The following is a 72,089-nucleotide window of genomic DNA, read 5'->3' as shown; positions in this document are numbered from 1 at the left end:
CTACTTTATAAACAAGGTGAGATTTAGTGTCAACCCCAATCCCCACCCATTGGCGTCAAGTGTGAGGCTTAATGTCCGCTCACATAGCTGTCAGGTGAGGTCTCTTCTTATAATATACAAGTGGGTAGGATATAAAGTGGGGGAGGGGGGGTTAAATTTTAAGGCCAAATTAGTCGATCTAGAAGCCAACTTGGATCATATTTACAGTTTGAATTTCACATCTAAAGAAGAAATATAGTGTCAGGAACACACACATGTAAAATCTAACACAAACATGTATTCCTGACCTTATAGTATTAAAACCACCATCAGCCCCCCCCCCCCATCCCCCTACCCTCCTAAATATAGTAAAATCTTACTTGTATTCACATCTGCAGCTGCTGTCTCTGTCCCTGATATGTCTGCTTGGCAGACATCATCAGAAGTAGTGGTCTGAGCCAATCACAGTGCTTCCCCATACGATTGGCTGAGCTTGTCAAGGAGGCACATCAGGGGGAGAGCCAGCAGAAGCCAAACACAGCCCTGGGCAATCAGCATCTTCAGTTCAGTGTCTGCATGCAGAGGGTGGAGACACTGAATATCAGTCACACTGTGCAGCACTGCCCCAGGAAGCACCTCTAGCAACCATCTAAGGAGTGGCCAGTGGAGGTATCTCTAGGTTGTAATGTGAACATTTTCTCTGAAAAGACAGTGTTTACAGCAAAAAGCCTGAAGGTAATGATTCTACTCACCAGAACAAATTCAATAAGCTGTATACCATACAATAAGCTGTATACCATACAATAAGCTGTATACTATACAATAAGCTGTATTTGTTCTGGTGACTATAGGGTCACTTTAAGGCTAGTAGAACCATTTGATTTCCTGACTCCTTAGGCAATAACCCAGTAGAAAGTGAATTGTGGTGAACGTGCAAAGTAATTGCAAATTTTACGTTAAAATAGCATAACTAATTTTATAAGTCTTTCCTCGCCCTGCGGAGCTCAGTCTGCACAGTGCCCTCACTGGGCGAAGATGGATTCTTAATTCCCATCTGATTCTTTATTTTATTTTATTAATTCCATAGGCTTTATGGATTTTTATTTGTCCTTTTTTGGGGATGAAAGAAAAAAGCATTTCAAAAAAATGGTAAGTATATATTTAATTTTTCAGGTATTTAGTTTATTGCTCCCCCCACTATTGTTAGGGCGAGGGGGGGGGGGGGTAGGTAAGTTTTTATTTTATTGTGGGGGGATGACTAGGGGCTTGTGGATCCCTAGTCACTTCAGGGAGGTTTTATTTTAACAATTAGCCAACACCCGGAAGTTCGGTCTTTCGTTCGTTTAAAATTTCTATTCATTCATACGTATTTCTGGTGAATGAACGAGTAGCCTAAATCAGATAATATCGAATGCCCAAGTGTTAAACTGGGCATGCGTGAGAATTTCACAGAGCTATCTAGTGTGGGTAGAAGACTTGTCCCACAGGGCCTTTATCTGCCCACACTAAGATGGCAGCGCCCAGGACCTAGGTCAGAACATGAAATAAAAAGTTTTAAAAGGGTGAAATGGGGGCCCTAGGGGCATTTCGGAGTTACTAGGGGGACAATTAAATGTAGTGGAGTCAGGAGGGGGTTTTAAAAAGAAAAGGATCCAGCCATGAGAGTGGCTTTAAAGGGAGCAGCTCCGGCTTTTATTAGGACAGCTGGGTGATTGGCGTATAGAGAGTCAGCCATTCCAGGATTTGGCCAGTATTTTATAAAGAGGTTGAAGTACTGACAGATTCCACCAGGAGGCAGTATCTACCACCGTCCACCTGGGTTAATGCTTGATGGTGAATTCTGAAAAGGAAACTGACATTTCTCAGGACATTTTACACTTTGTTACTTTATGTTTAACAAAACTGTAACTGGGCGCCTGCATAGAAACATAGAATGTGACGGCAGGTAAGAACCATTCGGCCCATCTAGTCGGCCCAATTTTCTAATTGCATCTTAGCTCCCTGTCAATCATGGTTATAAGCTCCGCCCTTTACACCTGGCAGTCAGTATAGAGAGAGCCACCTCCATCTTAGCGCCCAGTCAATCATTGTTATAAGCTCCGCCCATTACACCTGGCAGTCAGAATAGAGAGAGAGCCACCTCCATCTTAGCTCCCTGTCAATCATTGTTATAAGCTCCGCCCTTTACACCTGGCAGAAAGTATAGAGAGAGTCACCTCCATCTTATCTCCCTGTCAATCATTGTTATAAGCTCCGCCCTTTACACCTGGCAGTCAGTATAGAGAGAGCCACCTCCATCTTAGATCCCTGTCAATCATTGTTATAAGCTCCGCCCTTTACACCTGGCAGTCAGTATAGAGAGAGCCACCTCCATCTTAGCTCCCTGTCAATCATTGTTATAAGCTCCGCCCTTTACACCTGGCAGTCAGTATAGAGAGAGCCCCATCCATCTTAGCTCCCTGTCAATCATTGTTATAAGCCCCGCCCTTTACACCTGGCAGTCAGTATAGAGAGAGCCACCTCCATCTTAGCTCCCTGTCAATCATTGTTATAAGCTCCGCCCTTTACACCTGGCAGTCAGTATTGAGAGAGCCGCCTCTATCTTAGCTCCCTGTCAGTCATTGTTATAAGCTCCGCCCTTTACACCTGGCAGTCAGTATAGAGAGAGCCACCTCCATCGTAGCTCACTGTCAATCATTGTTATAAGCTCCGCCCTTTACACCTGGCAGTCAGTATAGAGAGAGCCGCCTCCATCTTAGCTCCCTGTCAATCATTGTTATAAGCTCTGCCCTTTACACTTGGCAGTCGGTATAGAGAGAGCCTCCTCCAGGGGCGGACTGACCGGTCGGGCACTTCGGACATGGTCCGAGGGCCCGGCCGGGCGGGGGGCCCGCCCTCAGGGGGCCCGGCCGCCCCTTTAAATGCTGCAGCCGCCTGAGCGCTCTCTTAAGAGCGCTCAGGCGGCTGCAGCTTCTCACCTCACCTCCCCTCCCCTGTAGCGTGGCCGAGCTGCACTCCGGTCCGCGGTGCCTGGCCGGAGTTATAGGAAGGTGCACACTGAGTGTGCACCTTCCTGTCAGTCCGGCCGGGTACAGGAAACAGAAACTCCTGTTCCGCGCGGAACAGGAGTTTCTGTTTCCTGTACCCGGCCGGACTGACAGGAAGGTGCACAGTGTGCACCTTCTTATCACTCCGGCCGGGCACCGCGGACCGGAGTGCAGCTCGGCCACGCTACAGGGGAGGGGGTAAAAAGAGAGAGGGGGGGGGTTAAAAGAGAGAGGGAGGAGGGGGGTTAAAAGAGAGAGGGAGGGGGGGTTAAAAGAGAGAGGGAGGGGGGTAAAAGAGAGAGGGAGGGGGGTAAAAGAGAGAGGGAGGGGGGTAAAAGAGAGAGGGAGGGGGGTGAGAGAGGGAGGGGGTTAAAAAAGAGAGGGGGTTAAAAGAGAGAAGGAGGGGGTTAAAAGAGAGAAGGAGGGGGTTAAAAGAGAGGGGGGGGGTAAAAGAGAGAGGGGGGGTAAAAGAGAGAGGGAGGGGGGTTAAAAGAGAGAGGGAGGGGGGTTAAAAGAGAGAGGGGGTTAAAAGAGAGAGGGGGGTTAAAAGAGAGAGGGAGGGGGGGTTAAAAGAGAGAGAGGGGGGTTAAAAGAGAGAGGGAGGAGGGGGGGTTAAAAGAGAGAGGGAGGAGGGGGGGTTAAAAGAGAGGGGGTGTAAAAGAGAGGGAGGGGGTTAAAAGAGAGAGAGGGGGGTTAAAAGAGAGGGAGGAGGGGGGGTTAAAAGAGAGAGGGAGGGGGGTTAAAAGAGAGAGGGAGGAGGGGGGGTTAAAAGAGAGGGGGTGTAAAAGAGAGGGAGGGGGTTAAAAGAGAGAGAGGGGGGTTAAAAGAGAGGAGGAGGGGGGTTAAAAGAGAGAGGGAGGGGGGGTTAAAAGAGAGAGAGGGGGTTAAAAGAGAGAGGGAGGAGGGGGGGTTAAAAGAGAGGGGGTGTAAAAGAGAGGGAGGGGGTTAAAAGAGAGAGAGGGGGGTTAAAAGAGAGGGAGGAGGGGGGGTTAAAAGAGAGAGGGAGGGGGGTTAAAAGAGAGAGAGGGGGTTAAAAGAGAGGAGGAGGGGGGTTAAAAGAGAGAGGGAGGGGGGTTAAAAGAGAGAGAGGGGGTTAAAAGAGAGAAGGAGGGGGTTTAAAGAGAGAGGGAGGGGGTTAAAAGAGAGGGGGGGTTAAAAGAGAGAGGGGGGTTAAAAGAGAGAGGGGGTTAAGAGAGAGGGGGTTAAAAGAGAGAGGAGGGGTTAAAAGAGAGAGGGGGGTTAAAAGAGAGAGGGGGGTTAAAAGAGAGAGGGGGGTTAAAAGAGAGAGGGGGTTAAAAGAGAGAGGGGGTTAAAAGAGAGAGGGGGTTAAAAGAGGGGGGTTAAAAGAGAGAGGGAGGGGGGTTAAAAGAGAGAGGGGGTTAAAAGAGAGAGGGGGTTAAAAGAGAGGGGGTAAAATAGAGAGGGGGTTAAAAGAGAGAGGGGGGTTAAAAGAGAGGGGGTTAAAAGAGAGGGGGTTAAAAGAAGGGGGTTAAAAGAGAGAGGGGGTAAAAAGAGAGAGGGAGGGGGGTAAGAAGAGAGAGGGAGGGGGTAAGAAGAGAGGGAGGGGGTAAGAAGAGAGGGAGGGGGTAAGAAGAGAGAGGGAGGGGGGTAAGGAGGGAGGGGGGTAAGAAGAGAGGGAGGGGGTAAGAAGAGAGAGAGGGAGGGTAAAAAGAGGGGGAGGGGGGTAAAAAGAGGGGGGTAAAAAGAGGGGGAGGGGAGTAAGAAGAGAGGAGGGGGGGAGTAAGAAGGGAGGGGGGAGTAAGAAGGGGTAAGAAGAGGGGGAGGGGGGAGTAAAAGAGGAAGGGGGGAGTAAGAAGAGGGGGAGGGGGAGTAAGAAGAGGGGGAGAGTAAGAAGGGGGGTAAGAAGAGAGTGGGAGTAAGAAGGGGGTAAGAAGAGGGGGAGTAAGAGGAGGGCAATTGCCCCCTTCCCTGTCCGCAGGCACCGTGGAGGGCCCGGGAGCTCAGCTCAGAGAAAGGGGGGGAGAGAGAGAGAGAAAAAGGGGGAGGGAGGGAGAGAGAAAGGGGGGAGGGAGGGAGAGAGAAAGGGGGGAGGGAGGGAGAGAGAAAGGGGGGAGGGAGGGAGAGAGAAAGAGAGAAAGGGGGGAGAGAGAGAGGGGGAGGGGGGAGAGAGAGGGGGGGGAGGGAGGGAGAGAGAAAGGGGTGGAGGGAGGGAGAGAGAGAAAGGGGTGGAGGGAGGGAGAGAGAGAAAGGGGTGGAGGGAGGGAGAGAGAGAAAGGAGGAGGGAGGGAGAGAGAGAAAGGGGGGAGGGAGGGAGGGAGAGAGAGAAAGGGGGGAGGGAGGGAGGGAGAGAGAGAAAGGGGGGAGGGAGGGAGAGAGAGAGAGAGAGAAAGGGGGAGGGAGAGAGAGAAAGGGGGGAGGGAGGGAGAGAGAGAGAGAAAGGGGAGGGAGAGAGAGAGACCGTCAGCACAGATTCCTGACAGAACATGTTAAAATACAAATTTGCTATAACTGATCGCAGGGAATGTGAAAATGTTTTACAAAGATTTCCCTTAATTTCATTAATTGACCAACACAGTTGTAGTTACTCCCTGCGCTCATACAAGTCGATTGCCTCATGATTGCGGAGTGTCCTCGTTTACACAGCCGTATATTGAGAATTACAATATTGAGCCAATCCTAAGAATAGACAGAGATCTCACACATTGCTCAAATTACTGAGCTCATTGCATGTCGTAACAAACTGTTTATATTACACAACATGTATGATATCAGTGTTCGCCGCAAGATATTTATTACACCGTTACACGCAGCGATATATCATTACACAAAATATCATTCAATGTATGAGAGTCTATTATGCAACCTCACCAGTAATATTACCGTAAAATTATTTAAAGGAACACTGCAGCAATTGACACTTATATAGTGATTATAGCTTATGGTGTAAGGAGGTCCCCTGTCTCCCCGCACACAGTGTATTATAACTGCAGCTATAAGGTTATGGTGTAAGGAGGTCCCCTGTCTCTCCGCACACAGTGTATTATAACTGCAGCTATAAGGTTATGGTGTAAGGAGGTCCCCTGTCTCCCCGCACACAGTGTATTATAACTGTAGCTATAAGGTTATGGTGTAAGGAGGTCCCCTGTCTCCCCGCACACAGTGTATTATAACTGTAGCGATAAGGTTATGGTGTAAGGAGGTCCCCTGTCTCCCCGCACAGTGTATTATAACTGCAGCTATAAGGTAATGGTGTAAGGAGGTCCCCTGTCTCCCTGCACACAGTGTATTATAACTCTAGCTATCAGGTTATGGCGTAAGGGGGTCCCGTGTCTCCCCGCACACAGTGTATTATAACTGCAGCTATAAGGTTATGGTGTAAGGAGATCCCCCGTCTCCCCGCACACAGTGCATTATAACTGCAGCTATAAGGTTATGGTGTAAGGAGGTCCCCTGTCTCCCTGCACAAAGTGTATTATAACTGCAGCTATAAGGTTATGGTGTAAGGAGGTCCCCTGTCTCCCTGCACAAAGTGTATTATAACTGCAGCTATAAGGTTATGGTGTAAGGAGGTCCCCTGTCTCCAGCACACAGTGTATTATAACTGCAGCTATAAGGTTATGGTGTAAGGAGGTCCCCTGTCTCCCAGCACACAGTGTATTATAACTGCAGCTATAAGGTTATGGTATAAGGAGGTCCCCTGTCTCCCCGCACACAGTGTATTATAACTGAAGCTATAAGGTTATGGTGTAAGGTGGTCCCCTGTCTCCCCACACAGTGTATTATAACTGCAGCTATACGGTTATGGTGTAAGGAGGTCCCCTGTCTCCCCGCACACAGTGTATTATAACTGCAGCTATAAGGTTATGGTGTAAGGAGGTCCCCTGTCTCCCCTCACACAGTGTATTATAACTGCAGCTATAAGGTTATGGTGTAACTCCCCACACACAGTGTATTATAACTGCAGCTATAAGGTTATGGTGTAAGGAGGTCCCCTGTCTCCCCGCACACAGTGTATTATAACTGCAGCTATAAGGTTATGGTGTAAGGAGGTCCCCTGTCTCCCCGCACACAGTGTATTATAACTGCAGCTATAAGGTTATGGTGTAAGGAGGTCCCCTGTCTCCCCGCACACAGTGTATTATAACTGCAGCTATTAGGTTATGGTGTAAGGAGGTCCCCTGTCTCCCCACACAGTGTATGATAACTGAAGCTATAAGGTTATGGTGTACGGAGGTCCCCTGTCTCCCCGCACACAGTGTATTATAACTGCAGCTATAAGGTTATGGTGTAAGGAGGTCCCCTGTCTCCCCGCACACAGTGTATTATAACTGCAGCTATAAGGTTATGGTGTAAGGATGTCCCCTGTCTGTACAGTAAGTGCAGTAGGTATACAGTGTATGTATATTATATTTATATAGCGCTAACAGGTGTACTCAGCACTTTACAGCTTACATTACAGTAGAGGGAGGTACAGTAAGTGCAGTAGGTATACAGTGTATGTATATTTTATTTATATAGCGCTAACAGGTGTACTCAGCACTTTACAGGTTACATTACAGTAGAGGGAGGTACAGTGAGTGCAGTAGGTATACAGTGTATGTATATTATATTTATATAGCGCTAACAGGTGTACTCAGCACTTTACAGGTTACATTACAGTAGAGGGAGGTACAGTAAGTGCAGTAGGTATACAGTGTATGTATATATTATTTATATAGCGCTAACAGGTGTACTCAGCACTTTACAGGTTACATTACAGTAGAGGGAGGTACAGTAAGTGCAGTAGGTATACAGTGTATGTATATTTTATTTATATAGCGCTAACAGGTGTACTCAGCACTTTACAGGTTATATTACAGTAGAGGGAGGTACAGTAAGTGTAGTAGGTATACAGTGTATGTATATTTTATTTATATAGCGCTAACAGGTGTACTCAGCACTTTACAGGTTACATTACAGTAGAGGGAGGTACAGTAAGTGCAGTAGGTATACAGTGTATGTATATTTTATTTATATAGCGCTAACAGGTGTACTCAGCACTTTACAGGTTACATTACAGTAGAGGGAGGTACAGTAAGTGTAGTAGGTATACAGTGTATGTATATTATATTTATATAGCACTAGCAGGTGTACTCAGCACTTTACAGGTTACATTACATTAGAGGGTGGTACAGTAAGTGCAGTAGGTATACAGTGTATGTATATTTTATTTATATAGCGCTAACAGGTGGACTCGGCACGTTACAGGTTACATTGCAGTAGAGGGAGGTACAGTAAGTGCAGTAGGTATACAGTATATGTATATTTTATTTATATAGCGCTAACAGGTGTACTCAGCACTTTACATGTTACATTACAGTAGAGGGAGGTACAGTAAGTGCAGTAGGTATACAGTGTATGTATATATTATTTATATAGCGCTAACAGGTGTACTCAGCACTTTACAGGTTACATTACAGTAGAGGGAGGTACAGTAAGTGCAGTAGGTATACAGTGTACGTATATTTTATTTATATAGCGCTAACAGGTGTACTCAGCACTTTACATGTTACATTACAGTAGAGGGAGGTACAGTAAGTGCAGTAGGTATACAGTGTATGTATATTATATTTATATAGCTCTAACAGGTGTACTCAGCTCTTTACAGGTTACATTACAGTAGAGGGAGGTACAGTAAGTGCAGTAAGTATACAGTGTATGTATATTTTATTTATATAGCGCTAACAGGTGTACTCAGCACTTTACAGGTTACATTACAGTAGAGGGAGGTACAGTAAGTGCAGTAGGTATACAGTGTACGTATATTTTATTTATATAGCGCTAACAGGTGTACTCAGCACTGTACAGGTTACATTACAGTAGAGGGAGGTACAGTAAGTGCAGTAGGTATACAGTGAATGTATATTTTATTTATATAGCACTAACAGGTGTACTCAGCACTTTACAGGTTATATTACAGTAGAGGGAGGTACAGTAAGTGCAGTAGGTATACAGTGTATGTATATTTTATTTATATAGCGCTAACAGGTGTACTCAGCACTTTACAGGTTACATTACAGTAGAGGGAGGTACAGTGAGTGCAGTAGGTATACAGTGTACGTATATTTATTTATATAGCGCTAACTGGTGTACTCAGCACTTTACAGGTTACATTACAGTAGAGGGAGGTACAGTAAGTGCAGTAGGTATACAGTGTATGTATATTTTATTTATATAGCGCTAACAGGTGTACTCAGCACTTTACAGGTTATATTACAGTAGAGGGAGGTACAGTAAGTGTAGTAGGTATACAGTGTACGTATATTTTATTTATATAGCGCTAACAGGTGTACTCAGCACTTTACAGGTTACATTACAGTAGAGGGAGGTACAGTAAGTGCAGTAGGTATACAGTGTATGTATATTATATTTATATAATGCTAACAGGTGTACTCAGCACGTTACAGGTTACATTACAGTAGAGGGAGGTACAGTAAGTGCAGTAGGTATACAGTGTATGTATATTTTATTTATATAGCGCTAACAGGTGTACTGAGCACTTTACAGGTTACATTACAGTAGAGGGAGGTACAGTAAGTGCAGTAGGTATACAGTGTATGTATATTTTATTTATATAGCACTAACAGGTGTACTCAGCACTTTACAGGTTACATTACAGTAGAGGGAGGTACAGTAAGTGCAGTAGGTATACAGTGTACGTATATTTATTTATATAGCGCTAACTGGTGTACTCAGCACTTTACAGGTTACATTACAGTAGAGGGAGGTACAATAAGTGCAGTAGGTATACAGTGTATGTATATTATATTTATATAGCACTAGCAGGTGTACTCAGCTGTGGCGAAACCAGCTTCGCCACTGTGAACTGGAGAGGCCTGGCTGCTAGCCTCCTGCCCTGCGACTATGGCCCCTGGACATATTGTACTGGAAAAACTATATTTGGGCATGTAATAATGTATATTACTGCTACTGGGCCTTTAAGGGCCATCCGTGGATCTATGGGGACTTTTGGGATACTGTACCTTTAAGACTGTGGAGCGTAGTACAGTAATCCTGCCTTTAATACTTTAATGTCATGTATGTATTTTTGTATGCAGTTTATCCTGGGATATGTATGCAGCATTCATCTGATTGTTCGGTAGAATCACTCCATTCATTGTATTGAGGAAACTACCGAACAACCAGACCACCCAGGACTAAGTGTGCCTCCAATTACCGTTTGCAACAATGTTGCAAACGGGTAATTGGCAATCAGTGTAATGTATTCTTTGTCTTCTGGGTGGCCGCCATTCGGGAAACAAACACGTGGCGGCGGCCATCTTAAACTACCGAACAGCGGTGTTTTGCCGTCGAGTGTCTGGAACTAAAATCGGACACTTGACTAGGCAAACACCGCTGAGACCTCCATACTTCCAGAAATTCGTATAAAAACTACCGAATGACCAGCCGTTCGGTAGAAAGAACCCCACAAACAAGGGAATTCATTCAAACCCTCTCCAGGCTCTATAACACAGGCAATTCGTCTGTTTTCATTCCCTTGTTTGTGACCGACCGCAGGGCCAAAATGCATGGAACTGTTTTCGGATACTTTACCCATGCGGTCGGTCAAATCTTTGGAACCTCATATCTCCCGAACCATTCATCCGAATGACCTGATTCTTGGATATGTTGTCCCCCTGAATAAGGGCTATCAGGGGATACCTGTTTTGGAGGTGTAGCATATGTATTTGGGGTACATCCAGGAATTGGGGAAAAGGGTGTACGGTATAATTATGTTAAGTGCTAATCTAAGGGGAGGAAATGTGGGGGAGGTACATCCATGTGATTGGTTAAATTCATCCTCCCCCTGGGAGTGTCCTGTATGTACTTGTTTGTAATAAAAGCCAGACTGGGTGTCCCAGTCTAGAGTTCTTGCTTAACCCTCAAAGCGATGTGTCGTCTCGGTCTTTGGGGGAATGGGATTGTATGCTGACTGCCAAGAGTGTAAGCCGATGTCTGCTTTTCTTGTTCAGCTGTTCCAGTGTTCGTGTGGTTCCAGTCGGGAGAATGGTGTTTGCAGTAGCTGCCTGTGCATCTGGAAAGGGGGATATCGCCTAAACTGGGTTTTATCCTCTTGTAAGTGAAACGGTCCGTTACATCAGCACTTTACAGGTTATATTACAGTAGAGGGAGGTACAGTAAGTGCAGTAGGTATACAGTGTATGTATATTATATTTATATAGCACTAGCAGGTGTACTCAGCATTTTACAGGTTACATTACAGTAGAGGGAGGTACAGTAAGTGCAGTAGGTATACAGTGTATGTATATTATATTTATATAATGCTAACAGGTGTACTCAGCACGTTACAGGTTACATTACAGTAGAGGGAGGTACAGTAAGTGCAGTAGGTATACAGTGTATGTATATTATATTTATATAGCGTTAACAGGTGTACTCAGCACTTTACAGGTTACATTACAGTAGAGGGAGGTACAGTAAGTGCAGTAGGTATACAGTGTATGTATATTTTATTTATATCGCGCTAACAGGTGTACTCTGCACTTTACAGGTTACATTACAGTAGAGGGAGGTACAGTAAGTGCAGTAGGTATACAGTGTATGTATATTTTATTTATATAGCGCTAACAGGTGTACTCAGCACTTTACAGGTTACATTACAGTAGAGGGAGGTACAGTAAGTGCAGTAGGTATACAGTGTATGTATATTATATTTATATAATGCTAACAGGTGTACTCAGCACGTTACAGGTTACATTACAGTAGAGGGAGGTACAGTAAGTGCAGTAGGTATACAGTGTATGTATATTATATTTATATAGCGTTAACAGGTGTACTCAGCACTTTACAGGTTACATTACAGTAGAGGGAGGTACAGTAAGTGCAGTAGGTATACAGTGTATGTATATTTTATTTATATCGCGCTAACAGGTGTACTCTGCACTTTACAGGTTACATTACAGTAGAGGGAGGTACAGTAAGTGCAGTAGGTATACAGTGTATGTATATTTTATTTATATAGCACTAACAGGTGTACTCAGCACTTTACAGGTTACATTACAGTAGAGGGAGGTACAGTAGGGTCAGTAGGTATACAGTGTATGTATATTATATTTATATAGCGCTAACAGGTGTACTCAGCACTTTACAGGTTACATTACAGTAGAGGGAGGTACAGTAGGGTCAGTAGGTATACAGTGTATGTATATTATATTTATATAGCGCTAACAGGTGTACTCAGCACTTTACAGGTTACATTACAGTAGAGGGAGGTACAGTAGGGTCAGTAGGTATACAGTGTATGTATATTATATTTATATAGCTGTTACTGGTATACTCAGCACTTTACATTAGAGTAGAGGGAAGTACAACTAATATGCCTTTTCTTAAAAAAATATCATCACAGAGACACAAAGTATCAAATACTATATGAATATTGAGCCGTTTTAAACAATAACAATTTATTGTATTTTGCCCTAACTTTCTGCTGCTAGAATACAAACGAACATGGGGGGTTCTTATCATCCAGGCATGTTTCCTGAAAACAAACAGCTTTATTTTTTTTAATTGTATTTCTTAAGGTTTCTGACTCACCGAAGCTGATCTCTTCATTTTAATAATTTTTTCCTTTAATGAATCTACTAGAAAATGATGCCCTCCAATAAATATGCATATAAATTTGTTTTGCATGGCTTTTTTTGAACAAACATGAAATATTAGCTTGTAAAAGCTGTAGATCTCTTGTTTGCTGCCTTTGTAAGCCCTCCCCTTCTAGCCCCGCCCAGTCTTTCTGTAGCGGTCCAATCACAGACTTCTCAATACAGCTCTATCAGAAGTCTTTGGGCAATCGCTGTATCTTGAGTTTAGCTCCACGGAGCTAACCAAACCAGGAAGTAACAGGACCAGGTTTCTGATTGACAGCCACAGGGGTGTAACAAGGTTCATTTATAAATGTGTACATTTCTATTGAAATCAACACTTTTAGTAAAATATATTTTTATAAAGTACTTTAGTGGTCTGGAGTGTCAGTTTAACATTAACATATAAGATAGCGAATACAGAGATTTTTCTCTGTAAAGTAAGGGCGTGAGAAAGCCTGGGATATTTTGAAAGTGCCGCACATTGCAATATGATCGTGTCCAAACACAGGATATCTGCAATGCCCTGATTGTCAACGCTGTATGCTGTGACACCAGGATTGCGGAAGAGTTGTAACATTTCATTGAATTTCTCACGAGATCTCTGTGGTTGGTTGAGCTTGCGCACAGAAACACGATAACCTGGGAAGGCCGCACAGAAACATTCAAGCACAGTACACACGGCAGATTCATTTCTCCAGCACAGTTACAACATCCGAGTGTTGCCGAAAGAGAGCAGCATTGTTACACTGCCCTTCATAGAGTTAGGAGAAAGCTAGGATTATGGGCTACTAAACGATACTGTGAGCTGTAACTCCCATCAATCTAAGCCGGGCTTCAGTGACAGTAATTACCGTCCATAGCATCCCATGTATTCACTAAATTTCGGCAAAAACAGCTGATCTGAACAATATCTCCAACTCCGCTATAGTCACAGCTCTGCTGTTTTGTGTAATATGTTCCGATTCTGCGTTTGGTGAATACAGTGTGTCCGGGATAACGCACATATCTGAAAGAAACAAAATTATAAGTAAGTCCATAAAAGTGACACTTAGCGCCGTAACATGAATTCTTGTTTAACCCCTTAAGGACCAAACCTCTGGAATAAAAGAGAATCATGACATGTCACACATGTCATGTGTCCTTAAGGGGTTAATGGACGTGATTTCTATAATGGTTCCCAAGAACACGGCTGGAGAGAACAAAGAGTTCGGTTTTACGGCAGCGAGCATTCCTCGCTTTCAAAAATAAAAAGACTCACTTGGAAGAGATTGATTTTAATTTCTTTTTAACTGTAAAAATTAGAGTTTCTGCCACGGAACCTGGAGGAAGCAGGATCTGTGGAGAATTTAACGAGATGCTCAAACATGTTTCCGGGAAAAGATGGCGATAATAGCGAGATCTTAAACCATCTGACGTAACTGCGGGCAGGAAAACAAGCAGGATGGATCTAAGGCGGTATATTAGACAGACACGTTGCTCCCATTTTCTGTTTGTTGAAATTTGTCACTTAATGAAGGACCTCAGTGACAGGTCCAGTCCAGCAAGGTGCTAACATGTTAAAGGAGTACCGCGGTCACCAGCCTGAGGGATAATACTGCCTCTGAATCTGCTTCCTCGCCGCTTTAAATTAGACTTTATTAATCCCGACAAACTTATCAGCCCTATCAGAGACACAGATGTAAATGAACTGCTAGTATGCTCGCTTGGCACAATCACCAGACCGTGCTGCAGGCTGTATATGCCAACATTTTCTTTTTTTCTATTTAATGGTGAAATGAGTCATTTTGAAACTTTATATTTAGTTTGTGTGTAATAACGAACACAATTTAAAACCCAGGACGTTCTATGAAAACCATAGCAGGAGGGATTTTGGAAAATGTGAAGTGGTTCTTACAGCAAAGATCATCTGGTTCCTGGTATAACAATGACAGCTGAGCAATAGTCACGTGGGGCTTATTCACTAAATGGTGATCAGCTGACAGTGTGCACTGCTTAACACAAAGCAGTCAAGCTGCAAACTAATTCTCCACGTTGGCTGGGTTAAAAGAGTTTATTCCCCCAAACTGACTATTTTGTCTGGTGAATTATAGGCAATTGTTAACATATTAAATCTCACAGCAAATAAAATCCAGAAATGTTATTAGTGAGAAACAGAAAGCCGATGTCTGAACCAGTCCAGGCGCTTTCATGAAATCTCCGTAGACGGTAAGTGTACCTGTCATGACGCAAGACACTTTACTGCAAATGGGAAATAATATATTTCTACATCGTATTGGAAATGTTTCGAAATAATGATTAAAAACAAATATGGTCTTTCTGTCACTGTGTGTGGCTGACGGGGACAGCAGGAGAAACCGTCTAAACACACCACAGCTAGTGTACTTGCTCTTTAGCACAGCCAGCGGTGTGATGTCACTCTGTTCTGACAATGTGATGATGTCATTGGAGAGGGGCAGCCTACTAATGGAAGGGTTTGCAAGCATTGGCGAACTGAGAAAGAGACTGCAATCCCTCTGTCATGGCGGCAGAGAATGTATTAATATCCAGCTCCTAAAGAAATAGATTAAGGTAAAACTGCCATGACAGGTTCAGTTTAAAAGAGGCATCAGAAAGCAATACGGTCAATGGAAGCAGACACCAACTAAATCCTGGCTCAGGAAATATACAAAGACCGTGAGAGAAAGAACTTTCACCAAAATTGGAATGGTTGTAGGGTAATTAGGGCATAACCCAACGTGAAGATAATAAGGAAGATTAGAACGGACTAACGAAGAGCAAGACCAGTACGAATCCTACTACCCTGATGAAAGCGGCTAATCCAATAGGAGGCTTAGTGCCTTGATACCTAAAAACAAAAAATTTAATTTTATTAAATCCCTAACTGGATAAATAAGAAACGAAAAAACCTAAATGACTACGTTAACATAAAGTGCAAAAAAGAAGAGCAAAATGTTAAAAAATCCTAGCTCAGATCAATAAAGACATTGGTACGCCAAATATCTGTGTACACAGCCATCCCTGGGATCAAGGAAGCAGATATATATATATATATATATATATATATATATTTGTGTACGGGATTATGGAAGGGGCGCACATTAAAACTGTGTGTAATTTTAATATATGAGAGTCGGTTGAGGTGTGCCGAAACCGACGTGAGGTTAGGCCTGCAAAAGAGGGCCAAAAAGTGTGTGACATTTATTAGACATAACAAATCACTTAGACATATTATAGAAAGCGAGCCTGATTTCTTTCTGGATTTGGAATGAACCGGTTGTATGCCGAGGACTACCAGCGACCCATCTTCTCTACAAGAAGAGTTGGAACTGGATGACTTGAGGCTGCTGTGGCGGCCCTAACACGGAATGAATGTACCGAGAAGGAACTTTGGATTGAGGCCAAGACTAACAAACAAGGAGCGAATGTATAGCATGAACTGTTTGAGAGATGTGGCAAAAATTGTACGTGCAACCATTATAATCGGAACGCATTTAGCATCTTGAAACCACATACAATACTTACACATATCGAAAGCCGTAGAGTACGTTTGCTTAGTATTAGTGGACAAATCTTACCTGCATAGGCTCTAGCTACAGGCATGATTGAAACCTTTTTTGACCTGCGGAGGAAATCTGGACTGCGTGTTCTTTTATCTCAACCGTTACGTTTAAGCAAGGTCCGACATCAGGACTTCGGAAGTGGCTAAAGCGGAGGAAACTGCAGGGGAACTTGAGACGTCAGGGTTAGTGTTTATTAAAGATAATATGATACCTGGAGCTATTTCTTGTAGCGTGCTGTGAGGAGGAAGGAAACGTAATAGGTTTAAATTATGCAAAACTCAGAAGCTCATTGAGCTTTCTCGTGTAGTAGAGCTGCTAGCTAATGGGAACCAATAGGTGAAGATAAGGACTATCCCGTAAGAGTTGAGGCCGTGCCAGTAGCCCTGTGTTTGAGAGAAGCCCTACCTACGATTTAGGCCATGTGGACTTGTACCATCTAAGCGTGGCAGGGTATAACCTCTTGTGGAAAAGTGATTAACCTGACCGAACACGTGCGATTACCTGCATTAAACCATAGCGAAAAAGGACTATAACAGGCGCCTGAAGAAACTGCCGTGACGTGAAACGAAGAATAGAATGCAAAACCGTGACCCACCGTAGGGAAATGTTTGCACGAGAGAGGAACCTGAAGAGGAGCTTTGACAAAATTTGAAGACGATATGTGTTCGTATAGCAAGTACCCTATAGCGGTTACTTGGTAGGCATGAGAACGTAAAGGATTGAACTACAGGATGCATGAGGTGTTACGCCTTGAATCTGAACATCCAGCATGACCGAAAGTAACTCCCGATGAGCTACTTAAGCTTACATAAAGAGAAGCGTGGACGACAACAAATGCGTGACGAATGAATTGACTGCGCATGGAGGACCCCGTGAATGTCGGGCGTGCAGACAAGTCCCTAATTAGCAGATAAGGATTCGAATAATATTAGTTTGGCCAAAAATGGAGGCGGAGTGAAGCCTCGGTGTACGATATGAAACAGGTGGGAATTCCGTTCACCCGGTCCGATCGGATCGCTAAATCTTGTCCTGTATAGCTCGTATAAGCGACGCCGACGTGAAAACTGAGTGATAGTATGAGTCGATAAACGGTAATTGAGAACACAGCATACCAAAGTGCCGCCAAAAACGTTGTGAACAAATAAACGGTATATCCGTGATACATGAGTCCGGAAGCGGTCACTGTACGTCACGTCAGCGCCTGGAGGACCCGACGATGGTCCGATACGAGGCCAAATCTGTACGACGTGCAATGCGGAGGGCAACGTGAGACCCAACATACCAATTCGACTGAATAAAAGCAAGAGATGCCCGAAACACGTTGTTGGAGGAACCGCTGGTCTTGGAGTCTCCAAGCTTGGACTGGGCATGTAGTGTACGTGGTACCTAAGGATCGCCAGCGAGCGACAGGTTGGGGTAACATATATATGTAAATATAAATACATACAACCATATATACACAGGTATCCTCGAACAGCTTAGCACTAAGCGTCTAGCAGACCCATTGCCCGTAAGAGATAACGTATAGAAAGCACCGGAGTAGCCGAGTACGATAGGTCTGAAATACCGTTTTGCATCAATGTAGGAGTATGTAACGCACAATCGAACCTAAGGCGGGAAATAAAGCGCTAGGATACCTGAAGCGGTTAAGGGATCTAAAACATAGTGACTATGCTTGACGGGTCTGGGGTGTGCCGCCCCCCCCCCCCCAGCTTACTAGGAGCGCGAGCGTGAGTGCGTGCGTGCTGGCTGACTAGCTAGTGCCGCGATGCGGCGAAACGATTACACTAGGTTGGTGACAGGTGAGGCCCTGCTAGTTGCCAAGCGGCTTGAGAGGCTCTATCTATGCGTTGGGGCGAGGGGGTAGCGTGGCCACTGAATGAGGTGGCGGGGTGTCGGCCTCTCGGTGACAGTTAAACATAAGATAGAATGGGAGTGACGGATGAGGCCCTCTCTATGCCACAATGCGAGGCGACTAACTATGATTTGGCCCGAGGGGCATAGTACCTCCGAGTACGAGGATGGGTGTTGGCCTCGCGGGACCACTAACCTATGGCGAAGAAGCCAGAGGGAATAACAACTAGTGGACACCTAGGAACCTAACAGCCAGCAGTTGCTAACTAAGATGGAAGGTCGGGTAGTGAGAGAGGACATGCTACAGAGCGAAACGTGGGTAGCGATGAGGTAGGATCGAACGTTCTGAGCGAAACTGGAGTGCCCAGCGAGCGTGTGGGGTCCGGATGGTCGGGACGTATGAACTAGAATGCGTGTATGATCGTATGTGTGGCCCTCGGGGCTCGTGGTGCCAGACCGTGGCCTGGAGTCGAAATGCAATACGAATAAAACGTGTATATCAGTTGTCGTAATACATATATGTTCGTAGTATTGTAAAATGCGTACGTGCCTTAGCCGAGGCTCACTCCCCAGAACTGCAATATGAAAGTAGACGCATTTGTCCAATAACGCAAGTGCTTGTCTGCGTAGGAGTACGCCGGGTTTTACACGTAACGCAAATTGCCGTGCTGACTGAGGATGAATTAGGGCTGGAACAGACAATGCTTCGTTTGCTGTGTACATACATCGCTTCAAAAGACCCTCACAACGATGAGCAGGTTAAAGAAAGTCAGAATAGCCAATTATCCAAAAATTCAGCCATAACCAGCGAGCTGGCAAATTACTGTAACCATCAATACGCGTCACTGCATATCAGTACATCAGTGTTTATATCTGCGTATGTGTGCGTACGTGAACATCAGGGATATAATATCAATATAATGACCATTATTAAATTAGCAAAAAATTTATTCATTTAATTATTTATTTGATTTTTTTTTTTTTTAACTTTATTTTTTCATGCGAAGAATGTGGTAACATACAATGCCAGTGTAAGACTGACCATTCCAGGAATAAAAATTCGGTATGGCATAAAGGTTGATAGGACACTTTGTGTTATAAAATGCAAACAACGATTTAAATACAGCATGGTTTAATTAAATGAAGGTGAGGACTAGTGGTTCAGTTGATTGCCATGGGGTAGGGGTTCTGTGCCATCGTGAATGCTGAGGCTGGGTGATGTGATTCAGTGCCGTTCATGTGTGCGTGGTCGTAGTGCATAAGAGTTGGTCGCGGTAGACCTGTGTTAGTTCAGTTCCGCTCTAAGACAGTCGGGGTTGTGTGTGGGGCCCTGACGGGGTAATACCTCTCCCAAGCTGGCGGCATTTTAGAAGGGTTTTGCCCAAACCAAGGATGGCAGTACAAAAACTGCTAGGACTAAGCTGAATAGGAGGGACTGTACTCCATGTCGTTAAGACGTCAATGGATGGAAAAGCGAAATATTGCTGAAAACAGACTCTAGCTCTGTTTCTATATTGTTTTTAATGTTTGGTAAATTCCAATTAAAAAGGACTCACGGAGGTTCTGCGATACATTTGAAGTTGCAATTTCGCTGAGACAATTGGCTTCAAATGAATATTTTAATGATGTCCCCTTTTCCTCTCCCAGAATTCATTACATGCTGCACAAACACGAAGGGGTTAGTAAAATGGTAAATTAGTGCGAACTGACAGCTGATTTACATCCATACGCAAACACAAGATCAAATGCTGCACTTTTGTAACGTGGTTATTTTGGTCGTTATTTAGTGAATAAGGCCCTTAATTTCAGGGACGTTCTCCATGTGATTGGAATAAGTGCCCTCGGAGGGCTATCATTTATCCTGTAATGTCATCCTATTTGTGCCCTGTCCCCATATATATATCTTACAAAATCCAAGACAGTTGGGACGTGTGCAGCACTAAAAATCACAGCGCGGCAAAGGTGCGGCATGAACGAGTGCACGACAGCACTCCAACCCACGACGGTGTACCCTGCACAGCACAGCAGCACAACCACGCAAACACAATTGCACAGTGAAAGAACACCTTCAACCCGCACAGCACTGCAGGATGTGCCGGCACGCAACAAACACGAGTCAATACACAATAAAAACATGTGTTATCAGAAACACCAAGAGACACAGACCGCCGAGGATGCCACAAGGTGGGCCAAAGCCGAAGCGTGAAAGTAAATGTAAAGTCCGAACTGCGTTTGAAAAGTACTCACGATTGGAAAACTTGCTGAACGCTGACGAACGCGTACTCGTGTCGAGGCGGAAATGACGTCAGAGGTCTGCGACACCCGGAAGAGGAATTTCCGAAATCGTCGCAGACAGGTGAGTGGGGGGAACGCAGGGTTTAAATAGGCATGAAATCCCTCCCACAATTTCAGGCATAACGCCTTCTATATATATGAAAGAACATGTTATGGGGAAGATAACCAACTCATATCAGAAATCTCTAGAAACACTAACAAGATAACTCCAACAAGCTGTCCCTTTATTTTATTAGCTAACACTTGGTATCAAGTGATATAGCCTCTTATAAGACCGCAATAGGGAAAGGTAACATTGATTAATAAGACTAATTCATATTTCACATCAGAGCTTCTGCAGCTACTTGGCAATTCGCTATTCGCTTTCTGAGTAATAGAATACATTTTTGTTTCATGAATGAAACTACTAGTGAAAGCTGACCTACATGTCATATAAATGCCAGCTAGACCGAGGTTTACAGGGTGTGCACCGTACTCTCATTAAAACAATGGCAGAACCAGGTGATGGGCTGAGAGATAATGGCGATAGTGTTTGTTTACGTCATACAACAATTCTATTTTTATTACTGGCAAGGCAAATGCAATGGTACATTCAATAAGTACACAAGTTGAGAGGTTAGGTTTTTATTTTTTATTTTTTTGGGGGGGCAAATAAACCCAGCCTTGGGTGCCGCTGCTTGAAAAAAATAAATATATACATATACATATATATATATATTCCCATCCTCATACCTAGAATACTAACCGTTCCAAAAAGGTATGCAGTTTAGAAATAAGGACACATCAAAGCAATAATTAGTGAACCATTTATCTAAAAATAAAATTGCACTTTTGGTAATGGATTCCTTAGCTGACAGGCCGTGTTACGTAGAACCTGTTTGTGTGACTTACTGGAAGACATGCTGAGAGCTTGGCAGTGATGCCGATGACTTGATGTAAAAGGCTCTAAGCTTGTCCAGGCAGATTTAGAAAGGCGGCGGCTGGCAGGCCACACACAGCGACTAAAATAGATTGTTTTACAGGGAAGGAGAGACATTACGTTGGCAGCTCACTGTGCTCTAAATTATCTGCGTAATAAATGTGACGGGCCAGAGATTGGGCTTCCTCCACACTTCCTTATTATATCACCATGGATACACCACGAGTAACTGCTGGATCTCGTTATGTGACAGACGGTCCATCCAACAGCCTGAGGACAGTCGTCAATAATTCACGTTATCCGACAAACGTGCGCAGCCTCAGCACATTCAAACATGAATTAAAAGAAGTCTCCATTCGCTGCTTGCTTTTACTTTACTTAATAATCTGCTCATTAATCTCTGCGGAGATCCTGTTTTGGATGCTTTAATATTTAGATTTTGCTCCTTTTAATCAGTTTTGTAATAGTTTCCTGAGGTAATAATAAAAATAGTGCTGCAAAAAAATTCTTCAAAGAAAACTGTTAGCAGGAAGTGGCGCTCTGTCCCTGAGCACGGCCAGTGATGGTTGGTCAGAAGCCGCATTTAACCCGGCTTTGTCTGGCAGTATTGGCAATGACTGCGGGCATTATCGCAATGTGAGCACAGTAACGCGTTCTCCGTCAGGTTAGGACTGCTTCCAACTAAGGACAAAGTAAATGTCAGCGTTCAGACCTGAGCGTTCTCCATCAATAAACACGATTCGTGTGGCCAACTGTAACAATTTGTTTCCTTTTCAGTTTTTAGGATTTTGCAGAAATGGAATAAATGAAATGAAGCCAATATGAGAGTAATAAACGTAGAAATGATTTCTCTCCTTCACACAGAAACAATCCCACCTACAAGTCACTATATAAATAACAATGAAAATAGATTTCTGTGGCTGTCTGCCGCGTCACAATTCATACCGCAGACAGATCGGCCGTGGAAGACCAACAAAGCTGGTCCCCGGATGTTGGAACAACTCCCAGAAATCTCTAAAAATAATAGATGGCCAGAGAATTATGGCAGTTGTAGTTCAGCAACACCTAGGGGGAGAGGTCATAGTTTGACACACCTGCTTTAAAATTATATATTATGCTTTGAAATCCAGAAATGTGTTTGTGTATCAGACTGCCTCTAGATGTAGATATCAAGAGATTTAGGTGACAATATTTAACACCCATGACATGAGTTGTGCTGGTAGCGCTGCGACTTGCACACGTGCTGGAATAAATCCCAAGGCATAAATCAGAAAATGATGCTAAACTCAGAAATAATGTATTTATAGTGTATTGTAGTTTTATTTTGTTATACATAAAATCTTTGCACACGGAATTAAATAGCTTGCTTCGGGGACAGGTGCAGTGTCAGAGAGCCCCTTGAAATGCTGAATAGGAGGAAGGAAAGTACCAAACATAATTCATTTCTGACGCAGGATGTCTGGGACATGCAGACCCAGGGCTTTTTCGTTCCAGGTTGTCCATCTTCATCATGCTCACTTCCATAAATTAATTGAAAACCTAGAAAGCTCAGAACAGTCTGGTTTGTAGAGTGGAGCCCTACCTCCAACAAACAAATAGGAATATGGTCCCATACTGCGTCACTGATTGGAAGAAAGTCTGAGAGCTGAGCTGTGGTGGAAGCATTGCTGGTCCTTTCAAGTGAATCACAACTCCGGTTTCATTGAAATCTGTTCTCATGCAGCCTGGAGACACAAAACAACATATTCATTTAAAGGTGGGATAATATTAAACTCTCTCAACTCTCTAAAGACTGTGTATTAGTCACGGAGGTTTATTATTTTACAATGAGTTAGATATCGGTGCTGGAAGATGCTAGCAGCACGTTATTACAGGAAACAATCAGAAACAAGTTAAAATAGGGAAGAATACGATTATAAAACTGACAAAAGGCTAAGGATTTCTTCTACACTGAACAAAATTATAAACAAAACACTTTTTGAGATGGATTATCTCGGCAAAGGAAAAGTGCTCACTAACACAGATTTAGACAGATTTGTGAACAATATTGGAGAGAAATAGGCCTTTCGTGTACATAGAAAAGGTCTTAGATCTTTGAGTTCAGCTCATGAAAAATGAAGGCAAAAAAACAAGTGTATCTACCCAATGTATGACTCGTTTATAATGTAAGATTACAATGAAATACCAGCCAGTTTACCTCTACCACGTCTACTGGACAGCTGATGTAGTTACCTACTACCACATCCAAAAATAACAATTTAATACATTTATTAAATCTTAGCTCAAAGTGTCAGCTGATGCTTGAGAATCGAAGGGGCGGCTGTGACTAGCTGAGTGTCAGCGAAGGGACGTCAATGGTTGGCTGTGTCAGCTGGTGTTCTACGTCTATCACTGACACCCAGTATGATTAACCTAACTGTCCTGCTGTAGTAGTTATGGTGCCAGGAGTACCTTGGCACTCTCCCACAGTAAGTAGTCAAACAATTGAAAAATGGTTTGACAATTTACCTGGAGTCCTGAGAGGAGCTTCCCTTGGTTTTACTGAGCTAAGGCCTGAAGGGCCAGCTCATTGTCCAATTTCTTAAATGGTTTGACCACTTATTGTGGGTGGGGTATTCAGGACACTCCTGGCACTATAACCACTACAGAGGTGCACGGTGCGGGCATGCAGGTAAAATCCAAAGACATGTAAATGTCCCAAGAATTCTTGTTCTGAATAAAACCCATGTAATGCGCCTTGACTGCAACAGAAGAAAAAGAAGGATTAAACATGGAGAAAAAACAAGTAGGAATTTTAAAAGAAACGTGCCGGGTAGTGATGTCCCGAATGGTTCGCTGGCGAATAGTTCCCAGCGAACATAGCTTGTTCACCACGGACGGCGAACATATGCGATGTTCGGTCCGCCCCCTATTCGTCATCATTGAGTAAACTTTGACCCTGTACCTCACAGTCAGCAGACACATTCCAGCCAATCAGCAGCAGACCCTCCCACCTCCTAGACAGCATACAATTTAGATTAATTCTGAAGCTGCATTCTTTTTAATTTTTATTTTTTTTGTATTAATTTTTGTGTGTTTGTGTTTATTATACATTATCCTCCATAGCCAGTAACCTGTGTTTATTATACATTATCCTCCATAGCCAGTAACCTGTGTTTATTATACATTATCCCCCATAGCCAGTAACCTGTGTTTATTATACATTATCCCCCCATAGCCAGTAACCTGTGTTTATTATACATTATCCTCCCATAGCCAGTAACCTGTGTTTATTATACATTATCCCCTATAGCCAGTAACCTGTGTTTATTATACATTATCCCCCCCATAGCCAGTAACCTGTGTTTATTATACATTATCCCCCATAGCCAGTAACCTGTGTTTATTATACATTATCCCCCCATAGCCAGTAACCTGTGTTTATTATACATTATCCTCCCATAGCCAGTAACCTGTGTTTATTATACATTATCCCCTCCATAGCCAGTAACCTGTGTTTATTATACATTATCCTCCCATAGCCAGTAACCTGTGTTTATTATACATTATCCTCCCATAGCCAGTAACCTGTGTTTATTATACATTATCCTCCCATAGCCAGTAACCTGTGTTTATTATACATTATCCTCCCATAGCCAGTAACCTGTGTTTATTATACATTATCCTCCCCATAGCCAGTAACCTGTGTTTATTATACATTATCCCCCCCATAGCCAGTAACCTGTGTTTATTATACATTATCCCCCCATAGCCAGTAACCTGTGTTTATTATACATTATCCCCCCATAGCCAGTAACCTGTGTTTATTATACATTATCCCCCCATAGCCAGTAACCTGTGTTTATTATACATTATCCCCCCCATAGCTAGTAACCTGTGTTTATTATACATTATCCTCCCCATAGCCAGTAACCTGTGTTTATTATACATTATCCTCCCCATAGCCAGTAACCTGTGTTTATTATACATTATCCCCCCCATAGCCAGTAACCTGTGTTTATTATACATTATCCCCCCATAGCCAGTAACCTGTGTTTATTATACATTATCCCCCATAGCCAGTAACCTGTGTTTATTATACATTATCCCCCCATAGCCAGTAACCTGTGTTTATTATACATTATCCCCCATAGCCAGTAACCTGTGTTTATTATACATTATCCCCCCATAGCCAGTAACCTGTGTTTATTATACATTATCCCCCCCATAGCCAGTAACCTGTGTTTATTATACATTATCCCCCATAGCCAGTAACCTGTGTTTATTATACATTATCCCCTCCATAGCCAGTAACCTGTGTTTATTATACATTATCCCCCCCATAGCCAGTAACCTGTGTTTATTATACATTATCCCTCCCATAGCCAGTAACCTGTGTTTATTATACATTATCCCCCATAGCCAGTAACCTGTGTTTATTATACATTATCCCCCCCATAGCTAGTAACCTGTGTTTATTATACATTATCCCTCCCATAGCCAGTAACCTGTGTTTATTATACATTATCCCCCATAGCCAGTAACCTGTGTTTATTATACATTATCCCCCATAGCCAGTAACCTGTGTTTATTATACATTATCCCCCCATAGCTGGTAACCTGTGTTTATTATACATTATCCCCCCATAGCCAGTAACCTGTGTTTATTATACATTATCCCCTATAGTAATTTATCGTTGGATCTAGGCAGCATGATGTCTTAGGCCGGCCCAGAGAGTGAGTGAGTGAATAATATAATATATATGTTCAGAAACATATTAGTAATATATGTAAATTGGGTTCATGCAAAGAGGGTGAAAAGGTATTAAAGAAAAACACACTTATTGCATCAAATTTACAAAGCCAAACTTTTAAAAGCTTTCCTCATTTCTTTCTCGGGATGAGGAATATATCGGTTGTAGACTGAGGATTTCCATCTGCCCAATCTTTTAATAATATGCACTGGAGTGTCAGTGTTGAAGGAGACCGAAGCTGCCCCTATTCTAAATGAAAGACCCGAGACATGGATACAACCCAATCTTAGGAGTAGTGTTCTGATGTAGAAGATGAATTTAGCCGTAGTCAGAGGGATTCAGTGAGAGTAGTGGTGAAATGTGTGTGGCATGACTGAGTGTGGGTAAGTAAGAGTCAAGTATTTTAACTGGGCACTAGTTCTAGGTGGGATAAAGTTGTATAGCGGATGGATGAGTAGTTTGGTTTGTTTTAGAGGTTTGTAGAGAAAGTATATAGTGATCATGATTTTTAGCAATATCCAATATTTTTAAGGTGGTCTCAAACAAACATAAAATGCTATATAAAATTTGTGGGAATATCGAATAGTCGTGTACAGTAAATCAGAGAGGGCTCAGAATATCGAACCATCGATCGGTAACCTGGATGAAGTAGGGGGTCTATCGGTTTTATTAAATACGCGGTAATATGCTTTTAATGAGATAGGACGTTAGGAAAGGTGTGTGATTGGGATAAGTGGTTGTAGCTGTATTTACCTTATCCTGGGACCGACCTGGCTCCTAAGCGGGCTTGTTGTCATTTTTCGGGGACCCTTGGTGTTGTACGTGGCTGGGTGGAGGAAGAGACCTTCAATGACATCAGTGAGGACAAGGAACGGGACATGGCTAGCTTGGTATCCAACCTTGTGCAAATGGACTGTTTGCGGTGCGTTAAACAGGGAGTTTGGTCTGTCACTGTGAAGTGGGCGTAACCCTTACACTACCTGATCGATACATCATACCTGATGTTTTAAAGCACGTTATTCCAAACAATTTAGGAATGTTAGGTGATTTATGCCCTTTATGGATTAAAACCAGACTCTGCATCAACTATGTAATTTTCCATGGGAGTTGTGCCATGGATCCCCCTCCGGCATGCCACAGTCCAGGTGTTAGTCCCCTTGAAACAACTTTTCCATCACTATTGTGGCTAGAAAGAGTCCCTGTGGGTTTTAAAATTCGCCTGCCTATTGAAGTCTATGGCGGTTCGCTGGGTTCGCGAACATTTGCGGAAGTTCGCGTTCGCAAACGGAAAATTTTATGTTCGCGACATCACTAGTGCCGGACAGTTAAATAGAAATTAACATATAATGTCATTCAACCAATCCATCGTATTAAGAAGACCTCCACGGTGTGTGCTGGGCAAAGTTAGAGATTTCTATGATCTGTCCATCGTGGTCTAAATCTATTATACTCCCCCCCAGAATGCAGTGGTAGTGTACTGGTGAAGCGCTATAAAATATTAAATTATAACAATAGTGTTTTTTCTATTTACAATTAGTGAATAAACTTTGACATGTGAATATATGTATAAACAGTACCTTTTAGGTATATACAAATGTGTCCTAATTAGGTAATCAGTACCTTAAAAAAAACAGAATATACCAAACATAGTGTAAACTGTGACAAAAATGAAAATAGATTTAAATTAAGAGGGAAAATTCCCACTCACACTTTGGAGAGCTAATAGTGTATAGCTCAATTTGATCGCCTGTGGGGTCCGTGGAGGCGACCCTATCCCTTCTTTTTGCTGGATATTGTTGTCTTAGAACTCTGAAATGTTAAAACATATATATGGTGCAGTACCGTATGGTTCCAAATATGTGTGAAAAAGAACAGATTTGTACTCACAGACACAGAGCCATCCACATCGGCTCTGATGTGTGGTCCTTAACCACATATACCCGTGATCAGAGCCGATGTGGATGGCTCTGTGTCTGTGAGTACAAATCTGTTCTTTTTCACACATATTTGGAACCATACGGTACTGCACCATATATATGTTTTAACATTTCAGAGTTCTAAGACAACAATATCCAGCAAAAAGAAGGGATAGGGTCGCCTCCACGGACCCCACAGGCGATCAAATTGAGCTATACACTATTAGCTCTCCAAAGTGTGAGTGGGAATTTTCCCTCTTAATTTAAATCTATTTTCATTTTTGTCACAGTTTACACTATGTTTGGTATATTCTGTTTTTTTTAAGGTACTGATTACCTACTTAGGACACCTTTGTATATACCTAAAAGGTACTGTTTATACATATATTCACATGTCAAAGTTTATTCACTAATTGTAAATAGAAAAAACACTATTGTTATAATTTAATATCCTATAGCGCTTCACCAGCACACTACCACTGAACCCACTCTTAAAGATAAGATTTTGGTGTTAAAGCTGCTCATCCGCTATTCATTTTTTGCAAATTAGCGCTAGTACTACCCTGTTTTGTTTCCCCCCCAGAATGCACCTAGACTTTACTAAAGATAATAACAGTCAACTGAATTCCGAACTATGAAGTTCAGGCTCGGACAGTCCAGCTGTGACAGTAGTGGTGGTGGGGACATTTATCAAAGCTGCTATTTTGGTCTCCGTTTTATAATTTAGTTATTAACCAATTGCTAAACAAACCCCCTTTGAGTTTCATACATGCAGCTCCATCATTGTGCACCTCGGAGGCTCAGTGGAAATCTAGAGCAATAAAAAAAATGACTGGCTAAGCATCATGGGAAATAGAGTTCACAAACACCGACACTCACAGTGTATCAGACTACATCTCCCATAGTGCTCTTACAGTCCATCACATCTGGCCTACATTGTGAACGCTAGCCACGTTTATACTCTCCAGAGGTTCACGCGTGCGGTAAGGGCACACATTTTACTTCTTATTTGGCCTCAAACAAACCTTCAATTCAGGGGTTTTGTTTTCCTGTAATGCGGCGAGAAGGAAAACCCGTTTTATTTTTAGAATTCACAGCTGAGGTTGAAATCTCAGAATCACAGCTCCTGGGACTCCACGAAGAAGAAGAAACATTGCACTTTTTTTTTTTATCAAGTCATTTGCATACTAAGTTCAATAATGTGAAATTTGAAGGGGCTTTCAGCCCTGTCTTGTAATTTCATCTGGATTTCTCTTGCATTGGCCATTACACAGAAGAGGAAGTGTGATCTCAGCACAGCCGGTTTCCTGAAAGCCCTTACTTCTCTTAAATCAGGAGATAGCAAGAAGCCTGCCATTGATTAATGAAACAGAAGGGGATGCTAGTTTTACGAAGTATCATTAGGCAAATTAGTCACAACACCATGAAACACAGCAGCTCTGAGATCTTCCAGACAGCAGGAACGCGTGTCATTATTTCCCTTTGAGGTTCTGGGTTGTGAAAGAGTTCAGAGAACGCTGCATGGTCACCGGGCTGCAGCCAGGGGGCTTCGTAAAACCTAAACAAATCGGGTTCCCACAGCCTCGCAGCACGTGAAGGCACAACTGTGTCATTTGTTTAAAAATAACTGCACTGGGTTTAGATATCATCACTTTTACAGTAATATCTTTTGACTGAAAATGATCATTCGGAACTGGAAGGCACCTTCATCCATCTCTGTAAAAGAACATTTGCACTGTCCCTAGTCACTTGTGCAGCCCTAAAGCATGTCTGTCAGTGTTAATAATACAGTGCTTTACAATGCAGAAACAAAATACAGATTTATGACAAAATAAATGTTTCACACGAGCAGGATGAGATTATTAAATGTACACATGCTATCTGGAAGTAGAAAGTACCAGAGGACAATTTAATGGTCCACACATTCATCATACATACATGGTACACCAAGGAATGCTGACCATATATACATACAAAGCTGGTCCATAGAAACATCATAGAACGTTGGTCCATACAAACATCATACATCCATCATACATCATGGAACGTTGGTCCATACAAACATCATACATCCATCATGGAACGCTAGTCCACATCATACACCCGCAACCCTCTGTATTTCCCAGAGAGAGAGAAAAAAATTATCAAAGGAGGTTTTTCTGGCCGCGTGTGCGCTTGATAAAACATACCAAATGAAAGACGTACAGCCAATCAAAAGAAGTTCTTTATGAGAGGGGTCACCAGCTTCACCCACAGCTTCACGTGCCGGCTTGGATGCTCAAATGTGGTCTGGGATACCTCTTTTGAAAGGTTGTAGAGACTGCACTGTTCCTTTAAGATGAGAAGAAGATAGCGTTACAAGAAGTCATTGAAAGATAACGTTTGTCAGTAGATTAGGTGAAATATTACGGCAAGTTATAAAGAGCAGGGCAGCATACGGGAATACACACCGCTATCATGCAGGGAATAGGTAACTGTAATCTACAATCAGGAAGTAAAACTCTGAATTTGTTTAGATAGTTATTGGCCTTTGCCCAACCTAGATATATAAGCTCTAACTGGAAGCACTCATATCCTGTTATATAGAAAACGGTTTATGGAACTTAACAGCCACTGAACCGTACAAGAAATGAAGACTTTATCCACACCGCATCTTCCACCACACACAGTCAAAGTGTTATGGGAGTCATCTCATCATCGGTAGGTGAACTACAACTCTCATCATCCCAGCCAGAGGCCTATAAAGTAAAGAATGTGCCTTCCACAAAACTCTCAGTGGGTAACAGGCACAGGAACCTGAGATCATTAACTCAAAGATGGAAGCTACGGAAAGACACTAAAAAGCTAACGCAAGATGTCCTGTCTTCCTGTAAGCTGCCATGTGTTGTAAGTGATTAGCGAATTCATTGCTGTCATTAAGGACACAGCTGCAGATAAATGCTGATTTATGCAAATGCAATAAATCCATGGCTCACTTTACAGGAACTGGTTTCCTCCTGTGTGGTTTCCTGCCCAGTCAGGGATCCCATGTGCCCTCACGTTATGTGGAAGGAAGCTGACACAAAACACCATCACCACTTTTACAATAACCGACCAGAATTTCTTTAAGGGATTGTTTGCAAAATCTCACACCATTGTGCAAGCAGTAAACATTAAGACTTACAGGATTATTTACTAGAGTGGGAATTCACATTTAAGGCCAGTGTAACTGAAGTCAAAGCATAGCTGGCTTAGAGAAAGGTTCCAGAATGGGTTTTTGACCTTTAATTTGAAATCTCATTTTAGTAAATAATTCTGATTGAAAACTACAATAGAAATTCTCATGAAACACATAAAGCAGAACTGGCCCCACTGTCCTAGTGGCGGGTGGTGGTGAGGGCTTGTTCTCCCAGCTATTGCTGAATGATGTTCCAGTATTAAGCTGCTCTGCACCCCCTGGGCCTTTGAAGCGTGGCTTCTTGTAACATTGTAAGATAAGCTGCTGATTTAATGGGCTACGTTCCATTGTAAGAGACAGTCACATTGTTTGCTACCTCTCATACTGGAAGCGGCAATGTCTGATTATATGAACTATAATCTACATTCTTCAAGCACAATTAATTCACGCTAGCAGGACAAAAAAAGCCATCATAGGAGAGGGGACACTAATGGTGACAACTTCCTCATATAATGCGTTAAAGAATGAAACCAGCACGTCATTCCCAGCTTTTGAATGAGGATCTTCTCCTATACCAATTCCTCACCTGATGCAGCTGCTGCTGAAGCTCTTGATTTTCAGTTACGAGGGCAATCTGGGCTTCTAAATCCCTGTGAACGGATCTGTACCCGAAGTTTGGAGAGCCAATCAGGGTCAGACACGGCAAAGCAGCCCCTGCTGGGTACAGCCACAGACCTGGAGGTGGAGAAAGCGATTTGAATATTCAGATGTTATATAAGGTAAAGATTTATGACAGTGAATCACACAGATGTTACAACAATACATATAATAAAGTTACCAGTAAAATCATTCCATAGCACAAGAGATGGAAAATAATCTCTTCATTCTAGGAACAAGACAAATGTTTGTGGCCAAGGCTTTGAGCTTAGCTCCTCCTTTCCCACAATGTCTGGGCTACACGTCCTAACGCTCACACCCCAGGACAGGTCAGTTACACTCTGAATGTCAGAGAGTGATATTACTACATGTGTTCTGATCAGTTTTTTTTTTTTTTTTTTTATATTTAAAGCTAGTTTGAGGTTGAGTGTGCTGGATTTAGTATTAGCATGTAAGGGAGTCCTTCTAAAATGTTTATATTGTATACATTCAAATTAAGCAAACTTACAGCTGCCAATCTCCGTACAACCCAACGTCTTCACTCTATGGCTGCAATGTGCAGTCACGCTGTACAAACACTCGATTATTGGGGGTGGGAGAATTCCTTATTACAGTTTTACATAGAGGGGCAAAGAGCCGCTCAACATACGTTAAGGAGAGAATGAGGCAGTCTGCTGAATGCTGGGATAGATCTTCTCAGAGGTGTTAAAAGCAGATAGAACTTTTTGTTGTTGGTTTTGTAAAGAGTCAACATGATGTCCTGTTGATTATTTCCTGGTGATTTGCATAATGCTTTTATCTGGAGACTGTATGCTTTATGAAATGAATATTTATACAGTGGATTAATGGAGCCACTTGTTAGATGTGATAGTGCTCAAATAAATGTACACCAGGATTAAAGAAGTGGGGGGGGGGGGGGGGGGTGCTTGTGTTAATTAAGGCCAGCCTTTTCTAAATGCATTAAATGTACAACAAGGATTGACGAGGAGAGGGACACAGGGTGCGCGGCCCTAAAGACGGACCCTGGGGATTGAGGAGAGGGACAGAGGGTGCGTGGTCCTAAAGACAGACCCTGGGGATTGAGGAAAGGGACAGAGGGTGCGTGGTCCTAAAGACGGACCCTGGGGATTGAGGAGAGGGACAGAGGGTGCGTGGTCCTAAAGTCGGACCCTGGGGATTGAGGAGAGGGACAGAGGGTGCATGGTCCTAAAGACGGACCCTGGGGATTGAGGAGAGGGACCGAGGGTGCGTGGTCCTAAAGACGGACCCTGGGGATTGAGGAGAGGGACAGAGGGTGCGTGGTCCTAAAGACGGACCCTGGGGATTGAGGAGAGGGACCGAGGGTGCGTGGTCCTAAAGACGGACCCTGGGGATTGAGGAGAGGGACAGAGGGTGTGCGTGGTCCTAAAGACGGACCCTGGGGATTGAAGAGAGGGACAGAGGGTGCGTGGTCCTAAAGACAGACCCTGGGGATTGAGGAGAGGGACAGAGGGTGCGTGGTCCTAAAGACGGACCCTGTGGATTGAGGAGAGGGACAGAGGGTGCGTGGTCCTAAAGACTGACCCTGGTAGAGATACAGGGAGGATGGTGGAAAGATCAAAGAACAACTTGTATTCTGTTAACAGAAAACAATTAAAATGCCAGGATGAGCTTTTGTTTGTTAGCTACAGTCAAAATACCGTGTGTCTATAATTTACAAGGACATGCCTCATAAAAGCAGAGGCTTTAAAACACTATTCTGTCTGTGGTAACTGTCAAGTTTAACCTGTTTAACGCCCGAATTGCTGATTTTTGTTTTGTTCCTTTTGGTTAAATGTAAGAAACAAGAGGAAACAAACCGATCAATTTGATATATTTTTTTCCTTGTTTGCTAAAAGTACGGAGTAAAACCTCTGTTTATGTTAAGCAGAGCAGGCCATGACTTGTAAAGATATTAGTCATATTATTATACAAACAGCCAGGTTGGTTCCTTCAATGAGCGAGAATTCTATCTATATCCACACTGTGCACCAATCAGATAATCTAACCAGGAATGCATGTTAACCATTTAAACCAGTGAATTACGTTCCATAACCCATACTTGTCAGAGTTATCAGGAAATGGACAATGTTCCACAAACACAGCGTTTTTACCCCACCAGCCATAGCCGCCCCCTCTCCAGGCACATTAATAATACACAATATGAATGCCACTCTCAGCACACTCAGCCTATCAGGACTGGGGACTTCAGCAAAACACTTATTTTCAGCAGTTGTCTGGGGCTATTGAAGAGCGCTGTGGAATACGTTGGCGCTATATCAATGCCAAAAATAATAACCGTGCTTTACACTAGAATTGCAGGTTGTGCAAATAAACAAACTCTTCCTATTACTTTAAAGCCATTACTTTATTTATGTTATTTCTGTGATTTGTGCAAACGTTCAATCCCTGCAGATATAAAGACTGTGCTCCCAGCAGGTTTGCCAGACGTGATCTCTCACAAATGGCGACCGGTCTTTTACGAAGGTACGGAGGTGCAGTGTACTGGACACTTCAAGTACCAAAACCACTTCTTCTAAATGTAGACTGGTTTTTTTTGTTTGTATCCTCATACAGCCCTAAATGCCTGTGGCTGCTGGTACCTTCCTTGCGCGCTCTCTCTGTCCCTTCCTTGCGCGCTCTCTCTGTCCCTTCCTTGCGCGCTCTCTCTGTCCCTTCCTTGCGCGCTCTCTCTGTCCCTTCCTTGCGTAGACGCAATAAAGCAGGAAGGGTCTATCTTGGCTCTGTAAGGTTTGTCAGAGTAGGTAGTCATTAACCAGCAGAGAGAAAGAAAACTCAGATATTAGTGTGGTTTGCCGGTCATAGAAAATGGAGGTGGTGAAGTGGCAGAACACATTGTGACACATGGGCCACGAGAAGGACTCTCTGTCGTACCACAGATGACCAGCCTGGTGTACAGAAACTGCTCACTGCCTGTGACCTTACCTTTAGCATGGAAGGTCCAGAGATCCCTGAAGTACTCCTGTAAGCGGATTCTGTGCTGCTGCCACTGCCGGCGGAGTTCATTATAAAACTGATGTTCAATGTGGATGTAAGCCGCGGGGATGGCCCCTGCAATGCCTTTAGCTCCATAGAAGCCATTGACCTCGGGTGCAGCCAGCAGGATGCTGTAGTTGGCCCGAGTGCCCAGCAGCAAGTCCATGTAGCCCTGCGTTAAGTTGAAGTAGCCAGTGGTCAAAAACAGTTGGTCTCCCCGTTCAGCCTCCGTTAGCAGCGTTTCCGTCACCAGTTCATCTATGTGAACCCCAAAAGGTTTCATCTGTACCAGGGGGTATACCCAGGTGTCAGGGGTATCTGTATTTGAAGCAGGGTGCCCACTCTGGAAGCTGGCACTATTCTTCTCACATTGCCGGCGCTGGGCAGTCTCAATCACCTCCATAACCCTCCGATTGGCAGCGTCACAATATTTCACTTTGTCACCTGAAAAAGAGGAACCGTTAAAAAAGCCTCACACCCAAATTCCTGACTTAGGAGAATTGAGACAATAAAATTCCTAAATGATAAGCATAAGACTCTCACATCAGGATCTTTCCATCATCAACAAGTACGGTCTGCACTGTGCGGGGTACATAGGTAAAGAAACACTGCAGACACAGAGCATTTATCTTAAAAATATAACTACTACAGCTCATTAAGTGGGTTGAATGAGAAGCTCTACACACAGCTGTACCACACATGATTCTCAATCAGATGCTCCTGATTGGCCAATTTTCCTGTGCAGAGAGGGAATGAGGAGAGGGCTTGCCGTAGCTGCAGATACTAGATGTGCAGCCATTGCATACTTTGGGGGTATATCTAGAAAAAAAAGTGTGTGTGTGTGTATATATATATAAATAAATAAATAAATAAATAAACTCCCAGGCGAGTGAGAAGTGTGTTTTGTTTGAACTGCTGAGGGCAGGGTAGCAATGAAACTTATCAGAGGAAACCGGTATTTTGTGTATTAGATTATTTTATCTGGAATAATTAGGATCGCTGAATGCAGTTCTGGCTGGAAGCAGATATATAATTAACTGCACTCACCGATTTCAATGGGTGAGTGCTATTATTTAATTAGTTTCCTTATATACACATACAATTATTGTTATTTTATTGTCTAGATATGGATCCCATAGGGTCAAAACGTTGGTGTTTTGGGGCATGTATTATTAAAGTTCTGGTCACACTGGAAGCCCTTTGAGCATTTTTTTCTTATTTTAAGAACCTAGGCATATTAATGTCTAATTATTTTCGATGAATGCTGAAGGTTTATAGTATATAGATTTTTTAACCATTTTGTCACACAGAAGTAGTATCCTTAGACCTTCATTTGAGGTAGAAGCACTAGCGGCAGTAATAGACTGAGCCCCAGCTGCCCGGCACCCAAGTAGAGGCAGCATGACAGGTGCCTACAGATACTACAGGGTCAGTACAAGGCGCTATGTACTAACCTGTCCATTAGCAGAAAGATACAACATACAAGAGGTCACCTATTTAGACTGGAAGAAAGGAGTTTTCACTTACAGTAGAGGAAAGGGATCTTCACGGTAAGAATAAAGATGAGAAATTCTCTGCCTAAAGAGGTTGTCTTATCAGATTCAATATATATTTAAGAGAGGCCTGGATGTATGATTGCCAATAGGGAGTCAAAAAATAATGTATTATGTGGCAAATTGGCAATTACTACCTATTGGGGTAACAGTAAAGGAGGAGACTATATTTAAAAGAAGAAAAACTACCACAACGAGAGGACAGTCTTAAATTAGAGGGGCAAAGGTTTAAAATAATATCCGGAAGTATTACTTTACTGAGAGGGTAGTATTCATCCTGAATACACCATGTGGATTATTGGCATAAGGATACGATACCAGAGGGAATCAGGACCATCCTAACATGCATAAACGGTGATAGTACCGTCCATACGCTGTGATCTGGAGCTGATCTTTAGCTCCAAAAATGTGTGAGTGCAATATATATTTTTCTTTGTATTTTGCCTCTGCTGTTATAGACATACTGCACTATATTAGTATTCCTGTCCCATTTTGTTTTCTCTTTTATATTGGTTCTATTGGATTCCACACAGGGATTTTATTTGTTAAGCGCTGCTTCCCTACATTCGCTGTTCTATTTGTATCAATGACCAGAAAGAAGAGACTCTGGTTTGGGAAGGTTGAGCTGCTGTACATCTAAGGAACAGGCACCAGAAGTCTCATTTGCTGCTATATCTGACACACACACATATATACTTATTAAACATTGTGCTCCTCTAATATAGCACTGACATACTCTGCAGAGCAATTCTGAGAGAGCGTGAGAGAACTGGAAGACCTCCCTGAATTTCACAAGGATCTACGGTAGATGGCAGATAGCGATAAACAAACCTGAAAGTATCTGGGGTGTTTTTTGTTTTTTAACCCTCGCAGGGGTGGCGTTGTGGTTAAGGTGTTAACCTTTTTTCTTTTTTGAAGGTTTGTTTCCTGCCAGGGTCGTACCCGCCTCATGTGATCTAGGGTAAATGACTTTCTTTGTGAGATTTCTTAGATTAAAATAAGAGCTTTGTGACAATGAGAGCGCTGGAAGTTCTGCTTCAGAGAAAGTGCCTGTTTTCATAACAGGAACTAAACCACAAACGTGCGGTGTGAAACACACCTGGAAGACAAGGGGGGGTGGGTGGAGGGGGTGCAGGGCTCACACACACCTTGATATGGGTGCTCCATTCCATCATCTGTCTGGACAGAATCATCTTGCTGCAGCTGCAGAGAGATATCACCCACGGCCCCCGCCAACTCGCTGAAGAAATCCGCCACCTCGGGGCAGCCTTGCAGCATAATGTAACGGTCCTGACGGTTGGTGAAGTAAGAGTCACTTAGATTGGCCCTGGGGGGATTATAAGAAATTAATATTTTACTAACACACACTAACAGCTTTATTCACCAAGGTAAGAATCGTCGAGAAATGTCAGGTCAAAATAGCCGAACTGTACACATTCTCCAAGTTGGCTATGCTTTTAGTTCCACTAGTTTGGGCTTCTAATTTAAATTCCCTTTAGTGATTAACTCAGCCTGTGTTTATTCATTAAATAATGTTCCCTTCAAGCAGTATGTCTGTGTGCAGCGTAGCAGTGATACAGTTACTGGGAAAGAGTTCCTATTAATCCCACCCTGCAGTCTGCCCGCAGTACCTTTTATTCAGAGTGCTGTGCTCAGTAATATCCATTTCCAAGTAATGTCCATGCTGGGCACCACCCACTGAGAGGGAACAGTGCTGGAAAGTTTACACTGATTTTGCACAAATTAGGTGCAAACTATTTCATCTAATCTTAGCTGAGCAAGTCCGTTATCCACTCACAACCTTACACCAAATACATCAATAGAGCATAAAATAACAATGGGGCCCATGGCTGCCACTCCACCCCATGCACTGATTTAATACAGTGAACAGAAATATAGCAGCCAATCCGAGAGAAGATTTGAGATGCATGCTGGGAGTACATTTCCTACAAGGCCAACCTAACCCCATTAGTGCTGGACGCTGTAAGTGAGCCCAAAGTAAGCGCCCACCCTGTGATGGACCCACCACAGCGACTGCCCCAACAGGAAGACAAGCAAGCAGCCGTATCACATGTACAAAGCTATCCACCCACCCACTTAAAATGACCGTGTCATCAAATAGATAGATCTTCATGTGCTGTAGGCCAATGGTCTCATTGAATCTCTCCGGAGTGAGCAGGCGCAGCAGGCCACGAAGGTTTGGCGTGTGGAAAAGGGAGACACGAACACGTTCTGGGAATCTACGGAGCAAAGGAAGTAACATGGTGCGCGAGTTCTTCCTGCCTGGGGAAGAGGAAACATGATGAGGGGAAAAAAAAAATGATTGTCCTGTCACTACAGGAATCAAAGATTACTGAGAATTTTAAGCGTTTTTTTGTTTTATTTTGTCAGGCTGTGCATCACCGTCCTCTTATGTGAAGAGAGAGTGTCTCGGTAATTACCATCTGACTTCCCAGCTCCCTGCTATCACATCAGAGGAGGGGTCACAACCTGTTCCAGGACTGCCACTGACCACGAGATCCTCTGGTGAAGTCCAGCAAGATGGATACCCGCAAATCACACGACTCTGGGCAGCGAAGTGTTTCCTCTATGGAATCAACCTGAGAGGGGAGACAGAAGTGAGGACATATGTCAGCATCATAATCAATAAGCTGTAAATAAAACACTTCAGGACAGAATCTAAGAATGCCAGATCAGCCTGGCACGTGGGGAACCCCTATAAAGACATGAATATTCCATATCCGACAGCAAGCTCCACCTCCCATGGGAAGGTTACATATCGAACAGTGAGCTCCACCTCCTATGGGAAGGTTACATATCTGACAGTGAGCTCCTCCTCCCTTGGGAGGGTTACATATCGGACAATGAGCTCCTCCTTCCCTGGGAGGGTTACATATCGGACAGTGAGCTTCTCCTTCCCTGGGAGGGTTACATATCGGACAGTGAGCTTCTCCTTCCCTGGGAGGGTTACATATCGGACAGTGAGCTTCTCCTTCCCTGGGAGGGTTACATAGACCGTGAGCTTCTCCTTCCCTGGGAGGGTTACATATCGGACAGTGAGCTTCTCCTTCCCTGGGAGGGTTACATATCGGACAGTGAGCTTCTCCTTCCCTGGGAGGGTTACATATCGGACAGTGAGCTTCTCCTTCCCTGGGAGGGTTACATATCGGACAGTGAGCTTCTCCTTCCCTGGGAGGGTTACATATCGGACAGTGAGCTCCTCCTTCCATGGGAGGGTTACATATCGGACAGTGAGCTCCTCCTTCCCTGGGAGGGTTACATATCGGACAGTGAGCTGCTCCTCCTCCCCTGGGAGGGTTACATATCGGACAGTGAGCTGCTCCTCCTCCCCTGGGAGGGTTACATATCGGACAGTGAGCTCCTCCTCCTCTGGGAGGGTTACATATCGGACAGTAAGCTCCTCCTCCCCTGGGAGGGTTACATATTGGACAGTAAGCTCCTCCGTCCCTGGGAGGCTTACATATTGGACAGTGAGCTCCTCCTTCCCCTGGGAGGGTTACATTTTGGACAGTGAGCTCATCCTCTCATTGGAAGCTTACATATTGGACAGTTAACTCCTCCTCCCATGGGAGAGGCCTCCGTGGAGTTCTGAAAAGTAAATTTTATAGTTTCACCCATGATCATCATATTACAGTGCATTCCACATGAATACATGCACTCCTACTGCCTGTTCATTGGTCCCAAACCCAGTCCTCACTGCACATCAAAGTGTAGGTTGTCATTACACCATAGGAGAAATGAATAAATACTTGACTGTTGGGGTGTCTTGTAACAGATATGGGAACCACTGACCTGGGTTACATTTCACCCCCCCACGTGCTGCTCACCAGCTCTTGCTCCAAATGACCTGTCCCCAGGTAAAGTGATGCCATTATGATGCGCTTCTTGGCCTTTTTAATCTGGGCCTGAGATAAAAGGGAAAGAAAGCAAGTATGAGATGTGGGCAACAACGAGCTCTGAATGGGTGGTTAGGATAGGAAACAAAGAATGGATAGTCCATAGTTATCTGATTGTATGGTTTCTTTCCTATCTCTAACATATTGATCAGAAAACACAAGAACACAAAATCCTAATAACTAGTGATCATTTTCTATGCCACGCTGAGGTCTTTCTTACCTTCATGACCTGGTAGAACTCATCTGGGGTATGAAGAACCTTTACACTCGAACTGGAGATACCAAACTCTGGAACCAGATTCCCAATCCACTGGAACCGATGAGCCCCTCGAGGACAAACACCGTTCACAGGGGGACGTTGGGATGCAATCTGAGGAGTACTGGGGGCCAGTAGTGGGGCCAAGAGGAACAGCGGAGTCCTATAGAAAGTAAGAAATTCACAAACAGGTTGCAGTGTAATCTGACGCAAAAAATAAAGAACAGAGAGCTTGCCCTCCGCTAAGAAAACTACAACCCATTGCTCCTGGAGCTTATTATTCTCTTTATGGTGGTGATAAGTCTACATAAGGGGTGCCTAGTGTTGCTAAGGACTGCAGCTCCCACAATGCTCGGGTAAGAGCTGACAACAGAAAGGTAAACGGGAGAGTACATTATAATTGTGTCAGTCTATAGGTGGGGGCGGCTCTCCTTTCTAAGGACGGGTTATTCAATCACCAGATCTTTCTCAGGCAGACTTCCAATGATGTGAAGACGGCTGGACATTATGAAATGAACATCGCAAAATAAATCATCACTGATCTAACTAGTCAGATGGAAAAGCCTGTGTGCTTTCTGGCAGACCACTGGAACCATTGCCCATATTACTAGAATATAAAACCAAAACCTCCACTTTCACTCAGGACATCAATGTAAAGAAACACAACCGCCCTCAGTTACACAAAAAAAAGGCATTTTCAAAGGTATTTTCAGTTCCGTCAGCGTACAGAAACCTGTAAATATAGACGCATTCCGTATGAGCAACCTGAGACTGTCAGTTTCATTTTTAATTCCGTCTGAAAGTTTATCTTAATTGTTTCAGGGAAATGATCCATTTCAGTCTAAAACAGAAGTTCTTCTCGAATGGAGAAAAAGAAAACAAAAGAACATAAAATCCATGGGAGAAATTGAAACTGAATGAGTGGAGGGCAAGGTGGTAACGGGCATTCTCAGTGCACTGTGCCCGGCATGGTGAGAGCTGCCACTGGCCTGGCATCGGCACGGAGGATGCTAATGGGAACAAACTGCAGGCGTTTATTAAAGGGACACTCCAAGTAAACACGTACTGACATATAGCAAAGAACACATCCACCCTATCCCACGTCTAGTGCAGACAAAACAAACCATGAGGGTACCAGGACTGTCAGAGACCTTTCCCAGATCCTGGGGATTGCTAGAACTAAATCAGAAGATAATTAAGTGCAGTAATGTCCTCAATTGTGTTACGTTTTTTCTTATTGGATGCTCTGAGAGCCAGTAATTGAGTTATACTGGCCCAGCAGCCACAAACCATTTATTTACACTTTCTTATTGCCTTTTCCTTGAGATAATATTGCAGTTGGGAGTTGGAGATTAGTTCTGGACGTTCCTATTTATTTTCATTACGTGAATTGAATGCAATTTATGTATAAATCCACTCTGTGGTATCCTTTCAGCACAAATAAAGTGTAATATTTGACACATATAAGATGGAGGTGGATAGATCATGTGTTTAATGAGTTTAAGAATTCAGCATTGAGTGTGTCGTTCCTGCAGTCCCCATGCAGCCCGGAGTGCAGTATCACATGTCTGTCAGAAGTAAAGCACCTGACGGGAAGTCACAGAACAGCTGCTTGTTATCTGGAACGAGCAAGCAGGGGTTTACTCGCTAAACAGCCAGCACAATTGCAGGCTAAGCTAGACCGGCTGCCACTATTACTAGGTTAGGGAACACTCCCAGCTATTTAAGCCTAGATTTTTACAGATTCATTGTTTAGTGAATAAACGTTATTAACTCTGCTATTTTGATTTTTTTTTTTTTCTCAACTGACTTCTAGTAAATAAACCCCAGCCTGTGGTCTGGTATGGCCACTTGCACTATGGGCATTTTAGAAGATAACGAGGCTGTTTAAGAATGGTTCAGTTAAAATGTCTGCAAGGTTTCTGAACCGGAAAACAAACTCGCCAGGCCTCCTGCCCCAAGCCTTACACCATGCACAATGCACAATATCTTCACGTTTCAGAAATAGACATTTTTAATTCTTTTATTTTGTTCAGTTAGCTACTCTTAAAAGGCACATTCATCTTAATGAAGTGGTTTTGGTGCACAGACGCTATCCATTTTTGGGACAATGTAAAACCATTTCTAGGAAAAGGCAATGTTTACATTTGTAACAGAACATGCAGGGTTAACAGCCACTAGCAGAAAATCCGTTTGATTTCCAGAGGTTTCATGTCTGGCGTCTCCACGCACAGCTTGATAAGAAGCATTTGTCTGCTGATTGCAACGCATACACACCCTGTCCCAAATCAAACAAAACACAAACGTTTAAATAAAAAAAATAAAAAAAACGTAAAGCAATACTCTAGTCTAAGCACCTGCATGACTTATGTTTTCAAGCTCTCGAAGGCAAGATAAAGCATCATATTTCTTAAAAGGTATCACGGGAGATGTCCTACATACAAAAGTACTCCGTTATATGGACTGTCCCCCGAAACAGGCAGCTGAAGGTGTCAGGAAATATCAGAGTATCTGCAGGCACAGAACAACGGAAGTCAATGCAAGATTTCTCAGCGCTAGCGCCACACATGCATGCGCATTACATCATGGACATCACTAGATTCACAGAGTGCATGCTCACTGTATACATTGATCAGACCACAGACAGCAAGGCCATAGGATCTAGAAACACTTTAATGAAAGCGGTGTTAGATGCTTGGAACAACCTTCCAGCTAAGGTGGTACAGACCATGTTATTGGTGCCTATTCAGTCAACACATGAAGTCGGAGGTGAGGCACTGTGTGAGCATGTGATGAGCTCTCAATCCAGCAGATGATTGTACTCAGCGACTCTTATTGTATCAGACAGAGACATACTCAGAGAATGCTCCTTTTACTGTAATTGCTGTAATACCGGCTATTTAACACGTCATGCTGAGGCCTTAGTAACAGTACATTAGCCAACAGGACCATTTCCCACCACAAACTCTACAAATAGCCGGGAGTTTCTCTGCAAACAGTAAGGTGTGTGGGACAGGCGATAAAATCCCCATGGAGAGGAATTGAGTAGAAGGCCCTGGGAAGTCCCAAAGTTTTCTAGCACCCATTGAAAACGACTTGCAGAACTGTAAGTAGCTCACTGAAACTTGGCAGAAAGGAGGAACCCGACGGAGAAGTGTGACCTCCTGTTCTAATATTGGCCAATTCTCAGAGAAATAGAAATGAATTAGAAATAACTAAAGATGGCGTGCACTCTGTACTTGCACAATATGGTTAATGCTGTGGTTTTATGATGTCATTTTGAAACAGACATAAAACAGCAGACATATACAGCTCACTCACCCACACGCCCCAAAACGTAAAGACGGCCGGCACGTTCCATCAATGTAGAGACGCTCATTAATAGTGATAAATTAGGACTCTTTGGCGGTTTATGTATGAAAAGTGTTATGTTCACTTTTTAAGCTTTTTAATTTGTGCTTCATTATTTGCTCCAAAATATTCCTTACGGTGTCTTCCGTCTTTATTTCTTACTCCATTTTGGTTCTCAAATTTCCTGCCATCATATTGGCCACTGTCAGAGCGGCGGGCTTTCTGTGACAAGAACGTAGCTTTTACATTCATCACTACTTTGTTTCGAGAAACTCTCCAAGCACCATAACCACTTTGATGGCGGTTTGACAGCTTACTTACAGTCCTGCCAGCCGTTCATTACTGCCATCCCTACTGCGAGAAGCTCCACTGAAACATTGCAATACTGAGCAGAGTCACATTTATTGGCTAGTGTGTGTGTGTTTGTGTAGTGGATGCATAGTGTGTGTGTGTTAACCGCGGCAATGCTCCAAGCTCACGAGGGGGGGGGGGGGAGAGGAGACATGGCTGGTTCAGGCAGGGGGGGGGAGAGGACATGGCTGGTTCGGGGGGGGGACATGGCTGGTTCGGGGGGGGGGACATGGCTGGTTCGGGGGGGGGGACATGGCTGGTTCGGGGGGGGGAGGACATGGCTGGTTCGGGGGGGGGGGGAGGACATGGCTGGTTCGGGGGGGGAGGACATGGCTGGTTCGGGGGGGAGGACATGGCTGGTTCGGGGGGGAGGACATGGCTGGTTCGGGGGGGGAGGACATGGCTGGTTCGGGGGGGGAGGACATGGCTGGTTCGGGGGGGGGAGGACATGGCTGGTTCGGGGGGGGGGGGGGGACATGGCTGGTTCGGGGGGGGGGGAGGACATGGCTGGTTCGGGGGGGGGGAGGACATGGCTGGTTCGGGGGGGGGAACACATGGCTGGTTCGGGGGGGGAACACATGGCTGGTTCGGGGGGGGAACACATGGCTGGTTCGGGGGGGGAACACATGGCTGGTTCGGGGGGGGAACACATGGCTGGTTCGGGGGGGGGAGGACATGGCTGGTTCGGGGAGGACATGGCTGGTTCGGGGGGGGAGGACATGGCTGGTTCGGGGGGGGAGGACATGGCTGGTTCGGGGGGGGAGGACATGGCTGGTTCGGGGGGGGAGGACATGGCTGGTTCGGGGGGGGGAGGAGGACATGGCTGGTTCGGGGGGGGGGAGAGGACATGGCTGGTTCGGGGGGGGGGAAGGACATGGCTGGTTGGGGGGGGGAGGACATGGCTGGTTCGGGGGGGGAGGACATGGCTGGTTCGGGGGGGGAGGACATGGCTGGTTCGGGGGGGGAGGACATGGCTGGTTCGGGGGGGGGGGAGGACATGGCTGGTTCGGGGGGGGGGGAGGACATGGCTGGTTCGGGGGGGGGGGAGGACATGGCTGGTTCGGGGGGGGGGGAGGACATGGCTGGTTCGGGGGGGGGGACATGGCTGGTTCAGGGGGGGGAATGTCTGGTTCAGGGGGGGGAATGTCTGGTTCAGGGGGGGGAATGTCTGGTTCAGGGGGGGGAATGTCTGGTTCAGGGGGGGGAATGTCTGGTTCAGGGGGGGGAATGTCTGGTTCAGGGGGGGGGGAGAAAGAGGACATGGCTGGTTCGGGGGGGACATGGCTGATTCGGGGATCGGGGGGGGAGGACATGGCTGGTTTGGGGGGGACGACGACACATGGCTGGTTCGGGGGGGAAGGACAGAGAGTGGTTATAATACAAACAGGAATCATTGACGATTGCTGGAAAAAAAATTCAACTGTCTGATTCATGAGAGAAGAGCTTCGTGGAGGGTTTCTTATAACAAAGCCAGGATTCCCAGAAGCTGCAGTTTGTTAATGCCATGTTAATGTAACAAGGGGTGAGTCACTAACTAAAACAGGAATTTCTCAATATATCCCATGCATCTTTACATGCAAGACTGCCAGAAACACGGGAAACCAGTCATTCCAGACAACTACACAATACAGGACAACTTGACACAAAGGCGCACCACTGGCAGAGACAGACATATACAGCTATCTAAACATTATATGTACCCAGCCATGTATGGTACAACCAGGAACTCCAGCTGTGTGTGCCAGGCAATCCAGATAATGGAACTCCAGCTGTGTGTGCCAGGCAATTCAGATAATGGAACTCCAGCTGTGTGTGCCAGGCAATCCAGATAGTGGAACTCCAGCTGTGTGTGCCAGGCAATCCAGATAATGGAACTCCAGCTGTGTGTGCCAGGCAATTCAGATAATGGAACTCCAGCTGTGTGTGCCAGGCAATCCAGATAGTGGAACTCCAGCTGTGTGTGCCAGGCAATCCAGATAATGGAACTCCAGCTGTGTGTGCCAGGCAATCCAGATAATGGAACTGCAGCTGTGTGTGCCAGGCAATCCAGATAGTGGAACTCCAGCTGTGTGTGCCAGGCAATCCAGATAGTGGAACTCCAGCCGTGTGTGCCAGGCAATCCAGATAGTGGAACTCCAGCCGTGTGTGCCAGGCAATCCAGATAGTGGAACTCCAGCTGTGTGTGCCAGGCAATCCAGATAGTGGAACTCCAGCTGTGTGTGCCAGGCAATCCAGATAGTGGAACTCCAGCTGTGTGTGCCAGGCAATCCAGATAGTGGAACTCCAGCTGTGTGTGCCAGGCAATCCAGATAATGGAACTCCAGATCCGTGTGCCAGGCAATCCAGATAATGGAACTCCAGATCCGTGTGCCAGGCAATCCAGATAATGGAACTCCAGCTGTGTGTGCCAGGCAATCCAGATAGTGGAACTCCAGCTGTGTGTGCCAGGCAATCCAGATAATGGAACTCCAGATCCGTGTGCCAGGCAATCCAGATAGTGGAACTCCAGATCCGTGTGCCAGGCAATCCAGATAGTGGAACTCCAGCTCCGTGTGTGCCAGGCAATCCAGATAATGGAACTCCAGCTGTGTGTGCCAGGCAATCCAGATAATGGAACTCCAGATCCGTGTGCCAGGCATTCCACAAAAAAGGAACTCCAGTTCAGAGTTCCACCCATTTCCTGATCTTCATAAGTCTCTCACCAGCAATACCCCCGTCCAACCCACTTCCTTTATTTTCAAGTCTCCCACTAGCTAAACACCCAATAAATCACTCAACTTCCTGATCTTCATGTTTACCACCAGCTATATCACCACCTAACCCCTCCACTTCCTGATTTTCATGTTTCCCACCAGCTACACCCCAACCCAACCGCTCCACTTCCTGATCTTCACGTTTCCCACCAGCTATACCCCCACCAATACAATGTGAGCAAGATATTACTTTGCTGCAGAGGGATTTAGATAGACTGGAGGACTGGGCACTCAAATGGCAGATGAAATTTAATGTTGAAAAATGCAAAGTTATGCACTTCGGCGTAAAGAATACACAAGCAACGTATACCCTTAATGGAAGCGAATTAGGGATAACAACACACGAAAAGGACTTGGGAATTGTTATAGACAACAAACTATGCAACAATGTGCAATGTCAATCAGCAGTGGCCAAGGCCAGTAGGGTATTGTCATGCATGAAAAAGGGCATTCATTCTCGGGACGAGAATATCATTTTGCCTCTTTATAAATCACTGGTAAGACCACACATTGAATATGCTGTGCAATTTTGGGCACCTGTTCTAAAGAAGGATATTACGGCACTAGAAAAAGTGCAGAGGCGGGCTACAAAATTAATAAAAGGAATGGAACATATCAGCTATGAAGAAAGGTTAACAAATTTAAACCTATTTAGTTTAGAAAAACGTCGCCTGAGAGGGGATATGATAACATTATACAAATATATTCGAGGCCAATACAAACCATTCTGTGGAAATCTATTCACAAACCGGACTTTACATAGGACACGAGGTCATGCGTTTAGACTAGAAGAAAGAAGATTTCATCTAAGGCAAAGGAAAGGTTTTTTTACTGTAAGAACAATCAGGATGTGGAATTATCTGCCTGAAGAAGTGGTTTTATCAGAGTCCATACAGATGTTCAAACAGCTCCTAGATGCATACTTGCAAAAACAGAATATTCAAGGATATAATCTTTCAATGTAGGGTAATAACTGCTTGATCCAAGGATAAATCTGACTGCCATTCTGGGGTCAAGAAGGAATTTTTTTCTTAGCTTGTTGCAAAATTGGAAGTGCTTTAAACTAGGTTTTTTTTGCCTTCTTTTGGATCAACAGCAAAAAACATATGTGAGGAAGGCTGAACTTGATGGACGCAAGTCTCTTTTCAGCTATGTAACTATGTAACCGCTCCACTTCCTGATCTTCATGTTTCCCACCAGCTATACCCCAACCCAACCGCTCCACTTCCTGATCTAAATATTTACCACCAGCTATACCCCCACCCAACCGCTCCACTTCCTGATCTTTATGTTTACCACCAGCTATACCCCCACCCAACCGCTCCACTTCCTGATCTTTATGTTTACCACCAGCTATAACCCCACCCAACCACCCACTTCCTTTATTTTCAAGTCTCCCACTAGCTAAACACCCAATAAATCACTCAACTTCCTGATCTTCATGTTTACCACCAGCTATATCACCACCTAACCCCTCCACTTCCTGATTTTCATGTTTCCCACCAGCTACACCCCAACCGCTTCACTTCCTGATCTTCACGTTTCCCACCAGCTATACCCCCACCCAACCGCTCCACTTCCTGATCTTCATGTTTCCCACCAGCTATACCCCAACCCAACCGCTCCACTTCCTGATCTAAATATTTACCACCAGCTATACCCCAACCCAACCGCTCCACTTCCTGATCTTAATATTTACCACCAGCTATACCCCCACCCAACTGCTGCACTTCCTGATCTTCATGTTTCCCACCAGCTATACCCCCACCCAACCACTCCACTTCCTGATCTTAAAAGTTTACCACCAGCTATACCCCCATCCAACTGTTGCACTTCTGGATCTTCATGTTTCCCACCAGCTATACCCTCCTCCCCCCCAAACCACTCTATTGAATAATGAAGCTTTGTTAAAGTGAAGTCATTGCTCTAGTAGATGTTTTATTATTGAAAAGCGCTGTGGAATATGTTGGAGCTCTATGAATTATAATAACAATAAATAGAATAAGGATGTTTACTCTATGCATAGGGCCCAGCAAATAGCCACTGGCTTTACAAATCTATACCAGACCAGTGGGTAACTCTCCAGATTGCCGGACGATGAGTGTGAGAGCGTGTAGATAGAGACATTCTACTGAAAGAGTCATCAATCCTGTGACAGAGATTGGGAGTCTATGCTGCTTGACAAAGAGTGGAATCAAAGATAATAAACTGCTATCCAGATATTAAAGTAGAGACTTTAAATTACAATGCCCATAACTGTACAGACAGGGTCACTGTGAGGCTGGCAAAATATCATGTGAGTTGTAGTTCTGGGGATCATCACCCAGGGGAAGCAAGGCAGGACATTTACGCATCATGGACGTGCCATTATCTAGAAAAAAAAATTCCGGACTCTTGTCTCCTGCTATCTGCAATGCGAGATACTGAACTCACATTGACTTCCAGAATGCAATGCAAGTGGGTGTTCGTTTAAGAGATTTGGATGCCACCGTCCAGACACCTGGAGGATACATGATCGCCCAGGATCTCAAGGCGTTGCCCTGGCTGTGGGAAGAGAGGCCTATGGACTCCGCGGCCAGAGGGATGCGGCACATTGCAGCAGCCGGGAAGAAATGCAAAATCCCCTATACCAGTCTGAACTGAGCCTGGATGCTACGTGAATTGGCTGAGCTGTTGGCACTGACAGGGTCGCTTATCCTGGCAGAGTACCTCGCAATATTTTAGTGCTTTGTAGCCGTATCTTGTTCTAATTCTGTTCTCCTCTACTACCTTACACATGCACTTACTCTATCCCTTACATCGCGCAGCTTGAGTCCAGTACAGGATCCCCTGGGTGGTTCTCCATCTCATTTACAACCCCTGTGCAGTCACAGGCATGGCCGCCTTTCCGGATGAGTATTCTGACTTCTCGGACGACCTCGCGACCGGACCGGAGGTAGATACCAATACTGCCCCACAGAACCCTCGCCAGTCTCCCCCACAAGCCGATACCACCCCAGTCACCACGGCGGTGCTGAAAGAACTGCTCGCTGGGGTACAACTCGCTCTGCAGGCAGACATGGCCCAGATCCGAACAGACCTACAAGGCCTGACAGGCCGCATGGGCGCCCTAGAACACGGCGCGACCCAGAACGCCAGACACACACAGCAGCTACAACAAAAGGTCTCTGAGCTGCAGAGACAGAATTTACAATTTGAAAAACAATTTGCCGCACTGGAAGACCAAAGAAGAAGCAAGAACATAAAGATCAGGGGCATAGCGGAGGAAACACCGGAAGCTGAATTGCCTCACCTTATACGACGGCTCCTCACAGCCCTCCTTCCACCTAAGTATGCCAAACAGGTAACCCCAGAGGGGATATTTCGCCTCCCACGGCCAGCCAGAGCCTCAGATACCCTACCCAGGGACATAATAGTGCGTCTCCCCAGCAACAAAGATAAAATGGCAGTGATGAACGCAGCCAGAAACCAGACCCCCTACATGTTTGAGGGCATGTCGCTCTCATTTTATACAGACCTGTCACGGTCCACAATGGCCTGGCGCCGCTCTCTCCAACCCTTCACTTCCCTGCTTCGCACACAAGCTATCACCTACAAATGGAGGAGCCCACATGCGCTACAAGTAAGCCACGAAAACAGCCAATACACGTTCAAGACATGCAGGGTGCACGCGACCTTCTGCCCACGTTGGGCCTGCGAAAGGACTCCTTACCATCAAGAGGGCAAAGACCGACCACAGCACCATCTGAGATGGGTGACCCAGCAACGTCGCTCCCATTTGTTCCCCGAGAGCTCACTGCCGCGAACTATGCAGCTGTCACGACCTGAGGGGACCAGAAGGCCGAATATGGGACTGTGACCGCATCTATATGGACTTCCCAGCATAACGTTAGATATAACACAAGTTGACTTACAAATTATTTCTGTTGTTGTTTTTCTTTTCTTTTTTATCCTCTCATTTATATATCTGCTTGGTAGGCACTGTTATCAGCCTCCCTTCCCTCCAGGTTTAAGGTAGATTCATCTTTTACCGCCCGGCCCTACCTTAGGCCTAAGCGAGACCGACTTACAAAGCGCAATGCGCACCTACCCTCTCAACATATGGGCTGAGATATGCTTTCACTCCCACAGCACCAGATGCCAAAGGGCACCGCACACTAGTCACTAACAGAGAACAGGCCACTGGTACAGCCCCACCCAGGGTTATAGGGTACTTACCAATAATTACCATGTCGTCAGACACGAGTTTCACTCCTTCCGCACAACGCTTATAATGCTACCGTCCACACTACACACATAAAGTGGTTCACCACCACACCTTAGCGCCGGTATGCATTTAAGGCAGGCCGAGCACACCTACGAAGGTATGGCCTTCGTCTCAACACTACGTACTCCACTTCATGTAGGTCTGCAGGACAACGTTATATAACCATATACAAGCTATAGCCATGTAATTGTTTTGTGTTGATTGTTACAGCTATCGTGGCTTTTCAAGCCAATTTGTTACACTGTGCAAATAAAATAAAGAATTAAAAAAAATAAAAATAAAAAAATAATAATAATTTGGACGCTTGCATCCCGGCATGTGACTTATCGCCATAGCTGTAATTAATCCTCTATAGTGGCGGATTTTCACAATTAAATGCAATTAGAATATAGCTGCTAGCACCTTGTACTGCCTGGCTATCTCCCGAACTCAAACGATCACAGATTGGAAGCGTTGCCCTCTGTACCTCTAAACATCCAATTTCTATAACTGTAAGGCACTGTGGAATATGCTGGCGCTATATAAATGTTGATAATAATGCTAATAATGTACATTTTATTGTCTACAATTGTGATGTGCAATTTTATTTTTGAAAGTGACACAAATAATGTAAAAGGAATTCATTCTTCCTTTGTGAAATTAGCTCAAAGGCTCATTCTTCAAATTCATTCAACTCTCCTCAGTGTCCAGGAGCCTCTGTCAGGTAAACCACGTAGTCTGAGCTGCTGGCAAAGAACTAATGATGTGGGCATCCACTGATAGGGCTAGCTCTGCCCGGTGGGGGGGGGGGTCATTGGATCAGTAGGAGCAGGAGGTGGAAGGCTGGCGTGAACCAATATATGGACAACTGAGGTACAAAGCCTGGCACCAAATGCACCCTCAAGGGGGCCACCACGTGGTAAGCCGCACGATACAGTCTACACAGACCGCGCCAAACACCTTCCCAGGCCGAAGGCCACAAGGAGTAAGCCTCCAAGGTACCTACCGCATCGCCGGAAGCTTGACCGCCGCTGGCGGCGACGTAACACCCAGGCTTCACGCAGCGCCCGACGAAGGGGAGATCCGGCCTCACTGAGACACCGAGTCTGCGGACCGCAGGTACAGGCCTTCACTCCGACCTGGGGCTGGATGGCGGCCCACACAAGCCCGCACCACTCAACTCCCCAACGGACTACCCCAGTCCACGCAGCAGCCTTCCCCAGCAGAGGGATCGGCTAATCGAGATCCCGCTGCCCCAAAGCCCCACTGCAGGCTGAGAATCTCTGGGGACAAGACCGGAATGGCCCATGACTATGCAACACGAACCCCCCTATCTGGCATAAGCGTCCCACTGGACTTGCTGCATAGCTATCTGCACGCTAATGAACCCTGATACCGCTGGACTCGCTGCTGTGACTCTTTAATGGACATGCTTTGTTTCGTAAGGGTTTGAATAGCTCACACTGTTCATACTTGAATGCCTAATACATGTTAAGCTTGGCAAACGCTCCAATCGCTGACCCTCACACTCCTGGAGTACGCTCGGTGTGTTAGACACTGATCAAAATGTTTTTTTTTTCCTTATCCTAGCAATAAGGTTAAGCTGTCGCTAAAGAATGTTAGCTACACTACTACATGTCTTTCCAGTTACTTATGTTTTGATCCCACATGGACCGTCCGTGGTTATCACTGCACATTAAACCCCTTGTTTAGCCAACTTCAGTCTGGTCCTGTCGGCCTAGCATCTCTTTAGCCTGTTACTACTTGATAGGGTCGCTGCGAGCTGCCCGGACGTTAGACCATAATATGGGCTGGTTGGATGACTAGGTACCTCATCCATGCACTGTTAACATATAACCTAGAAGAACGGGGCTGACTAACTACCCAACACACTAATTTCACACTGACTGTGAGGTCGTGAGAATAGCATACTCTAAGCCCTGATGTACCCACACTATAGTTAAACATGCATCCCAAGTTAACACGAGACATCACTATACTAGAAAGGTACTGCTTTAACACTATCGCTGTATTTTCCCTTGATCTAGACTCGCAAAAAATTTAAAAATGAGGCATCACTATCCTGGAAATGTTATATAATTTTGCCACATGATGTATCAATCCTATGCTGTTAAATACTCGTACATTTCCCTTGCTTTTCTTCTGTACCCCATCCTATATGCCTTTAATAAAGAAAGATTGACAAAAAAAAAAATGCACCCTCAAATCCAACTGTTACCCCACTTAAAATTAAAATAAAAAGATGGAGAATGAGACTAATCTGTCCAACCTGATCAACGGCTTCCTTCATTTAAATTTAGTTCCTGAGTAAGAACCTCTAAACGTCACTACAGTGAGGACTCGGCCAGATTACGCCATGTTACTTCTCTGAATGGCTTTATTGGACTTTCGGCATATTACTACAGTGTTCATTTACTTACCTTTGAAATAAATGAACGTTTAATGTCAGAACTCATTTTCTGAGGATTGCTATATAACCAGTTAAGTCAAACAATTAATCTAAACCTGTTCTAAAACCTCTAAAATATCATGAATGGGCAATCAGAGACTGATAGCCATATCTCCTCGCAGGATTCAATATTGGCAAGGGCTGGGACTTGCAAAGAATGTCTGGAAACCTATGCAAGACCATGATTTATAGGAAACCGTCATACTACTCGGAGTGAGAGTACGGTGTGTGCTTGAAGTGTCTATTTGCATACAGTTGCGATTTCAAGCCTTCTATTCTTGGAATTAACTTCCACATATGACTGAACTTACTATTCTTCTTTCACAAGCCCAAAATGTCACATCTTATCACCCTTTGTTGATTGTGTTTCAAAACAATACAATGTTTTAAGAATCAAAGATAAGGTTTAGGAAGATTACATTTTGATTTGCTTGCCAGTTGATATCTTCTCTTAATAATTGATCCTGACCAACACTTTTAATGGAGAGATAAAATGATTTCAACTGTCTCACTATAGCTCCTCCAGGACTGTCAAAGTTAGAGATTTACCTATGACTGGTCCTGTAGGTGTTAAGGAAGACAGTCAAACAGGCGTAACAGCAAAAAGTACAGAAGAATTAGAACAGCAAGAATAAAAGATCATGAATGTCATGGAGACCGTAATTACAGAGGACAGCAAGTGTAATGGGAGAATTAATGAGGACCGCGAGAGTAACTGATGCAGTGAGTTTATACAAGACTGCTTACAACGGGATGCAGCAAGTATCGAGGACTGTTTACAACGGGATGCAGCAAGTATCGAGGACTGTTTGTAATGGGATGCAGTAAGTATCGAGGACTGTTTACAACGGAATGCAGCAAGTATCGAGGACTGCTTACAACGGAATGCAGCAAGTATCGAGGACTGTTTACAACGGGATGCAGCAAGTATCGAGGACTGTTTACAACGGGATGCAGCAAGTATCGAGGACTGTTTGTAATGGGATGCAGTAAGTATCGAGGACTGTTTACAACGGAATGCAGCAAGTATCGAGGACTGCTTACAACGGGATGCAGCAAGTATCGAGGACTGTTTACAACGGGATGCAGCAAGTATCGAGGACTGTTTGTAATGGGATGCAGTAAGTATCGAGGACTGTTTACAACGGAATGCAGCAAGTATCGAGGACTGCTTACAACGGGATGCAGCAAGTATCGAGGACTGTTTACAACGGAATGCAGCAAGTATCGAGGACTGCTTACAACGGAATGCAGCAAGTATCGAGGACTGCTTACAACGGAATGCAGCAAGTATCGAGGACTGCTTACAACGGAATGCAGCAAGTATCGAGGACTGCTTACAACGGAATGCAGCAAGTATCGAGGACTGTTTACAACGGGATGCAGCAAGTATCGAGGACTGTTTACAACGGGATGCAGCAAGTATCGAGGACTGTTTACAACGGGATGCAGCAAGTATCGAGGACTGTTTGTAATGGGATGCAGTAAGTATCGAGGACTGTTTACAACGGAATGCAGCAAGTATCGAGGACTGCTTACAACGGAATGCAGCAAGTATCGAGGACTGTTTACAACGGGATGCAGCAAGTATCGAGGACTGTTTACAACGGGATGCAGCAAGTATCGAGGACTGTTTGTAATGGGATGCAGTAAGTATCGAGGACTGTTTACAACGGAATGCAGCAAGTATCGAGGACTGCTTACAACGGGATGCAGCAAGTATCGAGGACTGTTTACAACGGGATGCAGCAAGTATCGAGGACTGTTTGTAATGGGATGCAGTAAGTATCGAGGACTGTTTACAACGGAATGCAGCAAGTATCGAGGACTGCTTACAACGGAATGCAGCAAGTATCGAGGACTGCTTACAACGGAATGCAGCAAGTATCGAGGACTGCTTACAACGGGATGCAGCAAGTATCGAGGACTGCTTACAACGGGATGCAGCAAGTATCGAGGACTGTTTACAACGGGATGCAGCAAGTATCGAGGACTGTTTGTAATGGGATGCAGTAAGTATCGAGGACTGTTTGTAACAGGATGCAGTAAGTATCGAGGACTGTTTGTAATGGGATGCAGTAAGTATCGAGGACTGTTTGTAACAGGATGTAGCAAGGCCACCGAGAATAGGACACGCCACCGAGAATAGGACACGCCACCGAGAATAGGACACGCCACCGAGAATAGGATAGGCCACTGAGATGGTGTTCATATCCCACAAGGGTCTCTAAACATATGTTTGTAACAACAACACAGAAAGTTAAAAACGGCATGAAATGTGTAAAGGTACATTACTGGATACGGCATTACCTGCTGGTAGATTGCAAACAGTATTAGAGCACTCATCCAGTCTGCTGAAGTTCACTTTGACGTGCACATACCTGATAAAATACAATATAAACCCTCTCTCTCTGTGTCCCCTACTTTCTGTATTCATTATAAAGCAGGACAGGAAAGTCAGGTGTCATTCATTCTGAGTGAGACAGTTCCACCTCCTCTTCTCTCACTTCCAACAGGAAGCAGACAGATAGGGCAGCCCCCCGCGGCAAAGAGCACACGGTGGGAAGCACAGAGTCCGCAACGGGAAGCATTGAGTGCCCAGCGGGAAGCATAGAGCCCCCAACAGGAAGCACAGAGAACCTGGCGGGAAGCACAGAGCCCCCGGCAGGAATCAGAGTCTACAAACTGGTGCTCTATGTGGGGAAAAAATGGCAATCTCCAAAGTGGCCATAACACAGCTTTCCATTCATCATCGGGGTTAGAAGAGGCCACAACACATTCTGCTCATCTGGGGGGGTGAAGGAGCTGCCACCATTGCTTTCCACCGATTGGGAGTGAAGACATCATTCACCGCAGCATCCAATCACTAGGACATTAAAGGCCACCATGACATCACAAGAAGCCAAGTGGCATCCAACTAGAAGCCCAGTTTGTTTGGAAGAAGCATGTTTAATGGTGGTGAGGGGAATGTGTGTGTGGGAAGCAGTAGACAAAACATTACACAGCACCCAGTAGTAGTGGGAGATAGGTGAGTCATAGCTTTCCCATCTCCTAATCTTTAAAGTGCAAAGAAACAAACTGCTGATGTAATGGTCAGACTCCGCCACGGATTCCGTCTGACGCATGTCTTGCGTGGGGGTTTATGGTTTAAACTGAAAAGTGACCACACTAGGGGAAAAATCCCCACAGTATTCACATTATGATAAACATCTAGTGGACTACATTTCCCATGATTCTCGGGCAGCTTTAAGGGAGTCACAACTGTCAAAACAATGGCTGGCTGTCGCTAACACAGGCTGTGACATTAAGGGACACACGGCCCTCTTGGATTGTAAGCCATCGTTACAAACATAGAAGGGCTATGCGTGTACACGTTCCCCAGAATAAACAGTCACACAGGTAACAGCACTGCTGGCAATGATGGCGCCATAGCTAAACCTACCGTGGCCTTAAGAGAAGCTTTACTCAGCTCTAAACCCCTGCTCCTACTAATTTAATAATGCAGTTACACGGCACGTATTATATAATAAGTAATAGAGCATGTCTCTCCTGACTGCACTCTAAATGATCCCTATATAACTGGGACAGTGGCTGTACAAGCTTTACTAGCACCATGTTCAACATACAGCCACCATAACCACCGCACACACCATAGAAACAGAGTGATCAAAATAAACAAACATCTCGGACACCCATTATGTTATCTCTAAAAAACAATCAATACAACATCCTCTTTTCTTGTAAAATCAGTTACAAAACGCGTGCAAACAGATCCACCCAAATTTGATCAATAAAAATGCCTGCGGCTGCAAGTGAAAGACTGGCTTTAGAAGCAATGTTCAATGTATGGCCTGCAACCAGAATTTTAAGGGACACACACTTAGCAATATAAACCAGACCACCCAGAATTAGAACGTCTACCCTGGGGGTGAGCAAGACTTGACGATGAGACTCTAACCTAAATACCAACTCTTTGTATAGCCAAGATAAAGAATAGAGAATATATTATAGGAAACTTGACCGGCCCGGTGCCATTTCTAATGAACAAAACTGGGAACAGACACGGATGATGGGAGTTGCAGTGTAACAGTAGCTGGGTGGGATCGCTGTAAGAGTAACAAACTGATCATTATCTTTAGCCTTTCACAATTCTGCGGTTGACAGACAAGGTCTTATTCATATTGACTGGATTTCCACTTAATGTAATCTGTTGATTACGGTCTGTCACACCTCCCACAGGTTTGTCATTATACCGAGTAGAAGGAAGCGGCTCACACTGCAACATAACAGCCAGCGACAGTTGTGATACAAATGTTGTGGTGGATGAGGCTGAGTGAACTTCCTGAGCAGTGTAGAAATCAGGTGTGTTATAGCTTCGCACACTGCTTGTAAGAATAGAAAAACCACAGCTCGACGTGATGGTAAAACCTGTGGGAACCTGCCCGTCCCATTTCTACTTCCCAGAAGCCAGGAGGCCAGGTAGTCACAGGTGTGTAGGTCCTCTAGAGAGGGATTCAGCAGGATGTGAGCACTGACCCAGCGCTCTGATTCAACAGATGTTTACTTCTGGGAAATGTTACTAAACCAGCAGGGCTTATTCTGAAAGAATGAGATCACCTTGGCTGGCCCAGCAACGCAAACCACTAAAAAGAAAGAAATCTATTCTTAAATGATCAAACCGGCACAGAATGCATCGGATGGCGGATTTCTCATCCACAAGTCGGCAAGTTTGATCCCCTGCAATAATAAGCTAGCACCCAATGAGATCCAGAAAGTGCTAACAGTCACATCCTCTAACTGCAAAGATTACACTAAAGCCGGTCCGTGGGAGGTTCTGGCCCAGCTCTAGAGGGTTGGTACATGATGGGTAACATTCAGCACTCCAGATCTTGCAGACTATGATTCCCACAATACCAAACACGTGGCCAATTATCCAGAAACAGACCAGTAAGTAGGTTCTCTGAAACGTCTCGTTTTCCAAAGGTCCGAGCCCCATTCACTTATGTTCTAAGTTGTAATGATGTCCTAAAGCACATGGATGTGTGGGGCTATTAAACAGCAGGTGGTTCATCACACCACGTTCAAATGACCAAAGGCTGCAAAGGATCAGGAAATGATAATCATGAGATACACATTATCCAAAGTTGTTTTTTTCTGATTAAACTACTGTGGGTTCTGTTACTGTATTTGCTGTTAGAGCAGCGTGCAGTTACGTGACTGCATTTGCCGAGAGCAGCGTGCAGTTACGTGACTGCATTTGCCGAGAGCAGCGTGCAGTTACGTGACTGCATTTGCCGAGAGCAGCGTGCAGTTACGTGACTGCATTTGCCGAGAGCAGCGTGCAGTTACGTGACTGCATTTGCCGAGAGCAGCGTGCAGTTACGTGGCTGTATTTGCTGTGAGAGCAGCATACGTGGCTGTATTTGCTGTGAGAGCAGCGTGCAGTTACGTGGCGGTATTTGCTGTGAGAGCGGCGTGCAGTTCCGTGGCTGTATTTGCCGAGAGCAGCGTGCAGTTCCGTGGCTGTATTTGCCGAGAGCAGCGTGCAGTTCCGTGGCTGTATTTGCCGAGAGCAGCGTGCAGTTCCGTGGCTGTATTTGCCGAGAGCGGCGTGCAGTTCCGTGGCTGTATTTGCTGTGAGAGCGGCGTGCAGTTCCGTGGCTGTATTTGCTGTGAGAGCGGCGTGCAGTTCCGTGGCTGTATTTGCTGTGAGAGCGGCGTGCAGTTCCGTGGCTGTATTTGCTGTGAGAGCGGCATGCAGTTCCGTGGCTGTATTTGCTGTGAGAGCGGCATGCAGTTCCGTGGCTGTATTTGCTGTGAGAGCGGCGTGCAGTTCCGTGGCTGTATTTGCTGTGAGAGCGGCGTGCAGTTCCGTGACTGTATTTGCTGTGAGAGCGGCGTGCAGTTCCGTGGCTGTATTTGCTGTGAGAGCAGCGTGCAGTTCCGTGGCTGTATTTGCTGTGAGAGCAGCGTGCAGTTCCGTGGCTGTATTTGCTGTGAGAGCAGCGTGCAGTTACGTGGCTGTATTTGCTGTGAGAGCGGCGTGCAGTTACGTGGCTGTGTCTGCAGTGAGAGCGGCGCGCAGTTACGTGGCTGTGTCTGCAGTGAGAGCGGTGTGCAGTTACGTGGCTGTGTCTGCAGTGAGAGCGGTGTGCAGTTACGTGGCTGTATTTGCTGTGAGAGCAGCGTGCAGTTACGTGGCTGTATTTGCAGTGAGAGCGGCGTGCAGTTACGTGGCTGTGTCTGCAGTGAGAGCGGCGTGCAGTTACGTGGCTGTGTCTGCAGTGAGAGCGGCGTGCAGTTACGTGGCTGTATTTGCTGTAGAAAGCAGCGTGCAGTTACATGGCTGTATTTACTGTGAGAGCGGCGTGCAGTTACATGGCTGTATTTACTGTGAGAGCGGCGTGCAGTTCCGTGGCTGTATTTGCCGAGAGCAGCGTGCAGTTCCGTGGCTGTATTTGCCGAGAGCAGCGTGCAGTTCCGTGGCTGTATTTGCTGTGAGAGCAGCGTGCAGTTACGTGGCTGTATTTGCTGTGAGAGCGGCGTGCAGTTCCGTGGCTGTATTTGCTGTGAGAGCGGCGTGCAGTTCCGTGGCTGTATTTGCTGTGAGAGCGGCGTGCAGTTCCGTGGCTGTATTTGCTGTGAGAGCGGCGTGCAGTTCCGTGGCTGTATTTGCTGTGAGAGCGGCGTGCAGTTCCGTGGCTGTATTTGCTGTGAGAGCGGCGTGCAGTTCCGTGGCTGTATTTGCTGTGAGAGCGGCGTGCAGTTCCGTGGCTGTATTTGCTGTGAGAGCGGCGTGCAGTTCCGTGGCTGTATTTGCTGTGAGAGCGGCGTGCAGTTCCGTGGCTGTATTTGCTGTGAGAGCGGCGTGCAGTTCCGTGGCTGTATTTGCTGTGAGAGCGGCGTGCAGTTCCGTGACTGTATTTGCTGTGAGAGCGGCGTGCAGTTCCGTGGCTGTATTTGCTGTGAGAGCAGCGTGCAGTTCCGTGGCTGTATTTGCTGTGAGAGCAGCGTGCAGTTCCGTGGCTGTATTTGCTGTGAGAGCAGCGTGCAGTTACGTGGCTGTATCTGCAGTGAGAGCGGCGTGCAGTTACGTGGCTGTGTCTGCAGTGAGAGCGGCGTGCAGTTACGTGGCTGTGTCTGCAGTGAGAGCGGCGTGCAGTTACGTGGCTGTATTTGCTGTTAGAGCAGCGTGCAGTTACGTGGCTGTATTTGCTGTAGAAAGCAGCGTGCAGTTACATGGCTGTATTTACTGTGAGAGCGGCGTGCAGTTACGTGGCTGCATTTACTGTGAGAGCGGCGTGCAGTTACGTGGCTGCATTTACTGTGAGAGCGGCGTGCAGTTACGTGGCTGCATTTACTGTGAGAGCGGCGTGCAGTTACGTGGCTGCATTTACTGTGAGAGCGGCGTGCAGTTACGTGGCTGCATTTGCTATGAGAGCGGCGTGCAGTTACGTGGCTGCATTTGCTATGAGAGCGGCGTGCAGTTACGTGGCTGCATTTGCTATGAGAGCGGCGTGCAGTTACGTGGCTGCATTTGCTATGAGAGCGGCATGCAGTTACGTGGCTGCATTTGCTATGAGAGCGGCGTGCAGTTACGTAGCTGCATTTATTGTGAGAGCGGCATGCAGTTACGTGGCTGTATTTACTGTGAGCAGCGTGCAGTTACGTGGCTGTATTTACTGTGAGCGGCGTGCAGTTACGTGGCTGTATTTACTGTGAGCGGCGTGCAGTTACGTGGCTGTATTTACTGTGAGCAGCGTGCAGTTACGTGGCTGTATTTACTGTGAGCGGCGTGCAGTTACGTGGCTGTATTTACTGTGAGCGGCGTGCAGTTACGTGGCTGTATTTACTGTGAGAGCGGAGTGCAGTTATGTGGCTGTATTTGCTGTGAGAGCCGCGTGCAGTTATGTGGCTGTATTTGCTGTGAGAGCCGCGTGCAGTTATGTGGCTGTATTTGCTGTGAGAGCCGCGTGCAGTTATGTGGCTGTATTTGCTGTGAGAGCCGCGTGCAGTTATGTGGCTGTATTTGCTGTGAGAGCCGCGTGCAGTTATGTGGCTGTATTTGCTGTGAGAGCCGCGTGCAGTTATGTGGCTGTATTTGCTGTGAGAGCCGCGTGCAGTTATGTGGCTGTATTTGCTGTGAGAGCCGCGTGCAGTTATGTGGCTGTATTTGCTGTGAGAGCCGCGTGCAGTTATGTGGCTGTATTTGCTGTGAGAGCCGCGTGCAGTTATGTGGCTGTATTTGCTGTGAGAGCCGCGTGCAGTTACGTGGCTGTATTATTGCATGTAAGACAGAACAAAAGTATTATTTTGTTTATTTAAAAAGATATAAATATATTTTGTGTAGATGCACTTAAACAGAAATTGAGAAATAGTGGTGGAATGAATGCATAGCGAAAAAAAAATTAAAAATGCCTTGCTCACAAACGCATAGCAACTCTAAAAAGCCTTAGTCCTTAAGGGGTTAATTGTACTTTAAATTGTACACAGGGTGCTCCTGGTCTAGCAGGCTATTAACAGATCAGGAGATGAGAAATTCTAAATTAAACAGAATGTGCAATAAAGGAAGTGTACACATTAGATTACTCTTTACAGGAAGTGTTTAGGTACGCTGTGTAAGTCACATGCAGGGAGGTGTGACTTGGGCTGCATAAACAAAGTGATAACTCCTAAATGGCCCTATTAGCCGGCAATAGGCATTGGCTGTTGTGGAGCTTACAAAATCCCTTGAGTTCTCTCATTTTATGCCTTTATCGTTAACGGTTTAGTATGTATGAATGAAAAACACGCAAGAACCTTTCTCCCATTTGTTAAATGTCTGCTGGATATGTTCCTAGTGCAGACAAAGTTTGTCTTTTTTATCTACACAGAAAATATTTACCTCAGTAATAACAGTCGGGCAGTCATTTCATCAACAGAAAATATTCATATGGCCAGCAATAGTTAATAATGGTCAGTGGAAGCAGACAAATGTTTGATTATTACCCTTCTCTAAACAATAATAAAGATCTACCGTATATTAAAATACTGAATAAGCAATTGCATAAATGAATTCATCAGAGCGGAGTTTGCAAACAGAGTGGCACAATGCCCAGTACTGGACGCAGTTAAACTGGTCAAAGCTTCTGGGAAGCGACTCGCAGTTCTATTTGTGAACATTCCTTACAAATGTATAATTAACTGTGTTGTAAGTCTGCATATCAATCCAGCTCATCACATAGAGCAAAATAATACGCATTAATTCAATTAGAGTTATTCTTCATGTACCGGTAATTCTACATTTACACGTGGAAATAGGACAGTGAAAAGGGCTCGCTCTGATTATACGCTATATAAATCCATAGATAGATAGAAGCAGGGCTCGCTCTGTTTATACACTATATAAATCCATATAGATAGATAGAAGCAGGGCTCGCTCTGTTTATAGACTATATAAATCCATAGATAGATAGAAGCAGGGCTCGCTCTGTTTATACACTATATAAATCCATATAGATAGATAGAAGCAGGGCTCGCTCTGTTTATACACTATATAAATCCATAGATAGATAGAAGCAGGGCTCTCTCTGTTTATACACTATATAAATCCATAGATAGAAGCAGGGCTCGCTCTCTTTATACACTATATAAATCCATAGATAGAAGCAGGGCTCGCTCTCTTTATACACTATATAAATCCATATAGATAGATAGAAGCAGGGCTCGCTCTGTTTATACACTATATAAATCCATAGATAGATAGAAGCAGGGCTCGCTCTGTTTATACACTATATAAATCCATAGATAGATAGAAGCAGGGCTCGCTCTGTTTATACACTATATAAATCCATAGATAGATAGATAGAAGCAGGACTCGCTCTGTTTATACACTATATAAATCCATATAGATAGATAGAAGCAGGACTCGCTCTGTTTATACACTATATAAATCCATATAGATAGATAGAAGCAGGGCTCGCTCTGTTTATACACTATATAAATCCATATAGATAGATAGAAGCAGGGCTCGCTCTGTTTATACACTATATAAATCCATAGATGGATAGAAGCAGGAGTCGCTCTGTTTATACACTATATAAATCCATAGATAGAAGCAGGGCTCGCTCTCTTTATACACTATATAAATCCATAGATAGAAGCAGGGCTCGCTCTCTTTATACACTATATAAATCCATAGATAGATGGAAGCAGGGCTCGCTCTGTTTATACACTATATAAATCCATAGATAGATAGAAGCAGGGCTCGCTCTGTTTATACACTATATAAATCCATATAGATAGATAGAAGCAGGGCTCGCTCTGTTTATACACTATATAAATCCATATAGATAGATAGAAGCAGGGCTCGCTCTGTTTATACACTATATAAATCCATAGATAGATAGAAGCAGGGCTCGCTCTGTTTATACACTATATAAATCCATAGATGGATAGAAGCAGGACTCGCTCTGTTTATACACTATATAAATCCATATAGATAGATAGATAGAAGCAGGGCTCGCTCTGTTTATACACTATATAAATCCATATAGATAGATAGAAGCAGGGCTCGCTCTGTTTATACACTATATAAATCCATATAGATAGATAGAAGCAGGGCTCGCTCTGTTTATACACTATATAAATCCATAGATAGATAGATAGAAGCAGGACTCGCTCTGTTTATACACTATATAAATCCATATAGATAGATAGAAGCAGGGCTCGCTCTGTTTATACACTATATAAATCCATATAGATAGATAGAAGCAGGGCTCGCTCTGTTTATACACTATATAAATCCATAGATAGATAGAAGCAGGGCTCGCTCTGTTTATACACTATATAAATCCATAGATGGATAGAAGCAGGAGTCGCTCTGTTTATACACTATATAAATCCATAGATAGAAGCAGGGCTCGCTCTCTTTATACACTATATAAATCCATAGATAGATGGAAGCAGGGCTCGCTCTGTTTATACACTATATAAATCCATAGATAGATAGAAGCAGGACTCGCTCTGTTTATACACTATATAAATCCATATAGATAGATAGAAGCAGGGCTCGCTCTGTTTATACACTATATAAATCCATAGATAGATAGAAGCAGGGCTCGCTCTGTTTATACACTATATAAATCCATAGATGGATAGAAGCAGGACTCGCTCTGTTTATACACTATATAAATCCATAGATAGAAGCAGGGCTCGCTCTCTTTATACACTATATAAATCCATAGATAGATGGAAGCAGGGCTCGCTCTGTTTATACACTATATAAATCCATAGATAGATAGAAGCAGGACTCGCTCTGTTTATACACTATATAAATCCATATAGATAGATAGAAGCAGGGCTCGCTCTGTTTATACACTATATAAATCCATATAGATAGATAGAAGCAGGGCTCGCTCTGTTTATACACTATATAAATCCATAGATAGATAGAAGCAGGGCTCGCTCTGTTTATACACTATATAAATCCATAGATGGATAGAAGCAGGACTCGCTCTGTTTATACACTATATAAATCCATATAGATAGATAGATAGAAGCAGGGCTCGCTCTGTTTATACACTATATAAATCCATATAGATAGATAGAAGCAGGGCTCGCTCTGTTTATACACTATATAAATCCATATAGATAGATAGAAGCAGGGCTCGCTCTGTTTATACACTATATAAATCCATAGATAGATAGAAGCCGGGCTTGCTCTGTTTATACACTATATAAATCCATAGATAGAAGCAGGGCTCGCTCTCTTTATACACTATATAAATCCATAGATAGATGGAAGCAGGGCTCGCTCTGTTTATACACTATATAAATCCATAGATAGATAGAAGCCGGGCTTGCTCTGTTTATACACTATATAAATCCATAGATAGATAGAAGCAGGGCTGGCTCTGGCTCGCTCTGTTTATACACTATATAAATCCATAGATAGATAGAAGCAGGGCTCGCTCTGTTTATACACTATATAAATCCATATAGATAGATAGAAGCAGGGCTCGCTCTGTTTATACACTATATAAATCCATAGATAGATAGAAGCAGGGCTCGCTCTGTTTATACACTATATAAATCCATAGATGGATAGAAGCAGGACTCGCTCTGTTTATACACTATATAAATCCATATACATAGATAGATAGAAGCAGGGCTCGCTCTGTTTATACACTATATAAATCCATATAGATAGATAGAAGCAGGGCTCGCTCTGTTTATACACTATATAAATCCATATAGATAGATAGAAGCAGGGCTCGCTCTGTTTATACACTATATAAATCCATAGATAGATAGAAGCAGGGCTCGCTCTGTTTATACACTATATAAATCCATAGATGGATAGAAGCAGGACTCGCTCTGTTTATACACTATATAAATCCATATAGATAGATAGATAGAAGCAGGGCTCGCTCTGTTTATACACTATATAAATCCATATAGATAGATAGAAGCAGGGCTCGCTCTGTTTATACACTATATAAATCCATATAGATAGATAGAAGCAGGGCTCGCTCTGTTTATACACTATATAAATCCATATAGATAGATAGAAGCAGGGCTCGCTCTGTTTATACACTATATAAATCCATAGATAGATAGAAGCAGGGCTCGCTCTGTTTATACACTATATAAATCCATAGATAGATAGAAGCCGGGCTTGCTCTGTTTATACACTATATAAATCCCTAGATCGAAGCAGGGCTCGCTCTCTTTATACACTATATAAATCCATAGATAGAAGCAGGGCTCGCTCTGTTTATACACTATATAAATCCATATAGATAGATAGAAGCAGGGCTCGCTCTGTTTATACACTATATAAATCCATATAGATAGATAGAAGCAGGGCTCGCTCTGTTTATACACTATATAAATCCATATAGATAGATAGAAGCAGGGCTCGCTCTGTTTATACACTATATAAATCCATAGATAGATAGAAGCAGGGCTCGCTCTGTTTATACACTATATAAATCCATAGATAGATAGAAGCCGGGCTTGCTCTGTTTATACACTATATAAATCCCTAGATCGAAGCAGGGCTCGCTCTCTTTATACACTATATAAATCCATAGATAGAAGCAGGGCTCGCTCTGTTTATACACTATATAAATCCATATAGATAGATAGAAGCAGGGCTCGCTCTGTTTATACACTATATAAATCCATATAGATAGATAGAAGCAGGGCTCGCTCTGTTTATACACTATATAAATCCATAGATAGATAGAAGCAGGGCTCGCTCTGTTTATACACTATATAAATCCATAGATGGATAGAAGCAGGGCTCGCTCTCTTTATACACTATATAAATCCATAGATAGAAGCAGGGCTCGCTCTGTTTATACACTATATAAATCCATAGATAGAAGCAGGGCTCGCTCTGTGTATACACTATATAAATCCATAGATAGATTGCTATACTGTACGTGGGATTGCCGTGCTCTATGTGCGATCGACGTGCTCTATGTGCGATCGACGTGCTCTATGTGCGATCGACGTGCTCTATGTGCGATCGACGTGCTCTATGTGCGATCGACGTGCTCTATGTGCGATCGACGTGCTCTATGTGCGATCGACGTGCTCTATGTGCGATCGACGTGCTCTATGTGCGATCGACGTGCTCTATGTGCGATCGACGTGCTCTATGTGCGATCGACGTGCTCTATGTGCGATCGACGTGCTCTATGTGCGATCGACGTGCTCTATGTGCGATCGACGTGCTCTATGTGCGATCGACGTGCTCTATGTGCGATCGACGTGCTCTATGTGCGATCGACGTGCTCTATGTGCGATCGACGTGCTCTATGTGCGATCGACGTGCTCTATGTGCGATCGACGTGCTCTATGTGGGATCGACGTGCTCTATGTGGGATCGTCGTGCTGTATGTGGGATCGTCGTGCTGTATGTGGGATCGTCGTGCTGTATGTGGGATCGTCGTGCTGTATGTGGGATCGTCGTGCTGTATGTGGGATCGTCGTGCTGTATGTGGGATCGTCGTGCTGTATGTGGGATCGTCGTGCTGTATGTGGGATCGTCGTGCTGTATGTGGGATCGTCGTGCTGTATGTGGGATCGTCGTGCTGTATGTGGGATCGTCGTGCTGTATGTGGGATCGTCGTGCTGTATGTGGGATCGTCGTGCTGTATGTGGGATCGTCGTGCTGTATGTGGGATCGACGTGCTGTATGTGGGATCGACGTGCTGTATGTGGGATCGACGTGCTGTATGTGGGATCGACGTGCTGTATGTGGGATCGTCGTGCTGTATGTGGGATCGACGTGCTGTATGTGGGATCGTCGTGCTGTATGTGGGATCGACGTGCTGTATGTGGGATCGTCGTGCTGGATGTGGGATCGACGTGCTGTATGTGGGATCGACGTGCTGTATGTGGGATCGACATGCTGTATGTGGGATCGTCGTGCTGTATGTGGGATTGACATGCTGTATGTGGGATTGACATGCTGTATGTGGGATTGACGTGCTGTATGTGGGATTGACGTGCTGTATGTGGGATTCACATGCTGTATGTGGGATCGACGTGCTGTATGTGGGATCGTCGTGCTGTATGTGGGATCGTCGTGCTGTATGTGGGATCGTCGTGCTGTATGTGGGATTGTCGTGCTGTATGTGGGATTGTCGTGCTGTATGTGGGATTGTCGTGCTGTATGTGGGATTGACATGCTGTATGTGGGATTGACATGCTGTATGTGGGATTGCTATGCTCTCCCTCCCCCGGGCGCCCCCCTACCTGCCCCCGCGGTCTCTGCTCCGGTCACACAGCCGAGCGAGTAACGCCACCAGCCCGGGGCCCCGGAGCCGCCTCCACAGCACAGCGGGCGCCGCCATTTTACCGGAAACGGCGCGTGACAACAAAACTTTATTAACAACAGCGAGCGCGGACACTGAGACACAACCAACCCCCCCATATAATAATAACCCCCCCATATAATAATAATACCCCCCCCCCCATATAATAATAACCCCCCCATATAATAATAATACCCCCCCCCCATATAATAATAATAACCCCCTATATAATAATAATACCCCTCCCCCCCATATAATAATAATACCCCTCCCCCCCATATAATAATAATAACCCCCATATAATAATAATACCCCTCCCCCATATAATAATAATAACCCCCTATATAATAATAATACCCCTCCCCATATAATAATAATACCCCCTATATAATAATAATAATAACCTCCCCCCATATAATAATAATACCCCCCCCCATATAATAATAATACCCCTCCCCCCCATATAATAATAATAACCCCCCATATAATAATAATACCCCTCCCCCATATAATAATAATAACCCCCATATAATAATAATACCCCTCCCCCATATAATAATAATAACCCCCTATATAATAATAATACCCCTCCCCCATATAATAATAATACCCCCTATATAATAATAATAATAACCTCCCCCCATATAATAATAATACCCCCCCCATATAATAATAATACCCCTCCCCCCCATATAATAATAATAACCCCCCATATAATAATAATACCCCTCCCCCATATAATAATAATAACCCCCTATATAATAATAATACCCCTCCCCCATATAATAATAATACCCCCTATATAATAATAATAATAACCTCCCCCCATATAATAATAATACCCCCCCATATAATAATAATACCCCCTATATAATAATAATAATAACCTCCCCCCATATAATAATAATACCCCCACATATAATAATAATACCCCCTATATAATAATAATACCCCTCCCCCATATAATAATAATACCCCCTATATAATAATAATAATAACCTCCCCCCATATAATAATAATACCCCCCCCCATATAATAATAATACCCCCTATATAATAATAATAATAACCTCCCCCCATATAATAATAATACCCCCCCCCATATAATAATAATACCCCCTATATAATAATAATACCCCTCCCCCATATAATAATAATACCCCCTATATAATAATAATAATAACCTCCCCCCATATAATAATAATACCCCCCCCATATAATAATAATACCCCCTATATAATAATAATAATAACCTCCCCCCATATAATAATAATACCCCCCATATAATAATAATAATAACCTCCCCCCATATAATAATAACCTCCCCATATAATAATAATACCCCCCATATAATAATAATAATAACCTCCCCCCATATAATAATAACCTCCCCCCATATAATAATAATACCCCCATATAATAATAATAATAATAATAACAACCTCCCCCCCATATAATAATAATACCCCCCATATAATAATAATAATAATAACCTCCCCCATATAATAATAATAATACAACCCATATAATAATAATAATAACCTCCCCCCATATAATAATAACCTCCCCCCATATAATAATAATACCCCTCATATAATAATAATAATAATAACCTCCCCCCCATATAATAATAATACCCCCTATATAATAATAATAATAACCTCCCCCATATAATAATAATACCCCCCATATAATAATAATAATAATAACCTCCCCCCATATAATAATAATAATACCCCCATATAATAATAATAATAACCCCCATATAATAATAATAACCCCCTCATATAATAATAATAACCCTATATAATAATAATAATAACCCCCATATAATAATAATAACCCCCCCATATAAAATAATAATAACCTCCCCCCAAATAATAATAATACCCCATATCATAATAATACCCCCATATAATAATAATAATAACCTCCCCCATATAATAATAATACCCCCATATAATAATAATAACCTCCCCCCATATAATAATAATACCCCCATATAATAATAATAATAATAACCTCGACCCTCATATAATAATAATAATAACCCCCTTATATAATAATAATAATAATAACCTCCCCCTCATATAATAATAATAACCCCCCCCTCATATTATAATAATAATAACCCCCTCAATCATATAATAATAATAATAACCACCCCCTCATATAATATTAATAATAATTATAATAACCCCCTCATGTAATTATAATAATAACCCCACCTCATATAATAATAGTAACCCTCTCATATAATAATAATAATAACCCCCTCATATAATAATAATAATAACCTTCCCCCTCGTATAATAATAATAACCTCCCCCTCATATAATATTAATAATAACCCCCTCATATAATAATAATAACCTCCTCCCTCATAGAATAATAATAATATTAATAATAATAACCCCCTCAAATAATAATAATAACCTCCCCCTCATATAATAATAATAATAACCTCCCCCTCATATAATAATAACAATAACCCCCTTATATAATAATAATAAAAATAATAACCTCCCCCTTCATACAATAATAATAACCCTTCAAATAATAATAATAACCTCCCCCCTCATATAATAATAATAACCCTCGCTCATAAAATAATAATAACCTCCCTCCATCATATAATAATAATATTAATAACCTCCCCCTCATATAATAATAATAATAACCTCCCCCTCATATAATAATAATAATAACCCTTCAAATAATAATAATAACCTCCCCCTCATATAATAATAATAACCCCCTCATATAATAATAATAATAACCCCCTCATATAATAATAATAATAATAATAACCCCCTTATATAATAATAATAACCTCCCCCCTCATATAATAATAATAATAATAACCTCCCCCTCATATAATAATAATAATAACCTCCCCCCTCATATAATAATAATAACCTCCCCCCTCATATAATAATAATAATAACCCTCGCTCATATAATAATAATAACCTTCCTCCATCATATAATAATAATATTAATAACCTCCCCCTCATATAATAATAATAACCTCCCCCTCATATAATAATAATAATAATAATAACCCTCTCATATAATAATAATAATAATAAAATAATAATAATAACCCCCCTCATATAATAATAATAACCCCTCATATAATAATAATAATAATAATAACACCTCCCCAATCATATAATAATAATAATAATAACACCCTTCCCCATTACAATACTAATAATAATAATACTAACACCTCCATATACTAATAATAATAATAATACTAACGCCTCATATAATAATAATAATAAATATATCTAAGTCCTCCCATGTATAAATATAATAGTTACTATTACTAATATCCCCATTAACCCCATGTATTAAACCCCCATCAACCCCCAATACCCTATATTAAAGGAACACTATAGTCACCTAAATTACTTTAGCTAAATAAAGCAGTTTTAGTGTATAGATCATTCCCCTGCAATGTCACTGCTCAATTCACTGTCATTTAGGAGTTAAATCACTTTGTTTCTGTTTATGCAGCCCTAGCCACACCTCCCCTGGCTATGATTGACAGAGCCTGCATGAAAAAAAAACTGGTTTCACTTTCAAACAGATGTAATTTACCTTAAATAATTGTATCTCAATCTCTAAATTGAACTTTAATC

General features: G+C 43.8%; 1 protein-coding gene across 2 annotated transcripts; it reads right to left on the bottom strand.

The window, feature by feature from the left end:
• Positions 1-22,549: 22,549 nt before the first annotated feature.
• On the bottom strand, positions 22,550-68,513 carry PGS1 (phosphatidylglycerophosphate synthase 1). 2 transcript variants are annotated; one of them, XM_063456355.1, is made up of 10 exons: positions 68,383-68,513; positions 40,425-40,623; positions 40,136-40,213; positions 38,800-38,887; positions 38,381-38,570; positions 37,436-37,614; positions 34,684-35,178; positions 31,649-31,797; positions 30,095-30,236; positions 22,550-22,980 (listed from the first exon to the last, which is right to left on the bottom strand). In XM_063456355.1, exons 1-9 carry the CDS (start codon positions 68,478-68,480, stop codon positions 30,117-30,119), a joined length of 1,596 nt encoding a protein of 531 aa, XP_063312425.1. In that variant the 5' UTR covers positions 68,481-68,513; the 3' UTR covers positions 22,550-22,980; positions 30,095-30,116. The 2 variants fall into 2 exon arrangements, with proteins under 2 accessions (XP_063312425.1, XP_063312426.1); XM_063456356.1 differs by lacking the exon at positions 30,095-30,236.
• Between the last annotated feature and the right edge of the window lie 3,576 nt (positions 68,514-72,089).

The sequence above is a fragment of the Pelobates fuscus genome, chromosome 5 (genome assembly GCF_036172605.1).
Source record: "Pelobates fuscus isolate aPelFus1 chromosome 5, aPelFus1.pri, whole genome shotgun sequence".
In the NCBI taxonomy this organism is placed as follows: domain Eukaryota; kingdom Metazoa; phylum Chordata; class Amphibia; order Anura; family Pelobatidae; genus Pelobates; species Pelobates fuscus.
The sequence above is the reverse complement of the archived record's forward strand: the minus strand, read 5'-3'. Positions and strand labels throughout refer to the sequence as shown.

What these genes read in the sequence shown, in the direction of transcription:
- PGS1 (XM_063456355.1), bottom strand. Translation starts at nt 68,480, where the DNA reads ATGGCGGCGCCCGCTGTGCTGTGGAGGCGGCTCCGGGGCCCCGGGCTG. An exon ending in GACACGGTCATTTTAAGTGG is followed by an intron (nt 37,615 to 38,380) that starts GTGGGTGGATAG and finishes TAATCCCCCCAG; the next exon opens with GGCCAATCTAAGTGACTCTT. An exon ending in TTCAGCAGCAGCTGCATCAG is followed by an intron (nt 30,237 to 31,648) that starts GTGAGGAATTGG and finishes CTCATCTTAAAG; the next exon opens with GAACAGTGCAGTCTCTACAA.